Below are 72,089 nucleotides of genomic sequence, written 5' to 3'. Positions count from 1 at the left end.
TCCTGGGCCAGGGGCCCATTTAGGAAAATTATTAAAGTTCGAGATAATTACGAGCAATTTTCTAATTTAAACCATGCCCTTAAACACAATATCAAAAAAGTTGATTACGCAAAAATAATTAACAACTTAATTATCCCGGACTTTAATAATTTTCCTAAATGGGCCCCTGGCCCAGGACCAAAACGCCGCAAGCCTTTTTAGTTGCGATGAGTAGTTTTCGCAGGAGCGATTTGGCCTGCGTTCCCTGAAACACCCTGTATATATATATATATATATATATATATATATATATATATATATATATATATATATATATATATATATATATATATATATATATATATATATATATATATATATATATATATATTGTTACGACGAATATATATAAAATGATTTAATTTACATTAGGTGAAGACTGAAAATGGCGGTTACAATCATCCAAAGCTCGGTGCCTCTGCCTCTTCTTCTTCTCTTGTCTCCTCACGAAACAGTCCCTTCTTTTTCTTCTTAACAATATATATATATAGTGAAGTAAGATTGACAAATGCAGCCGTAGTTTTATATTGCGAACGAAAAGGGGAGAGAGTGTTTATTGAATTTATTGCATTAAAGTTAGCAGAAGAGAAAAGGAAAGAGAGCAGGCGAAAAATATGGCCAGGAGCCTGTTCTCTTTCCCCTTCCCTTTCCTATATATTTATACTGTAAAACCCTTGATGTTGCGAGCCCCTAATTTTCGCAAATTTCGGGAATTCAAAAATTCGCCGAATAAGGGCACGGGAAAATTTTGGCACTTAAGAATTTCAGTGCAGACGTTTGGAATTCGCGAAATTAGGTGGCCGCGATTATGACCTCTGTGACCGATTCGCGAAAAATAGGGGTCGCGAAAATAAAGGGTTTTACAGTATACAAAAAGTGAAAGCCGTTTACAACTCCCTGTAACGCCGAATTAGAGCGCAGCTCTTGAGGAGGAGGAGGGAAGGGTACTGTGGGGGGTTCAACTGACCAGGGGGGGTCACGTGACCTTGGGGGGTCAGTGACCCCTAAGGTCACGTGACCCCCCAATGCCGATGATGTCATCACTGACGTCACTGATGACGTCATTAGTGACGATGACGATGCGGATACCGATGACGTCATTAGTGACGTCACTGTTGACTTCACCAGTGATGATGACGATGACGATGCGAATGTCGGTGACGTCATCAGTGACGTACTGATGACGTCATCAGTGATGAGGACGATGACGATACGGATGCCGGTGACGACATCAGTGACGTCACTGATGACGTCATCAGTGATGATGACGATGACGATGCGGATGTCGGTAACGTCATCAGTGACGTCGCTGATGATGTCATCAGTGATGATGACGATGACGATGCGGATGCCGGTGACGTCATCAGTGATGATGACGATGACAATGTGGATGCCGGTGACGTCCTCAGTGACGTCACTAATGACGTCATCAGTGATGATGACGATAACGATGTGGATGCCGGTGACGTCATCAGTGACGATGACGTCATCGGGGGGGTCACGCGACGTCGGCGGGGGTCACGTGACCTCGGGGGGTCACGTGACCTCGGGGGGGTCACGTGCCCCCCCCCACGAGGTCACGTGACCCCGGTGGGGGGCTCGCGCGGTGCATTATGGGACATTTCCCATAATGCACCGCGCGGTTACGCCGACGCCGACGGCGACGCCGCTCAAGCCGGAAACGGGCGCCTAAGAGCTGCGCTCTAAAAGTTAAAGTAAGAAATACAACTGACATTCAGACACAAACGCCTCTTCGAACTTCACGAAAATAAAAAGATTATTCGCAAACATGCCGAGAGAGGCGAAGCGCCATTTTTCTCTTCTAATTTGTGTGACGGATTATGCCCTAAGTCACAAAGCCGATGGTCCAACTTCTGCTCACTGGTGGAAGTCGACGCTTGTGCGCTGTATACCGGGTGCGTGTCTCTAATTCAGAAAAAAAAAAATTCTGCAAAAACATTGAGTTTGAAAAATGCCATATTTACAGCCACCAACATCTAGACAGTATTCCCAGAAAGTTTCCTTAGTTTCCACTCCACAGTTATTTTTTTATAAATTATTTTCTGTCCACCGATGCTAAAGAAAAGGTAGAGGTTGCAGCACTTTGAACGCATTTTTTTTTTCATCCCACTTTTTGGCATAAATTTCACTTTAGATAAACTATCGTTTTGTTATTACGTAACTAGAATTTTATGCGTTTTTCTAGGGCGAAATGTTAAGGGGAAGACAGCTATGAGCTTGTATTTTTTTATTTTTGTCCGTTTTTATGCTCAAGAACTAAAACTTTTGGACAAAGGATGGAAACCTAAAAAAAAGAGTATTTATGTTTATGCGGCTTTTTTTGTGATGAAAGATGGTGTGATATAAAAATACAGCTCCACAACTATCTGCTCTGAACTCTCCTAAAGCAATATAACACATGAAAACGACAAATGTATAAGTAAATTCAGAACAATAGTTTTCTTCCGCAGAAACGCCCACTTTCATCTTTGCACGTTTGCAACTTTTTTTGTACTTCACCCAGGTTAACAATATTTAGAAGAAATGTTCCCAGCATCAGCAGAAACAAGCCATGTAAATGCCATTTAAATCAGACAAGTGATTCAAACATTCACATTTTTGGGTTGTGTCCCCCCTTAACACCCATGACAAGTGGTGGAGTCAATGGAGTCCGAGACAGTGTTGGGCTTTGCAATCCGCGGAGTATGAGCCATATTTAACAACGGTCGTAATACCCCAGCCTAGCCTCTGATATTGAGACGAGGGAGCAATATATAGGCTTCCAGTGATTCCTAATAACGACGATGAGGAAATCTAGGAAGAAGACAGCCTCGAACAACTGGCTATCCAGACTCCGAACCGTCGAGCCACCGAGACGCGCATAGACGTTGCCACGTCAATGATCTGATGCCAGAGTATTTATATCACGGCTGGCATGTGTGCGTGTGGAACATAAATGTTATATGAGTGAAAGTAAATCGCCTAAACTTTAGGCAAAAATAAAGAAAGAAAAAAGAAAGAGCGTTATGTATGACTAGTCCCTATACTCCGCCTCACTAAAACCGTGCAGTACGGCCAAAGCTACACGCGAGAGAGCGTATTCCGACCTGTTCAAGAGGAGGGAAAGGAAGAACGGGGGAATCCCAGCCCTTCTCTCCCGTTCTTTCTTTCCCTCCTCTTGAAGAGGTTGGCATACGCTTTCTCCCCTGTAGCAAAGTTCCTTCCTTCTCGTCTTTGTCGTTCCTGCGCTGTTTTACCTACGTTATGCTTCACTATAGCTTTGGCTGGGCTGCACTAGGGTGCCTCAATGTCCTTCTGTTTAGGGTGATGCCACCCTTTGTAGTACCCGATGCCGACAGCACGCGCTCACGGGGAAAATACAAAGAAATCGACGAAAACAAAATGTCGCCGTAGCACAGTCAGCGCCACGAGCGCGTGCAGGGACACGTTTTTTCACGCGCTTCTGAACAAAAAATAAAAATCAAAGTGTGAGACGAAATGGACAGATGTCTCCACCCTAAGCAAAGCGCACATGAAGGCACCCTAGGCTGCACGGTCTGTTTCTGTCCTTTGTCCCCCTTGTTTCCCTTGTTCCCCTTGTCCAGCTCGCTTGCCCTTCTGCATTTATTGCATTTTCATCACGATTTTAGTGAGACGGAGAATAGTCATACATTTAACGTCGTATTTGGATTAATTCTTGCCAACGTGAGCTACCCCGATTTATCTGGAATGGTTTATCGCTCGATGTCAGGGTTCTAAGCATGCACACTCAAAGAATGTTGTGTGTGTTGGAGGGAGATGCTAACGGCGGAGCTCTACATGTTTGGTGATGCAAATGTGAAACATGTGAGTTGAGTTTAAGGAAGTTGAGGTGCAGCATGCTGAAATTGAGGCCACAGCAATAGTTATTATTATATCCAGGCGAAAGTAAAATCGAGATGTAAAGACCCTGTTTGTTCTAGTTTCTAGAATCTTTTAAGATCCCTTCTATATAAAAACAGAAGCTTTACATACGCAAATTCTTAAAAACAAATCAAAGCATTTTCAGTTTGCCCTTAATTGCAAAATATATTTATCGGTAAGTCCCACCCCTGCTCGTTTCGATGTAAATAAACATCGTACTGGAGTACGTTCGTGTAATAACTACTGTATGATGTAGTACGTCAAATAACCGTAAGGTTTTTAGTCGTACTGCATTGGATAAATCGTTAATCTTCAGTGGAGATACGAAACTACCTTAACACCCCGCAGTATTAAAATTAAGGCAAATATTTTACTTAGAGCAGAAAGTGAGAAATAGATCGGTGGGAAACCGAGCTTGTTATGAAGTTTGAAACCGCCGCCCTTCAGCAGTGAACGGATGAATGCGCTTTAAAATATTTAGAAACAGGCGGCAGTTTGCACTTTGGGGTTTTCCTGGCGAGTGGTGCCATCTGTGAACGAGGGACGGAACGACAACGCCGTGACGCTTCGGGATCTTGGAGGACATGCCATGAGGCGTCAGAAATGCCCACTGCGCACAAAAAAAAAAAAAAAAAAATTAAGTTTTGTGAACAACGCTGCATGTATTATTGACTTTAGCGGACTGTAGGGGACTCGCTGGTCGGGCAAAATGACGGACGAAAGGAGGTCGTTTTTGTCCGTTCAGCCCTCGAACCACCACAACTTCTTGCACTGCAGCATAATATCGGTGTGACATATGAAAGCGAAGCAATTTCTCGACGGCAGAAACCTTCCCTAGTCAGTGCGTAGGAATGACATGGTGGAAGCATATATAAATAATTACTGGAAACGATGTCTGTTTCTATGCTGCCTGCGAGAACTAAGCAGAGATAGTAGATGGCAGAGTAGAAACAACCTTCTCACTTGAGCTTCTCGGTGTTGCCGCTACGCGGCGTCAATTTCGCTGGAGTCTTGCATCAGTTCTTTAGGGAAAACTGTATGCTTATAATGTGCCGACAAATGAACCCCGAATACTTAAAATATATGATATGTGAGTGGACTGCTATGGAGTGGCCTGGGGATATTTTTAGATTTATTGAATGAAAGTAGAGTTTCTTTAATAATCGCACCAACACCTATATTGTCGTAACATGTACACTCGAGGAAGTTCAATGCTAAATAATTTATGAGTGAAAAAAAATGTTATTACCAGTATTTGCGGCGAGAAGTTTCGGTATTGCCGCCTGGGGGAATTTTTTTACAACCCAGAGATAGGATATGTCCTCTGCTGGTGCAAGCACGTGCATTTCCAAACTTCTATGCACTGTCAAAATTAAAACACAGCCGTGGCACGTGGACTACCCATAGTGAGTAAAACAGAAGCGCCCCTAGCGAAATTTTCACCGCAAATATAATTTGCTGCCGGTCAAAGGTCCGCTGCTTTTTTAGAGCGCAGCTCTTAGGGGCCCGTTTCCGGCTTGAGCGGCGTCGCCGTCGGCGTAACCGCGAGGCCACGTGACCCCCCTGAGGTCACGTGACTTCCCTGAGGTCACGTGACCCCCTGAAATCACGTGATTCCCCTGAGGTCGCGTGACCACTTGAGGTCATGTGACCCCCTGAGGCCACGTGACCCCCCCTGAGGTCACCTGACCCAATACCACCTAGAAGACAAGGCCTGCGCATGACGTTTCGTTAGTAGATCCCCGACCCGCCCCAAGCGGCAAACACGCCGAAGCTTGACGAGAGTAGGGGCCGCGTCGCAACTACGTCGCATTCACTTGCGGCCGCAGCTGTGTGCGTGACTGTTGAGCGCGAGCTGATAGCGAGCTTCCAGTGCATTTGCGACGTGCACGCGAACGCTCCCTCGGCCAGGAGCGCGAGCTAGCACGCGCTCCTGGCTTTGAGACGCGTATTTCTAGCGCGCGCGCTCGTTCTGCGGTAGAACGCTTCGAAGCAGCTACCCGGAGTATAAACAGCGCCCTCGAAAATGGCGTCCAGTGTCAGCGTCCAGCGTCCAACGAAGGGCTTTTCAGCCCTTCGCTCATGCATTTGACGCTCCACGTGAACGTCTAACTTCATCGTATGCTATTTGCAAGAGAAACTCGGCGTGAGCATCTGTTTCATTATCTGTTACACAAACCACTGAAGCAGGCGATGGAGCAGACGATGGAACAGACGACGTAGCAGACGATGCTGCTCATCCGGGCTAGCTAGGGGGCGCTGAGGAGATCTACTAGTGATGACGTTTAGAGGAGGAAACGCGCAGGCCTTGTGTTCTAGGTGGTATTGCCTGACCCCAGGGGGGTAAGGGTGGGTGAGGAGGAGTGGCAAATCCCGTGCGCCGACACCCGGGGTCCCGAGTGAACGATCGCAAAAGAGAGCGACAGAACACGAGAGAAAGAAAGCAACGTTGCCATGGTAAACGCGAAGAGTAAAAACTTTCAGCAATATAAACAGTAATAATTTAACGTTGTAAACTAAATTCTGAGCTATTCTAACGCTTATAAAAAGCAATAAAGTCATTACGCTGCATTAACTTCCCTTCTGTCGAAATCTCGGAAATCTGGTGGTCGCGCAGTTTCGTACTCCTCAACCGCGCCCACCCGCGCCCCACCGGCGAAGCCGGGTATATGGTTTAGTTTAGCGTTAACGCGAGGCCGTACATCTGCGCGCTATGCAGAAAAAAAAAAAGCTTCGAAAGGAACGCGAATATCTTTCTACCGGTAAGTTCGTGGATTGTTGAAGTTCACGAAACTGCTCTGATGATGTAACCGTGTTTGGGACCCCGAGGGTCTGCCTGCATGATCCGCCGCTTGCGGCAGCCAGAATGTATGGGAAAATGGCGGACCTTTTCCTATAGAGTTAGTATGTATGATCTCTATGCCTGACCCCCCTGACGTCACACAACCTCCCCCCTGAGGTCACGTGACCTCAAGGAGGCATCTATCCCTCAGTACGCTTCGAGTGTGTCCTTGTCCTCGAGGACGGATAGAATGCAGAGTGTTTTCTACAGACACGAGCAGGCGCGTAAAAATGGACACAGCTTATCAGGTCAGCATCTCATTGACCGTGGATCACTTTGAGTAAAAATAAAATATCACGCGAGTTTGAAGATAACGTAATAAGGCAGGCGAGCTGGTTAAAGTTAAACATTTCTAATACCCAAAATGGAGGCTAGAAAGAGGGGACAAATACAAGACGTCTCGCTGAGACGTCTTGTGTTTGTCCCCTCTTTGTAGCCTCCGTCTTGGGTCTTAAAAATATCACGCGAGAGTCTTTGAGCAAATGAAGTTTGTAAGCTTAAGGTGTTAAGAATACGTGAGTAATAGTAATAAAACCTTCTATTAAGATTCCTGTCATTCACAATGCGAACAAAACGTTTCTGTACGGATCCAATTTGTGGCGCATCAGAGACCGTCAGCGAGTTCCATATCACACTATTGAACTTAAGTTTAGTACGTACTAGACAAGAAAATAAGCCAAAATGTATAAATGACACTCAAAGTCACGAGACAAGCGAGATAACAAACCCAGCATTCGCATTGGAAAGAAGACAATCTGTGCGACATGATAAGAAAAAGAAAGTGTGGCATCAAAAAATATCTCAAGGTCACGAACCACAGCGGCTCGTGCGATACTGGCAGACTGGAGTACGCAAGTGTAAGATCGCGTTTTCAAAACATTGAAAGAACTTTAATCTTTTTAAATTAAAATGAAACAAAAAAAAATTCAGAACACCAATTAGACATAGGTAGCGTATCGGCTTGTAAAAGACTGCAGTCGTAGGATGACCGTATATTCATAAAGGTTTTGATGTTGTCAGCAAATAATAATAAGTGTGAATTTAGTATGCATAACGTGATGTCGTTCACGAAGACGAGGGCGGATCGGTGGCCGAGTCTACCTGGGAAAGGACTAGACGAGATAACCTTTTTCGCCGCGTGAAGTCGGGTGGGCTTAGTTTGTCGCATTTGTTCATACGACAGCTGGTATCGAGGTTTTTCTTTTTGCGAGACCAGGCTGACCCGTTTCTGAGAACCGTCATTCAAGTACGGTTGTTCAGAGAGTTACCCGAGTTCATTGTTTCGACGTGTGACACATGTGAAGGCCAAGTAACGGGCTTTCTTAGAGAGGTTGTTTGTGCGTACCAATTTCTTAGTGTGCGATTTTCAAGAGAGTACTTAAACTCTGTCACACGAAAGCGTCTGAGGCGAGATCTTGTTGAATGCCTGTTTCCCGTCCCATTGTATTGCTCTTTGTTCTCCGACAGTACTGACCGTGATGTGCTTTCCCGCGTGAAAAGAATGCTAGTTCCCGGATCTGTGAAAACCTTTTATTTTAAACTACATACCAACACGCTTCCAGTAAAGACATGGTTAGCAAAAAAGGGGCATGTTTGTACCATGGAGCGAGGATTGTATTTTGTGCAAGAAACCGGAGACCGTGGAGCACGTGTTCCTGGACTGCTGGGATGCTATCCTGTTCTGGGACGTGCTCCAACGCACTCTTAAAAAAGACCTACCGCTCACGGCTCGGGGAATACGCTTTTTGTCTGTGGAAGGGACACCTTTCCCGTATGACCTTGTATTTTTACTGGGCCTGCATGCTATTTGGAGATGTAGGATGGCAGTTCGTCACGCGGATCTGGATGCCCGTCCAGTACGGTATTATTTCATTGAAAATATAAAATTGATAGCAGCTGTCTACGAGAAAGTATGTCTGGAACTGGAGTGGTTGCCTGCATTTTTGAAGCTGTCGATGATGAGAGAATTTTAACAATTCTCACCGCCTCTCTAAACCTTACAGGCGACGTTCTATCGTCGCCTTCACTAGCGTCGTCAATATAATATTGCACATGTTCAAGTGAAATTTATCGTGCATTGTGAATCTTTCTTCACTGTCGAAATCTTGCAATAAAGAAAAAAAAAAAAAGGATCGGTGGCCGAGTGGGCTGAAGCGCACACCCAGCTCGACGCGCCTGGAGCGAAAGCTCGCGCTGCAGAACCCAGGGATCCTGGGTTCGAGCCCCACCCCTGCCCGTTTCGATCTGGATGAGCATCGTACCGGCGTGCGGTCGTGTATCACTACTGCGTGGCGCACGTTAAAGACCCCAGGCTAGCGGTTGTACTGCACTGGCTAAATTGCTCATCTACAGTGTAAACCAGTGTCGCCCCTACTGGCAGACCAACCTTACGCTGTATAAATCACTCAAACGTCCAATTTGACTTTGATTTTTCACGAAGACGAAAAATGGGAGAGGCTCCACGTTCCATTCTTGAGGAACCTTATATGTTGGTATAAAAATACTAGAATATCTGTCTGAATGCCCAACAGTGCTCTGACGTTCAGTCAAATACGTCTCGAACCAACCCAAAAGTCCCGGTGTTACTCCGAAAAAGGAGAATTTACACAAAAGAAAATCATGGTTGGTTATGTCAATAGCCTTACTCATGTCAAAATACACTGTATCCACCTGACCAAAATAATACACTCTAAAAAAATAAGAAAGAAAAAGAAGAAGCTAGTTTAACGTGTAAAGTTTGCGGAGCGATAATAAGTTTAAATGACAAAGCTCTGCTTCTGAGCGTACTTTGCATGTACATATTAAGTTTCTTTTAGGGGAAGCTTAAATTGGACGCAGCGCATAAAGAGGTGCACTAGATTACCTTTAGAAAAATGTGTATTTTATATCAACAATCCGGTCGCTCCCCAGGCGTCTTGAACCATCATTGTGCGGCGTCATTCAGCCTTTCTCAGGCTTCAGCAATTTTCTCTCATTGTGAGACAGGACGAAAAAAATCATTATTTTTGTTCGGTACTAGGGTATATAGGTAGGTTTTCATTTTTAATTCTTTGCCGCGAATCACACTTGTTTAGAACGAAGAGAGAAATTAGGCTTTGTGCTGATTTTATTTTGTCAAGTAGTTCTCTTGTCGGGGATTTCAGGCCATACAAGCGTTTTATTTTTTAACACAATAAGCGTCGCATTCAAAGTTGTGCTTAATAGTTTGTTTCACTAATTGAAATATCTTCGATAAATACAAACCTTCTATTGGTTGTTTTATTTAGGCATTCCAGATGCATGTTCCAGGCTGAATCCGCAGCGAAACTAAAACATAAGAAAAGTTGGTAATGTATGCTTTATACTGCATGCCATATAATGGCTTCTAAAAACTCTCATTTGCTCTCGTTCTCTTTTTTTTTTTGTTTAATTTGTACAGCGAGAAAAAAAGTGATACAGAGGGAGAGAAAATGAATTAATCTTGTGGAGAAATTGGCAGTATAAAAAACGGCGCCGGCTACGTATTTCATCCAGACTCTACAATATTTTGATTATTCAAACCATGCTGTAGAGCACAAAAGACGTTATATACATTTATTGCTTTTAATACAATCATTAGCAAGATATTTAATATGGAAATGTATATTTTTAGCAACGTTTGTGTATTTAAATAGTAAAGCTAGGTTCAACCTCTGGTCCAAATGTTACACTGGTATAGCAGATACAAACGATGATTAACATTTGTTTTAGATTAGATTGCGCCCTATCAGACAAACATACCTGCAATCAGAAGGTCAGATGAGAATCAAACTTCACGTGCCCTAATTGTATCATCCAATATGGGTTGCCATATTGAAGTTGTTACTTAATATAAAAGGATAAACTATGCCGACTCTGGGCCACGATTGACATTCCCACATGGGTCGAAATAAAATGCTCTTAGTAATGTTGTGTCGGTTTTCTGTGACTTTGTAAGTTGATGGCCAGTTGAATACACATCACAAAAACAGTTAGCTTGAAGGACAAAGGACAGAATAAATTGAGGAGTCTTAAAAAAAATTAAACCAAGAAAAAAATTCTAAATAAGACAACAGTTACTTTCAGTTGACGTTTTAATGAAATAAAAGAAAAAGTAGTATGTGTTCCACCAGCTCGCCAGCTGAGCAGTTCGAGAATATTGGCACTTAATTAGTTGCATTTTTTAAATTTTGTTTTTGTAAATTGGAACGATATGACCAATTTCCCAATTCAAGAGTAGTGTCTGTTTTGCATATTATTTTAATATGACACAGTATCAAGCTATTATTCACGAGAAGCCACTTAGTACCAGCATCAAGACATCAGGATTTGTGGAATGTGGGACTTATCTCCCAAGAAAGTTCCAAAATACTTCTGGCTCGGAAGTGAGGCCTTTCGTTACCAATAATGTTTGTAAACAATGGCTCATTCACGGGAGAAGTTGAATCTTTGAAGACTGATTGAAACTTGTTCTTAAAGATGTATACGCCTTGCTTGAGTTTTGAGCTATCTAAGCGTCATCGTGCAGTAGGATCAGAATGGAGGTATCAGTCCTCTTGTTGCTCGTTATGAATCCCCACCTCCCAGCGATTGGTTTTTCCTTTTCTAAAGAGTGTCTTAACCTCGGGCATAAACTTATATGTATAAGCTTGATATCAATGTCTTAAGTTGGGCCGTGTTAAAAACTGAATATTTTGCAACCTCAGTAGGCAACTTCTATTCACAGGTATTAGTACCGGAACATCAATTGACTCAGAGCTTATTTATATTTGGCCATCTTTTATTAGATTGCTTGGGATGTATTTATTAACATAATGGTTTATTTTACTTGAAACGAGTAACATTTAAAATTAATATCCAATAAGATTCATTTGGGGTTGAAAATGGCTATAGGTGAGATTCAAGACCAGCTAATTGAGCACTACATAGTTGCTTTTACTAAAAAGCATGTTTCCCTGGTCCTTGTTTTAGTCTTTCTAATATTTGTAATTGAGAATTGTGATTCTCAACACACATTTGTGATCATTAATACCAAAAATCGCCACCTGCCATGTTCAATGTGGCTGCTGGAAATAACCCATTCTCACAAATCGAACAACCTCGAGGTATCCGATGCAAGTTGGAACAAGAATCTTAAATTCAACATGGATCGGATAGGCAACGTAAAATCTCCGCCTAGCATAGCATGCTAATTCGGGTCAACATTGATTGCCTCGTGTAAGATGTTAAAGCACTCGTGTCAAACTGCATCACGCTCTATCGAGCGAATTCAAAATCGTTTTATCACTATTACTTATGATCGATTATTTAGACGTAAGTGGTACTATAGTTACGAAGGGCTGTTTACTAAGCTCAGCTTATTCCTTCTCTTTGATAGACGACATTATCGGGATATCTTATTCTTGTAAAAGGTTTCGGATGAAATTGTCGACTCCCCTGTTCTGTTAAGCTTGATTTTTTTCCATGCTCAATAGCGTTCGAGCCGCAGACACCGCCTTTCTTACCTGCTCACAGTCTTTGTCATATCCCCGTTGATAAGAATGCAAACGCAATTTAACAAGATCGATTCTTTACGGCTAGACATATTTAATGACATGTCAACTTTTGAGGCTGATTTACATGGTGCGATTTTATTTGCGATTTTGCAGTTGCGACGCCGCTCGTGCAGCTAAAAAAAGCATGGTGGAGGTTGCAGCTCTCAACGCCGCAGCTGCGAAATCACTAGGAAAATCGCACAATGTGATTCCGGCGTCAAGGGTCATCTTGAGGGCATATTACCTGAATAGTTTGGTCACGTCAACTTGTACTTCTGTATGTTTTTTGCATTCAACACATTTTATTCTGTGTAGTTTTATTTTGATGGGTTTGCTTTCCAGTGTTATGTCCGAAAATGTGTTGTGTACCCCACCAAAGGTCATGAACTGTTTGTAGACACATAAAATAAAGATTATTAATATTATTATGATGACCAGAACTCAGAGTGAGGTAATTTTACAATCTCTTATCGACATAAAAAATAAAAATTCGAATACATACTGTTTAGTCTAATTTAACCATCGTTTTTTTTAGACTGCAGCTCTTAGGCGCCCGTTTTCGGCTTGAGCGTCGTCGCCGGCGTAGCCGCACGTTACCTTATGAGACGTTTTCCAAAATAATGTCACACGTGACGTCACGTGTGAGGGTTATGAGCAGTCTTGGGCAGTAACTAGTTGCTAGTAACGCGTTACCGGTAACTAGTTACTTTTTCCGGTAACTTTTACCTGTAACGCGTTACTCTTTAATACTGGTAACTTGTAACTGTAGCACTGTTACTTTTTTATTGGGTAACTGTAACTGTTTAGGCCGTTACAGTTACTTTTTTTACCATATAAATTAGGGCCCACTGCCGCGGACATAAAGAAATTGACATTCTTGAAGTATTTTTTCCCCAAACTCCTCGCTGACAAAAAAAAAAAAAAATATATATATATATATATATATGGGTGATTTCAGATAAGATCGACCAAAGGGTGGCTGGTCGACATTTTTAAATCAACTGATGTTTTTATATGACATTGTCTAGTGTCTGGTATAAACGAATCCACACTTAGTTTTGACCAGAAAAAAAATTTGGAGACAAGAAAAATCGTAAGGCAGGGAGAGGTGGACAGTTGCAATAACGCGCACTGATGGAGGGGGCAAGTTTGAAAGTGAATAATTAAAACAATAAAATTAGGAGAATTTTAAAACTTTTTACAAACAAACTATGGGTACAACTTGCTTGTAATATAAAGTAATAATATTTATTAAAAATTTATTTAGTTTTCTAAAAATTGCCAAACATGCCTGCTCGAACGACAAATGGCAAACTTTGGAAATCTGTATCTCATGAAATAATTTAATCATTATTACATAACTTGCAGACATTATTTTACTAATATATGGCTATTATTGAAAAAATAAATAAGGTATCTGAGTGACACAATAGTTACAATATATTTAGGCAAACTTGGGAAAAAAATCAAACAAAGAAAAATTCCAATGCGAATAAAAAAAAAACACCACCTTCGATTTTTTTAAAATTTGGGTACCCTGTTATACTCTATTTCGGCATTCATTTCTATTAAAAACATGTTGCATCATTGCACTGTGAAAGAAGAAACAACTCCCCAAAGTAGGGTCCTTTTTCAAAGCCTACACTTAGCAGTGTCCTATACAAGAAGTGACTCTGAGTTCCAGTTTCATGAAACTTGCACAAATCTTTTATATACATTTATTCAGATGAGGTCATTGATAAAAAGAGCGATCGGTCACGCAGTAAAAGGGAGGAGAAACTATATACAGCATTTTACATAAGCGTACAAAGTGGTATCATATTAGAGACTAATGATTTGAGAAAAGATGATGCAGTGTGAAGTTGTACCTTCCGGTATATTTTACATCTAGAGTAAAATAAATAACTTTACTTCCACACACAAAAACAAAGATATAATAGTAAGATATTTAGGTTGGCTGTGTATTTACGATTACAAACAATTTCAGGTGACGGATGCCATAGTGCCTAACTGGAGCAGCTTCGATGCTCTCGGTGTATGAATGAATCGTGGCAAGCCGATATATTTTATCCTGCTCGAGGATAACATTTTGGGATTTTTTTTATAGTGATCAGATAAAAATTATTAGTAACCACCAACAAAAACAGTAGGTTAAATACCCCGTGAAGAAAAATGTGATAAATAAGATGTCCCTGCATTCAAAATGAGCAGTCCTTGGGAAATCAAATTCGGCACTTTACGCTAAGGTTTTCCTCGCTGTACCCATTTAATAAAGTTGCTTCCAAGCAGATCCGACTGTCCGTGCTACATATACGTCACAGGTCCCTTCTGTTGATGACTTGCTGAGCCGCCACGCGTGCCAAGACTGAATGCCAGGGAAGGCGCGCACCGTCAGCCACTCTTCTTTTTTTTTGTTCACGATACCGAAAAACCTCATTTTCGTCCAGATATACAAGATGCACGCCTTTCAGTTTCTTTGATAGAACGCTCACCATTGTCCTGGCCGTCTGAATTGCGCTTACTGAACGTTCTCTCAGGTTGTTCAGCGTGGCCTGGTGCTTCACGAGTCCGCCAACTCCGTCACATGCATTTTTCCCATGTCCAGATGCAGAAAATAACCACTGGGCGTGTGGGCAATCGTCCTTTGCAAATTGGTGAAGCTGGTAGCGATTCTTGAAATGACTGGCGGCGCCGTCACTTACGTACGTCACGTACGAGTATACCACAACATTGTCTTCAACCCACTCCTTCACTTTTTCTAGAGCCAAGCAAGCGTGAGCGGCGTCGTGACACAGGTCCTCACTGATGATGGCAAAGCTGTTTGTAGATTTTCTTGTCGTCACTACACATGTAAATATCGAAACTTGTTTTTTTTTTCCAGTGATATGCTTGCACTTCGTCAGGAAGCACGATGGTCCAGTTTTCAGCAAAGTCAAAATGAAAGACAATGCTCCCGCGTTGCATGCACTGTTTTTCATCGTAGATCGCTTTACCTTGCGTTTGCCGGATATGGTTGTGAAGTAACCAACTTCCAACCGTCACTTGGATGACTTTTAGGAAAGTCTCAGGTTCCAAAGTTTTTTCACAAGGTCGCCGGACTCCCATGTTGCAAGCACAATCTTTTCATCCTCCGGTATATCAAGTTCCTGGAGTGTAAGAAACTGGCCTTTTGGGCAGTGATCACAGTCTCCTTGAAGGCACAGTTCTGTTGCTGGGTCGCACAGAAATGCCGAGTTCATTTCACCAGTGTTGAATGTTGAGCCTGTAACGTTCTCTAGAGCGGCAATACAAAGATAATAATTGGCGCAGCGCACACAAACGCACACTTCCTGGTGTGGAATACATTGGACCCATCTAGGGCGCAACGAATAAAATTTCGTTAGCCCAACGCCGGAATCGGGATGCTTGTCTTTGTATATACGGAAGGCCTCTCGTATTGAGCGTGTCATGAAGCGCTTTGGAACGAACGTTTTCTCTCCGTTGAGCATGACAGAGATGACGTCCTTCTGGTTGGGACTTTGGCGCGAACATTGTAGCTCGTCTTTCGTGAAGTACTCTAGGGCAGCAGACAGGTTCTCAGGGCTCACCTTGCACCTCGTGTAAGGATCCGGCTCATACCACACGCCATGCTTTTCCTTGAGTTTTCGGGATTTACTGATGAGGTACATTGAGGCCTGTGGAATCATCTTTTGAACCTCATTCTTCGTCAGTGTTGACGGCAGGAGTGTAAGCAGTTGACAACGTTCCCGGAGAGAGGTGGCGGTTTCAAAGGCCTGCCGAAAGTTGTCCACCCACTCAGTGCATGTGGAGCATGTTGGTTCGGACGACCCCGATGGTGCGTCTCTATCGTACGCAATACGTAGCCTTGAGCGTATATTCTTGACAGCAACCTGCTCCAGTTCTGTCTGCTTTCTCTTGACATAGGCAGGCCTGTCCCGACTTCTTACGAGGCTTGGTTGTCTCAGCGGCGACACATCTGTAGGTAGTATGCTGCGATTTAGATCTTCAATTGCTTCTTCAGCTGGCACAAATATGTCAGGGCACTGCTCTGAGCTTCGCATCGAGATCTCCTTAGTGATGTGCATGAAGCAATGGTAGCACAGGTAGTCCGTCGCACTCACTTTGGTGGAATAGTCAGGCGGAAGAATTTGCTTCAACGAGTTTAGGTCCAACACGCCAACACTTCGAAAATTCCGCTGCTTTGGTATAGTCTTTTTGTGTTTGCAAAAGTAATCTGCACAAAACACTCGTTCGGAGCTCCAGGACGTCTTCATAATGTATACATAAATAATAGAAATTAAACCCCAACTGATGGCATATAATTGCCAAGTGAAAGAACTACTGGGTGCACATGTGACAAGTCCGAGGCTGAGGAGCTCACTCACTGCAAACGTACATTTGAAAAGAGAGGTCACAACTGAGGCTGTCGGCAAAGCTTGATCCACGTCAAAGGAAGAAAGAGGGAAAGTCTCCAGACAAAAAATTGTGGTCAGCGGCCTTCGAAAAAGACTTTCCGGAATCGCACTGTCGTGCCTAAACGCGCTGATATGAAAGCACCCGAGCTTCTACCACGTGGTTCATGACACAGCCTGAGCCATGTCGGCGACCGGTTCGCGAGGGGTTGGCGGTGGGGTTACGTTGATGGTCACTCAGATTAGCCCTTGCTGTACTGAGCTACCGCCTGCAGTGCCTTATCGCCGGCTGGTGTCAACAACGAGAACACACACACCCTGTCTACACCAAAACTACAAGTGTTCACCGCACACGCGTCGCCGCCGCTTTTAAGCTTTTGTGAAATTGCTTTCTTTTGCCGCGGAGAACCGCCTTATCTTAACTACGCGCCTGAAATCCTTCCAGGCGGGCGTACACAATATCAAGCGTTTCGAGAAATGCCCGTGGAGTAGAACTATGGGAAAATTCGGAGCCCGCGACGTCGATATTGTCGCCGTTGTGTTAGTACGCCGTCGCGTGCTGCAGTCCCCCGTTGGGGGAGGGGGGGGGGGGGCGGTCTTACTACGATAACATGGCGACAGCGTTTACACTCTATGTATTTACGCGAGGCTCGAGTATTTGGGGATAATGCTGCCGGTTGGTGTGCCCCTTTGTGCCTGATATTATCGCCCGTGACGCCAGCGAGTGAGATGGCGACAGGCATGACTGCTCAGTAAACAGGCGTCGGCGGCCATGTTTTGCTGGTTGAAGCGAACCCCCTTGTCCTTGACAGCGAGCGGGGAAATGCGAAAAAAAGATTGTATCGGCCGTTTTGCCAGAACTAGCGACGAGTGTCGTCTGCGGTTTCCGGCAACTATTTTGCCATAATCGTGAGCTTAGCGAGGAAATGATTTTTGCTAGCCACAGAACACTACCACGCAGAAAGGGAATGCTTGAACATGTTTTTGTTCTGGATATATATCAGGGATATATATGAGAGAGAGAGAGAGAGATGAAGGTAGAGCGGAAGAGGGAATAGCATATAGTGTCGCAGGAGAATAAAGTAAACAAAGTTCCTAGTGGCCGATGGCTGCATGATCTTTTCTCGGATCACTAGTCCGTAATATGATACCTCTTTGTACACAGTAGTTTCTCCTTAATTTAAGTGTGTGAACGATTTCTTTAGTTATCATTGGCCTCATCTGAATAAAAATATATAAAAGATGTGTGTTGGTTTCATGAAACTGGAACTCAGAGTCAGTTCTTGTATAAAACACTGCTAAGTGTAGGCTTTCAAAAAGGACCCTACTTTGGAGAGTTGTATCTTCTTTCTCAATAAAATGATGCAACATGTTTTTAATGGAAATGAATGCCGAAATAGAGTATAACAGGTTACCTAAATTTAAAAAAAATCGAGGGTGGTGTTTTTTTTTATTCGCATCGGAATTTTTCTTTGTTTGATTTTTTTTCCATGTTTGACTAAATATATCCTAACTATTGTATCACACAGATACCTTAGTTATTTTTTAAATATTAGCTATATATTAGTAGAATAATATCTGCAAATTATATCATAATGATTAAATTATTTCATGATATACAGACCTCCAAAGTTTGCCATTTGTCGTTCGAGCAGGCATGTTTGTCAATTTTTAGAAAAATAAATAAATTTTAAATAAATATGATTACTTTATATTACAAACAAGCTATACCCATAGTTTGCGCCTAAAACGTATTAGAGTTCTCCTAATGTTATCGCTTTAGTTATTCACTCTCAAACGGGCCCCCTCCATCAGTGCGCGTTAATGCAACTGTCCACCACCTCATGCCTTACGATTTTTCCTGTCCCCAAGTATTCTTTCTAGTCAAAACTAAGTTTGGATTCGTTCATACCAGACACTAGACAATAACATATAAAAACATCAGTTGATTTGAAAATGTCGACTAGCCATCCTTTGGTCGATCTTATCTGAAATCACCCATATATATATAATAAGAAGAAGCGTGGTCACGCATTAAACAAACAAAAAATTGCCTGGTTTAGCCCACGACCGAGAATGGACGAGGTGACGAGGGACGAGTCAGCACAAAACTGAAAGATAAAGGAAGCGGCGCCTGCGGTGGTAGGGGCGGCAAACAATGCCCTTTTCACCGACTTTGGCTCACTCTTCTTTCGTGGGGACCATCTGCGGGTGTCGGTGGTCGTGTGATATGTCTCCGAGTATTCCATCTGGGCTGTGTCTGGGATGTGTCTGTGCTGTCGTTTTTACACCCAGTCGTTCGCCGTTTCCTCATCCCTATTAGTTTTTAAGGAAGCCGTCCCCATATTGTGCAGAAAGCCGCCGCTTGTTTAACTTATCCATTCTCTTCGGAGACTCTCGAGTGAACACGACTTCTAAAGCTGGCGTTTCGGACATAGACGCCGGGGCGGTCGTCGTACACTCGTAAAGCACCAGAAGGTATTAGGTGCCATTCACTTGACGTCACTCGCTAGGTTCGCTGGCATCGCCCACCACGGTCGCCATCTCCGAGGTCTCTTTCTATCGCGGGTGTCGTCTGGCCGGACCTTTTGAGCGTGGTTTAGCAGCATTTTACAACTTTAAAGGGTCTTTTTGACCGAAACTAGGGGTTATTTTTATACTTTGGTGCTTTTGAAGCGCCGTAGGAGTATTTTTGTGTGTTTTTGTTCGCTTTTGTCGCTATCGGACTCGCTCACCGCGGCCGCGTTGCTCCCTCGGCTCCATGAAGCGCTCCGTGTCGCGCGCCGTGCCCACGGCGGTAGCTCTTTTGCAAGAACTGTAATTTTTCCACTTTGGTGCTTTTGTAGCACGGTGTGATTACTCTTTGTTTTGTTTTGCTAGTTTCTTTATTGTTTTTCTTTAGCAGATTTTTGCACTACGGCCGTGTAACCGTGTTGCTCCATCGCCTCTTTGCCGTACGTCGTGCCTTCGGTGTTCGTTCCTGTGCAGAAACATACCGTGCGGCTCACAGAGTGCGCAGCTTATGAAAAATGCGGCGCATTTTTCATTAGCCCAAGCGATTTAAAAACTACATGTAAGTGATTTGGCGAGCGGCGAGGTACAAGCGACGGCGACCCGCTTTGCTGCCGCTCGGTTACTCGCGCGACGAGGCAAACCGCATGAAAGCGACGGCAGCACACGACCAAGGCGATGAGCGCTAAGTTTTCTAGAAATCCCAAAACCGAGCTACGCGACGAGCGACAGTGAAGGGTGAACCGCATGTAAACGATTTAGCGAGCGACGGCGACAGCGACGGGAGTCGGCGACGAGCGACGGAGATTTCTCACGGTCGGTCGTCACATCGCTCGGTTTTTGCATTTCTAGAAAACGTCGCTCATCGCCTTGATCGCTTGCTCCCGTCGCTTTCATGCAGTTTGCCTCGTCGCGCGAGTGACCGAGCGACAGCGAAGCGGGTCGTCGTCGCTTGTCTCGTCGTTTTCGCTCGTCTCGCCCCGTCACTCGCTAAATTGCTTACATGCGGTTCAGCCTTTGCACACGGTACTCGGCGGCAACAAGGAAACTAAAACGGCCCGCCCCCGAGATAAACCTTTTTCTCTCTTTTGTTCAGCGAAGCTTCTTCAACTATAAGAAATTAGCACACGCTAACAACGGAAGACTGCGTACCCAAGCCAGTCAAACCGGGACCTCGAAGATGGCGGATCGACGGTGGCGCTCCCTGGCAAAATCGAACCTGCAGGCTCAGTGAATACCACCTATTGTCTCCTTTACCCCTTTATTCTTCCGAAGCTGTTTGACCTGCTATGTTTAGGCCTGCTTCCAAGTATATTCCATGAGGTAATTATGTGACTATCTCTGCCCTCATTCGTTTCGGAGTGAAATATAAACCAAAACGTTCACTGACACGTGCCGATGACAATTTTGACAAACAAATTTTATTGCAAATAAATTACGCACATCAAAATGCTGAAATGGCGAATGACGCAAAATAAGAAACACCCTTCGGGTTTAAATTTTTCTAATATCTCAGTTTACCTTTCTTCTCACTATAATGTAACTAAAATATTATTTTTTGGGTTTGTGATTCCTTGTGTCCAATTTTCGTACTGTAACGAGAAAGTAACGAAGTTACTTTTTTTGCAGTAACTGTAACTGTAACACGTTACTTTTTTCAAACCGGTAACTGTAACTGTAACAGAGATCCCTTTTCCCTATAGGTAACTGTAACTGGAACACTGTTACTTTTTACTGGTAACGTGCCCATGACTGGTTATGAGGGTTACCGTCGCGAGGATTACCAGTGTTACCCTCATGAGGGTCACGAGGATTACCCTCACGAGGGTCACGAGGGTAACGTCATGACATTACCCTCCTGACGTCACGTGTGACGTCATTATAGAAAACACGTGATGTATGACGTCACACACATATGGTGTGGCCAATATTCCCGCTAATTTTAGCGGGGAATGTTTTTTTCCGCTAAATTTACCCTTGCGGCGTCACGCGTGGCGACACGTGCGACCTCGCACGTGACGTCACGTGTGACGTCACGAGGGTAACATTTGTTGGCTAAATTTAGCGGAAAATTTTCCCTCTAAATTTAGCGGGGAAGGAAGAGGGGCATACCCTCCCCTCCGTATCCTCTCCTCCTCAAGAGCTGCGCTCTAATTCGGCTCCACAGCAAATTGTAAACGTCTTTAATTTTTTACCCATACTTTGACAATTTTAGCCAATATCGTTACTTAGTATTACTGCATATGAGACCCCTACTTCTGAATTTATATCTGAAATAAAGCAAAACGTGATAAAACCACATTTTTGAATATTATCTCCCTAGTGCAGAATAATTAAAAAATTTTATTTGGGTAGTTCTTACAAAACATTGCAATGAGTAACGCGGAATTCAACGATTTGACTGTTAACATCCGAATTCACATAGATATAAAGCAGGACTGTTGTTTACCAGCCAGTCTATGTTTTATATCTGGAGCCTAGGAAAAAGTAATTAGGCCACGAGATACGTCGCCTTCTGGCAAAATTGCTCGATATAGAAGCAGCGTTGGGTAAAGTGCATCTAAACGTACTTGAAGTAAAGTACAAAGTAAATGAGAGGTGATGTACTTCAAGTAAAGTAATAAGTACACCGGGTGCAGTGTACCTGAAGTAAAGTACTATAAATAGACTGTACTTTCAAAGTAAAGTACAAGTACATTTCAACACAGTCTTACATGATGCCCTTCCATTCCCCTGTAGAGTGATTTTTAACTGGTATGCATTGCCCCAGGGGTAATTGGAGGTGCATCATTCATTTTCGGGAATGGCGATGAATATTGGATAAAGTGGCCACAGAGAAGTTATTTTCAAAAATGGCGCCAAATTGAGAGGTCCTGCTTCTGAATTTGGCACCGCTTGTACTGGCTTGTGGCAACGGAGAATCAAAAAAACTTTCAAGTCGAAGGAAAATACGAGAGGGAGAGAGAGAGAGAGAGGGAAAGAGAGAGCGAGAGATTGACTTCAAACCGCAAACCGCTTTCCCATTGCTTTGCGAACCGGAGTTCGCAAAGCAACGAAAAAGCCCCTTTCTCTCCCCCCCCCCCCTCCCCCCCCCCCCCCCCCCCCCACACACACACACCCCTTCAAGCACAAACGGAGCGATGCGTCGTCTGCTCGCGTTTCTGGTGAGACCGAGCTCCTAGTATTTCTTCAGAGTTGACAAAGCATCATTTCCGATAGCAATTTAACAGGGACAAATTTAGGGAATGCGCTTTGAAGTCAGGAGTTGTACTCTCGTCAGAAAGTATTAGAAAATATACTTTAAGTACAAGTACGTACATGCCAGAGAATGTACTTAAACTAAAGTACAAGTTTTCTAAACCTACTTGAAGTAGTACTTTAAGTACCTTGTACTTAAAGTAGTTCCCAACACTGGTTAGAAGAGACAGTTTATATGAACCTTGTGCCTTTGACCGGGCCCTAGGGGAAACCAGTTGATTTCGGTGAATTATGTTAACGATTTCAATGGAAATCGCAATTTACTGCTGCTATACAGGCAACCGCAGTCTGTGTTCTCACGAGTTTTGTGCTAGCACGAATTATGAACTGCGAATTGTATGTTTCTCGTCTTTCAAGGTGTTTCACAACACTAGGCCACGCACACTACTCGACCAGTTTTGGGCTTGTGTGAGCTTGAAAAATCACCTAAGTTTAGTACTCTTGCTTCATGAATAAATACATACAAAAACATGAAGGTATTTTCGATTTAAAAAAGAACGCTCCACAAATGAATGCACAACTACAGGGTGTCACAAAAAAAAATTACACGGTCTTTTTTACCGCAAAAATAAACTAGGCATCGTCGAAGGCTCATTCTCTGCCCAAAGGTAGAGCTAGAGGTCACAACCAGATGCCAAAGTTTCAGCCCGATCCGATAACTTAATCAAAAGTTATAAATGATTTTCTGAAAATTTCAATGGGAAAATGGTGGCCGCCGGAGTTTTCGAACACATGGGGCTATATGGCACCAGAAACCGAAAACGGGCAAAAATGGGCTCCATTTCCCATTGAAATTTTCAGAAAATCAGTTATAACTTTTGATTAAGTAATCGGATCGGGCTGAAACTTTGGCATCTGGTTGTGACCTCTAGCTCTACCTTTGGGCGGAGAATGAGCGTTCGGCGATGCCTAGTTTATTTTTGCGGTAAAAAAGACCGTGTAAATTTTCATTTGTGACACCCTGTATTTGTGGTTGTGCACAATTGGTAATGCACAACTATTTACCCCGGCAAAAAATACCTAGCCACAAGACTATGAACGCATACGAGGCATCGGATATTCCGCAGAATAGAGCTACTCCGCATGTTCGGCATCAATTCCCCAGACCAGGAGACAAAAATTGCAGCGCAGAAGGCGATTATTGGAATGATCTGTGGGAAGTGTTCGACAAGACAGTGACGCCGCGGTGCGACTCCAAGCAGAACCATTTTGAGCGCAAATCGTGTCTATAAACTCCTGACGGACAGCAAGTATTGTATCAGTCGTTCCTAATCAATCTATGCTTCAACGAGGGTTGGGGGCCGCAGCCGGCACTAACTTCCCCTTAGACTAGAGATACGAATTGAAAAGATAGATCCCCCCCCCCCCCCCCCTCCCCACTTCCCCATGCGCTGGCGAGAAAATCCACGGCCATCTTATTTCCAGTATAACCGAGCTCGATCCGCCAGCGAGAAAAGCAGTCTGATAAAACGAGGAGTAAACAAGATACTTCTCACGGTGATTTTATCAATTGCTGACCGTGCTGTATGTCGTTCCCCATAGTATAGTTCCTCGACCGTCGTCGAACGCACAAGAATCGTCGGCACAAACACAGGAAAAACATGACCCTCCTGTTACCGTCAATGCCGGTTATACTGCGAGAACACGATTGAATCCGAGCTTCGAGCCAGTCCTGCATATAACATGAGAACACAAACGGCGGGAATGCTGAGCGCAGGTAGGTTTTCGAGTTTCAAGAGACGAAATCTTCACTCCGGCGTCAGATTGAGGAACGCGGTCGTGAGGTGACTCGGACGCGGCGGTGGCATTGGAATGTAAAGGAGCAGACAAGGAGCGGACGCCGCGTCTGCACGCAAAGTATGCTCCGAAATACCGAGGGAGAGGAGGAGACGAGAGAGCGCGGGGACATCAGAATGCCGAGCTCTGGTTCGAATGATTAGGCATTTGTCTCCGCTGCATTTGTCGAACGCGTTCGAATGCCAAAGTCAATCGCAGGACATCGGGGTTCCGCTTTCAAACGCGTTCGACGAGTGCAGTGGAGACAAAGGCAGTTAGCTTTACGTCTACCCTCTAATCATTCCAACCAAAGCTCGGCGTTCTGACGTCCCCTCTCGTCTCCTCTCCTCCCTCACTTTCTCGTTCGCATGGGCCTGTTCATAGGGTGACCACCCGTCCCGCGACTCGCGGGACTGTCCCGCATTGAGGGCTCATGTCCCGCGTCTCGCAAGAAATACCAAAATCTTCAAAATGTCCCGCATTTCATACTGTCGTAAAATTCCCTCTGTAACTCATGGTGCTCTCGAACAACAGGACGCGGGGAAGCGCGGAGGACGCTGGTAGTCGGGTGAATCACAATGGTATGCCATTTTCTATCTAAGCATTGCGGGAAGTGTCTGTCGTTCTTTCAGGAGATCCGATGCGCATGCTCCGTTGTGCCTCTCCACTTGGTAGCAAAATATTAAAAAAAAAAAAAAAAACGGTCGCAAAAAGTTGAAACAAAAATACTGTAATTATATTCGAATCGCTGTGTCATTAAATTAAGATCACTGTCATGGTCGATTCATGAAAGAAGAAGAAAAAGCTGAGAGCTGCGCGAGGGGGGAGAAGATAAAAAAAGAAAGAAGTGAGAAAGATCGTCGAACGGTCGTCGGAGTGCAGCCATCGCGACGAACTGCCGGGCCTGGGCGCTTGGGTGCCATGACCCAAACCAGAACCAGTCAGCGAGTTGCGGGCTGAAGCAAGGCCACAGGAAGGCTGCCGGAGTGCCGTCGGTGAGAGGACACCAAGAAACCCGACCCCGAGATCCCTTCGCCGTGGCCAAAGCATCCATCAGCGTGGTGCCGACCAGGTCCGGGTTAGCCCAGCTATCGCCATTGGGAAATTCGGCGTCCGGAATCCAGGCTCCCGTTACCATCATTGAGAACTTGGTAACCACGATCCAGAACCCGGCAACTACATCCGCAACCCCTTGAGCATCTTCCGCCCACGGAAAAGACCGGAACTCAAGTGAATATTGCTTTGTGTACATATCCCTCGATTCGGTTTATCTTCATGTTCTTTTTTTATTAGACACCCTTTTTCATTTTCTTCTCAATACAAATTGCCTGGATTCAATTGGGTCTCGTATTCTTTTTCTTTACATAAATGATTATTTGAACGAGCCTTGCGTACCTCGTGACAAATATTGGCGTCCGCGACAGGACGAGACCTATTGAACTTGGGCAGCTTGTGTCTTACAAGTATTTCGTGAACTGGTCAGACGTCAGTAGAAAATGGATTACAGAGAGATGCTTGACGTCGGAAAACAACTGGGGTTGCAGGGAGAGGGCTTGAGGAAATGGGTTGAAGAACAGCAAGCCCGAGAACGAAAAGAAAAGGACCTGGAGAGAGAGGAAAGAGCTGTCGAAAGAGTTGCCTTGAGAGAAAGGGCGGAGATTGAGGAACGAACACTTCAGCTTCGCATAAGATTAGCCGAGAGCGGAGCGTCTGCAACCGCGGTAACCGATTCGAATGGAAACGGTGGCGAGAGAGTTAGCTCGAGTAGTCTTTGCCCTCGCAAGCTGATTCCCCCATTTGATGACCGGAGGGACGATCTCGATGCGTACCTTAAAAGATTCGAGTGCATTGCCCGCGGGGAGGAGTGGCCACTACCTAAATGGGCAACAGCACTGAGTATGTGTCTTACTGGGGAAGCACTCAAGGTGTATGGGAGACTATCGCCCCAGGATTCTATGAACTATGAAGCGACTAAGAAAGCGCTTCTCGAGAGGTTTAGATTCACAACGGAGGGTTACCGGGAAAAGTTCCGAAAATCTAAGCCCGAGGAGGGAGAGACAGCTAGACAGTACGCAGCTCGGCTGCAGGGGTATTTCGACCGGTGGGTGGAGGTCGGCGAGACTCCTGCTACCTATGAAGCCCTTCGGGATAGGGTGCTGGAAGAGCAATTTATTTCGCAATGTCACGCGAGGGTAGCCACCTTCCTGAAGGAAAGGAATTGTCAGACGCTTGCGTCGATGGTGGAGACTGCGGATCGCTTTCTTGAAGCGCAGAAATTGAGAAGCCTTTCCTTTCTTGAGGATGACACGAAGACGAGCGCATTTTCACCAAGTAGAAATCACGGAGATCAGCCACCGCCTATGAGGCCAAAGTGTTTTTTGTGTGGGCGCGTAGGTCATAAGGCTCCACAGTGTCGAAGTGGATTCAGGCATAAAATTCCGTTTTGTACAACATGCCAACGAGAGGGACATGAAACAAAAAGCTGTCCTCGAAAACGGCAAGATAAGCCGAGCGTCATGTGCTTTGTAGAACCCCCTCCAAACGCCCGGAGGAGGAAAAGAATCTTCAAAAGAGAGGGAAGATGCGGTTCCGCACGCTGGTGAAATAGCAGCGGCGAATAGAGTGAAAGCAACGAAGGCGACTCCAACTACTAGCAAAGAAACTAGAATTGACATCGACTCTACAGAACTCAAAAGGCGGCAGAAAGAAGATGACACCTTGGAGGCGTGCCGAACCAAAGTTGGGCAAGTGCAAAGCACGAAGGACGGTTCTAAAATCAGCTTTTATTTCTCTAAGGGAGTTTTATGCCGTCGCTATGAACAGAAGGGTGGAAAGAGTTTCAAACAAGTGGTGGTACCAAAGACACTGCGAACCTACGTCCTCGAGATAGCACACGACAGTGCGTTGGCCGGACATCAGGGCATAAAACGAACTACTGACCGAGTGTTAGAAGCGTTTTACTGGCCAGGGATACAGGCCGATGTTAAGAGATTTGTGAAGTCATGTGATGCGTGCCAAAGGGCTGCACCGAAAAGAAGACTAAAGAAAGCGCCACTGGGCCGAATGCCCATTATTGACACCCCTTCCGAGAGGGTGGCCATAGACCTTATAGGTCCCCTCTCATCTACCTCAGAAAATGGAAATCGCTACATCCTGACGATGGTAGATTTCGCCACTAGGTACCCTGATGCCGTAGCGCTACCATCGTGCGATTCTCGCACTGTCGCAGAAGGATTATTAGAGATTTTTTCTCGAGTACGGCTGCCGAGGCAGATCTTGTCTGATCGAGGTGCTACCTTCACATCTGGACTGATGCAGGAGCTGACACAGTTATTGTCTATCCAGAAATTGCATACTACACCTTATCATCCTATGTGCAACGGATTAGTAGAAAGATATAATGGCACCCTGCGACAAATGCTCTCCAAGATGTGCCAGGAGAAGCCACGATCTTGGGATCGATACTTAGCGCCACTCCTATTCGCATACCGCGAAGTGCCGCAGGCCAGTCTGGGGTTTTCTCCGTTTGATTTAATCTACGGACGTCATGTTCGGGGACCGTTGACCCTGCTGAAGGAGATTTGGACGAGAGACGAGTTGGGAACTAATCTTAAGACGACTTACCATTACGTGTTTGACCTGCGCAGTCGACTTGAGCGAACGCTAGAGCTTGCCCACCAAAGCTTATCCTCGGCAAGAAAGGACCAGAAGAAGTTGTATGACAGAAGGACTGCAAGGAGGGCTCTGAAGGTAGGAGATCGCGTCCTACTCCTGATCCCGACGAAAAAGAACAAGCTTCTAATGCATTGGAAAGGCCCTTTCATCGTCGTGGGTAAAAGGAACGAGGTTGACTACGAGGTAGACCTTGGGCATACCACTAGAACATTCCACATAAATATGCTAAAGCGGTACGAGGAACGTGAGACGACAAGTCAGACAAAGGAGCAAGTGTCCTCAATTATAGCTGTAGAGAATACGTCGGCTGATCAGCAGCTTCCGTGTCTTGACCTGAGAAGTAAGCAGGGAGTAAGTGAAGTCGCGCTAGCCGACGATCTTAGCCAGAAGCAAAGGAGCGACGTTATGGACATCCTAGCGAAATATTCAAAAATATTTACGGATGTGCCGGGCCAAACCGATATCTTGGAATGTAAGCTGCAGCTGACCGCGCAGGAACCGGTGCATACACCACAGTACCCGATTCCTTTCGCGATGGAGCGCGTGATCGAAGAGGAGGTAGGCGAGATGCTGAAGCTGGGCGTAATAGAAAAGTCAACATCTCCATACTGTTCACCATTGGTGCTTGTTAAGAAGCAGGACAAAACCTACCGTGTCTGTATCGACTTTCGTCGACTTAACGACATCCTGGTCTCAGATGCCGAACCGATTCCTAGGGTCGATGTTGTCTTTTCAGAAATAGGAAAAAAGACCTATTTCTCGAAATTGGATCTTTCAAAAGGGTATTGGCAAATCCCGCTATCAGAAGACTCAAAAGAGAAGACTGCCTTCTACACCTCTTCGGGCTTATACCAATTTAGGTACATGCCTTTTGGTATAAAAACTGCGTCAGCAATCTTCACACGGTTAATGAGAGAGGTGCTGCGCGGAATAGATGGTGTGCAACACTACATCGATGATGTCCTGATTGCTTCCAGCACCTGGGAAGAACACGCCTCCGTGCTTGAGCTAGTTTTGCGACGAATAGAACGTGCTGGGTTGACCATAAAGCCTAGCAAATGTGAGATCGGGATGAGGTACGTCACATTTCTTGGACATCGAGTAGGGGACGGTGAGCTTGCGCCAGTACCAGAAACCGTAGAAAAAATTGTGGGATCCAGGCGACCCACAACCAAGAAACAAGTTAGGTCATTTTTGGGGCTGGCCGGTTACTACCGTCAGTTCATTCCCAATTACGCACAGAAGGCTCTGCCTCTCGTCGAGTTGACAAAAAAGAAGGAACCCAACAACGTCCGTTGGACCAGCAAACAAGAGCTTGCCTTCCAGGAACTGAAGCGGGAGCTTTCAAAAGGACCAATTCTCAAGGCTCCTGACCTGACAAAGACATTCATCCTCCGTACAGACGCGTCAGATAGCTGCTTGGGCGCTATGTTGATGCAGAAACATTCAACACTCCTACATCCTGTTGCTTGTGCCAGCAGAAAGTTGATGCCAAGGGAAATGAACTATCCTACCATCGAAAGGGAAGCGCTAGCACTGGTCTGGGCCATTCAAAAATTCCACATCTATTTGTATGGCAAAGAATTTATCGTTCAAAGGGATCACCAGCCCCTAAAGTATCTTCGCAAAATGAAAACGTCAAATAGTAGAATTTTGCGGTGGAGTCTACTTTTGCAAGAGTACGAGTTTATAGTTCAGTACATTAAGGGGTCCGAAAATGTCGGAGGGGATTACTTAAGCCCTATTTGATGTGGAATTGGTTGGTTTACCGTGGCTCTTAGTTCTGATTGCAGAAGGATGAGAGGAATGATCTCGTTTTGAACGTTTTGTCGTGGGGGAAAAATGGATACACCGACGACCCTTCAGCTGGACGCCAGCCCGCGTTTGGTGTGCAGAATCGACTCATGTCTATGTCTTTTTCTTTCTTTTGTTTCGTTGGTGTGTGTCTGGTAAAGGGGGGAAAGAAAAAAACTTTGGTGGGGGGCTATTGTCATGGTCGATTCATGAAAGAAGAAGAAAAAGCTGAGAGCTGCGCGAGGGGGGAGAAGATAAAAAAAGAAAGAAGTGAGAAAGATCGTCGAACGGTCGTCGGAGTGCAGCCATCGCGACGAACTGCCGGGCCTGGGCGCTTGGGTGCCATGACCCAAACCAGAACCAGTCAGCGAGTTGCGGGCTGAAGCAAGGCCACAGGAAGGCTGCCGGAGTGCCGTCGGTGAGAGGACACCAAGAAACCCGACCCCGAGATCCCTTCGCCGTGGCCAAAGCATCCATCAGCGTGGTGCCGACCAGGTCCGGGTTAGCCCAGCTATCGCCATTGGGAAATTCGGCGTCCGGAATCCAGGCTCCCGTTACCATCATTGAGAACTTGGTAACCACGATCCAGAACCCGGCAACTACATCCGCAACCCCTTGAGCATCTTCCGCCCACGGAAAAGACCGGAACTCAAGTGAATATTGCTTTGTGTACATATCCCTCGATTCGGTTTATCTTCATGTTCTTTTTTTATTAGACACCCTTTTTCATTTTCTTCTCAATACAAATTGCCTGGATTCAATTGGGTCTCGTATTCTTTTTCTTTACATAAATGATTATTTGAACGAGCCTTGCGTACCTCGTGACAATCACTGTGTCAATGTGAAAGCTAGGGTTGCTGGGGATTTTTTTTTTTTTAGTGAAGACGGCCACACAAGGCTACAAGCCTACAACTCACAACGATCGAAAAAAATGTTAAAATATGTGTAGGATCATGTTGATAAATGTAAGCGTTGACAGAAAACAATAACCAAAAAAAAAATTTACTGTATTTTTATTTTTATTTGTTGCATTAAGTTCTGCTACAATCGATTTTTATGTTTTCAACTTCGAAACATGTAATAACACATTTGGCATAAAAATATATCACTGGGAGTGAAAATTATTTGAGCTCGATTGCTGCAATACAATTAGCAGGTGTATAAACAACATAGGATATTAAATGTGCTAACAGGGCCTCGGTTGGTGTGCGTGTTAATTATTAAATTACCTCTACCCCCCCTCCTCCCCTCCTCCCCTCCTCCCCCGACTATCTTGCCCCGCGTGTCCCGCATTTCGCTAGGAGGACGTGGTAACCCTACCTGTTCACGCATACAGCGCAGAGTCGAATCGGTGCTGAAAAAGACGCCGATGCACGCGTCGCCGGTACTGTGTCGAGTTGTCGGTTTAGCAGCGATGCATCGGCACTGTATCGACGCTAATCACTGTAGAATAGCACGTCGGCGATAAGTCACGTGCAACACTGTGGAATCACTCCATCAGCGCCGTTTTTCTTCGCGGTGCCGCGCTGTACGTGTGAACTGGCATTCATACACTCACGCGCGCCATTGGCGGCGCTGCCTTGCAATATTGCTAAAGTTGAAGCTTAGGCGAGTTGGCACGACATACTTTGAAAGATGAAAACAGAGCAAAAAGACGACGGACCGGATGAAGGAAGACACGGACAGAGCGCTGCCTTCCTTGCAATATGCAAATATGCTTCAAAGGCGGAGCAGCGCGCCCTCTTTAGGTGTGGCACGCTCCCCATATTGTTCATAAATTTCGGCTGTACAAACATTTTAGCGTATAATTAACACTCGCTAATGTTTAACTTGATTGCAGCCCAGGAACTTGTGCAAGTCCGTTCGTCGTGCTCTACCAACACGACCTAGCCTCAAGGCCTGCGAACATCCTGCTTTTTATTTTCATGTATTTTCATCATAAAGGCCATGTTAGGGCATTACATGAGGGGAGAGGAGGGAGGGGGCATGTGTTGAACAGTACAATAGTAACACAGAAACAATAACAAAATATACAACAATAAACATAGCAGAAGTTATACATGTACTCAACTTAAAAGGTTTAGGATGATAAAACTCCGCTGCATCAGTGACGCGAACGATGAAGGATGGCAGCTGGTTCCATTCAGCGATGGCATGACAAATTAGTGATTTGTTAACGGATTCGTTTTTCTGGAGATTCGTTTAATTGGACAGGAGTTATTCAGGTGGGACATTATTCTATCGAGGGTTGGGAGGAGGACGTCTTTTAGCTGTGGGCAGTGGTAGTAAATTTAAAGAAGAAAAACGCGAGAAAGCTTCCTCCGCCTTTGATAGGGTGCAAGTCTTAAGTTGCAACTTTTTACGGTGAATCTTACGCAGATTTTGAGCGGTTTAAAAGCGCTCCATATGAAGCGCGCATATTCCGCTCGCAGATCTGACTCGAGTTAGTCATCTTCCGCTCTTAGATCCCTGGCAGCCCCCGCCCTATGCAGCGCCCCAAATCGTGCCACAACAGCTCCGTGGACTGCCACAGATCTTGGCGGAAGTTGACAAAGCGCCCTACGTCGTTTCCTTTAACTGAGCAGTGTGCATGCGCGGCGAGGTTGGCAAGGTCACCGCAGTCACCGGACCGACCGGGCCGTCGAGTTGGTCTGTTCGGATGCATTGGTTGTTAAAGCGGGATTGAGACGGCTCGAACTATTCAACCTCACGTAGATCAGGGGTACAAAGCCGGGACTGGAGCGTGGCAAACCATAAGCGCTGAGATCTACGATCGCGAGAGAAGAACGAGAAAAAGAACGACAGAAAATCCGGAGGCAGACGCAAGGTTAGGCCTGTTCATTTTGCAGACACTGATTGTTTACGTTTTTACACTGCATGTCGCCGGCGTTTTCTCGTGAAATAAAGCAAGAACAGATTAGGATACGACCATGCAAGTGATGGTTTGTTACCTCTTTGTGTTTATTAAAGTCTTACCAGCAATCTGAACTCCACAAATGGCGATCGTTGTGCGTGCCCCGCCGCTTCGAGGCGGCTGAAAGGCCGCCTCGAAGCGGGCGCCTTTTTCGTTATTTGTGACACGGGCTCTATTGTACGGATATTTTTGCCCGGCCAGTGTCGCGTGTTATTTCTGTAGCTAAACAGTGACAATTTTTACTAGTCGTCAGAATAATTAGTCGGCTGAGGCGTTGGCCGGCTTGTCGAGTTCGAGCAGCGGGCATTTTGAATGGCCGATCGTCTCGGGCTTTGGAGCCGGGCGGGTCGGTGGGTTGCTCCAAAAATGCGAGTCCATCTTCCCGTCGTCGATTCGGGGAGGGTCCCTTGGAGCGGAATTTTGCCTCCTTCGCAGATTTTGGAAAGCGCTCCGGATCTGCGAGTGGCATTCACCATTAGGGAAGAAATACTATAGTAGTCGTAGAATAGTAAGATGAATCCGGCGTTTCGGTTTTGGGTTGATCAAGTAGACTTGATGAGGGCTCCAAATGGCGGAAACATATTCTAATTTTTTTCTTACGTATGTCTCGTGAGCCATCTTTCGGACATGAGATGGCACGTCTCTTAGATTACGTCTAAAGCCCATCGATGTGTTCGCGTGAATTTTATCAAGGGAGTTTAGTTACGTCTGGTGAATTCGAGTGTCCGGGAGGCTTCTGCAGCAACGAATTCGATATGAGGTTTCCATGAAAGGGTAGTCGTTAGTCTTAGCCAAGATATTTATACGCTGGAACCGCTTCAATCACATCTTCGTCAATAGTGTATTGAAAGGTTAGAGTAGACATTTTACGAGTTAATTGGATTAGTTTGCACTTGTATTTGTTAAGCGACATCAGCCATGTTTCTCACCGGTCGTTATTTTTGTGAGATGACTTTGAAGCTTGAGATTGTCGGTTTCCGCTGGCATGGTGTGTTAAATGACGCAGTCATCTGCGAATAAACGTATGTGTGCAGGAAATGTGTCGTAGAAGGTCGTTAATGAAGATAAGAAAAAAATCAGCGGACCAAGAACGGATTCCTGTGGCACGCCTCAGATGACACTTTTTAGGTGTGATTCAAAAAATTAGGTTGTATATATGTTTATACAACCTAGAACTTGGTCTGCCTCGACGGGCGACGAGTCTCCCAGCTGTAGATGAGAAATTTAGCCAGTGCAGTACAACCACTAACGTGCTTCAAGCAGTAGTGATACTCAACCGTACGCCGGTACAATGCTGATCCAGATCGAAACGGGCTGGGTTGGGGATTGAACTCAGGATCCTGAGTTCTGCAGCGCGAGCTTTCGCTCCACGTGCTCCGAGCTGGTGTGCGCTAGCCCACTCGGCTCCGATACCCCAGGTTTGATTCATGGTCGTTTATGACTGTGTATTGCACACGAGACGCAAGAAAAACACGACACGCAAGAAAACTATTAATCCACGAAAATACAAGAGAATATAATTGCAGGGATGATAGTCTAGATAGAAGACGTTGATGGGGAATACTGTCAAATGCCTTTGAAAAGTCAAGAAATATGGCGTCAGTCTGTACATGGCATCCAAAGTTGGTCTGTAGCTCATGAACAAATTTACAAAGCTGGGTTTTGCAGAAGAAGCCCCTACGGAAGCCGTTCTGCTCACTAGAGAAGAATTGTTTGAGGATAGGTGAGTCGTGCAATGAGAGTACAAGATGTGCTCTCGAAACAAGTTAGAAAGATGGGGCGGTAGAAGCGCGGAGGACTGTGTTCCTTGTTTGTAGACTGGGGCGGCTCTCCCAATCTTCAAGTCGGAAGGTAGGCAACTTCCGGAGAGAGTCTGGCTAAAGATGAGGTTTAGAATTTCACTTGAAAGACATTAGAATCTTAGCGTTAATATTATTTGACCCTGCTAAGGAAGTGAGTTTTAGGTTCTGAATTAACTTAATGATACCGGGTAAGTTAATAGTAATGAAAGACATTGGTTTGTAGTACTTTTCAGGAATGATGAGAATATTATTATGTGGACATTCACTTGCAAATATGAAGGAAAGCCTTCATTTAGAACGTTAGGGCACTCAGTCTCTGAAACAAATTCACCGGCATTATCCTCCAGATTAACGTTTGCGCTACCACTTTTAGGTGAAATAAGCTTCCAGAATTTGTTCGAGTTGTAAAAATTGCGGTAAGGTCTTGTGAGAAATATTTAGTTTGAGATAATTTAAAAGTCCTTGTATAGTTCCTGAGTGCAGTGTAGTAGGACTCCCAGACGCAAGATAAGTTAGTTATTTTCGCCTTCGCAAAGATACGTTTTTTTATTGTTGTTATACCAAGGATTAGATGAGTCAGTCTTAATACGTAGAGTAGGGACGTGTGCTTGAACGAGGCTATTTATTTTATTCTTATAAAGCGTCCAGTTTTTCTGTACAGATCTTATCTAGAATTCCGTTAAGCAATTGTGTTATGCAAAATTAATAGTTCGTTTTTTATTGCTTTATAATGGCTTTATCATAATCGCAGATAATTTTACAAATTGGGTTTTTGACGACTACCGGGAGTGACAAACCAACGCGAAGGATCCTACGATCGTTCAACCCATCACAAGGCTGAATCGACTTCACAAGATCCGGTGATGTTGTTAAAGCAAGGTCAAGAATGTTAGCATAGCGTGTGGGTTTGTTAACAATTTGTGCTAGATTGAACGTTAGACGTATGTCAATAAATTCTATTGATGCACGTGACCTGTTGGATAACACACTGGCCCAATCAATTAGCAGAAAATTAAGATCACCAAAAAGCAACTCGTCAGTTTTGGAAACCGGCTTTTTATCTCGACTAACACCGGAGAAAAATTTATAGCCAACGATAAAATCACAGTCGGGAGGTCTGTAACACACGGCTACGATAACCTTACCAGATGGCGTGCAAGCGCATACGCGGAAAATTCGAGGCTTCTATCTGCAAGCCATATATCAAAACACGAAATATACTTTTTTTTATTGCGATAAGCACGTAACCACCTTTCGAGAACATCTGTCACGTCGAAAAAATGTTACAGTCGTCGTTTTGGCAGAATATTTTCCTATTATCAATACCGGGACTAAGCCACGTTTCAGTTAATATTACAATATTGGATTCACTGTCTTCCACAAGAGCACAAAGAACATCACGCTTCGGTATGACGCTACGGATGTTAGTAAAAAGGTCAGAATGAAGCTGGTTTCTATCACGCGGTTCAACACGACGAGCACTGTATGGTTTTATTCTTTGCATTTTTTTTTATTGTTTGCCACGCATTTTGATTAACAAGACTGGAATTCATGGTAAAAAATAATAAAACAATAGCGTTCATTATCAACGTGCAATTTATTAAAGCGCACTTAAAGGGAAATTTCAGGCTTTTCCCGTGCTCGAACATCGAGGCTCTAACTTGCCGTACTACAGCGGAAAAATCTTCACGGAGAGCAAAAACACAAACACCCATAGGCCAAGATCCTTATTCCTAAAACGAGCAAACTTGACAGTTATTGGCCAATTTTTGCCTACCTGAAATTGATCTGAACGTTGTGACCGTTCAAGATTGGCAGGGTCCAACTGGATCCCCAACTTTTCGGAGCAGAAAGCGAATACTTTTTCTTCCGATTGACTCCAACTTTCAGAGACAATGTTAAGGCAGCAAAAATAACAAATTACATCGTCCCAGTCGATTTTGATGGCCGTCAGATTGTTTTTGAAGACTAGCCAGCTCAGCAGACATGCTGCTTCGCGGAGAAAAGGTAGACCGTTATTATAATGCAATTGACGCAAAGTGCAAGCGAGCTGGACAAAAATTACAACAATTATTGGTAGAGAGCTCCACTGGATATGGAGAAGTCCCTGATTCGATACCCGGACCAGGCGGATTTTTTCTGTCGCCCACTAGTCACCTAGCTGTGTTTGGAGATTTGAGTTTGCCCTTTGTCCTCTTTGTTCCCTTTCTCCAGGGATTATTATTGTCACAAGAGGTAGACACGGGTTTTGCTTCTCCTAGTTCTGCCTGGATCGAATTTACTCTTGCAAACAGTTGACTCACTGAAGCATTCGTGTTTTCTTTTTCGGTTGTAAGAGCAATAACCTTAGTCAGCAGGTCGCTTTGAGGGGGCTCATTTCGCTGAACAGTAGCTAGAATGCTAGCAGTAACCTCGGTATCAGCAAGAGGGCCGGGGTTCGATTCGACGTCGCTGATACTCTTTTTCCATAGAACGTTATCACAGTCGAATGGCGCCAACTCAGCAATTGGGCACGAGCGTGACGCCGAGCGACCATCGGCGCGTTGATTGGACACGAGACCCAGCCGAGCTCGTGCATAGCAGCCGTGCCCAATCGATTGCTTCGCTCGACCTCAACGTGATGTCGTCACACTTTTAGTGCACCAGCTTTGATCATTCTACGTCAGAAATGGAAAGTACATCAAAATAAAAGTATTTAAAATACTTTGAGTATTCTTTACTTCGTATTTACTTAAATCATGAATAATATATCAGTCAATTGTATTTAAATGCTGAAAATTAAGTATTTCAAGTACTGCCCAAATACAATTTTGGGCTCTGCTTCTTATGCGCTCTTCGCTATGGGATGCCATATGCAGAGCCTGAAACGTGCTGCGATTCGTTCATAATAAACACGAACGAAAGAAAGAAAAAGTAGAACAATGAAGTAACGGGGTGGGTATAATTATTGTTTTTTTGGTCTATCGGTCTCAATGTTTAAAAGTCACATTACCAACTTGTTGTTTGAAAGGGCTTTATTGCTCCAACTGAGCCGTTGAAATAAAGCTCGTACTGAATACATTGTGTCTTCTTACGTTGTACCTATCCTATCTTTTAACAAACTTGTTTTTTATTTTTAGAACTTCAACTTTCTTTTAAGGGCTTCATTACTGGTATATATAGACTCCACTTTTTATTTGGGCACTGTCTTTTTTCCCCTGGGTTACATTTAAGTTTAAGATGTCAGACTATGGGAACAATGTATTTACTTGTAAAAGTATTTGAAGATGATCAAAGGCTTTCATGTTATTTTGTATATTGTATTTAAATATATTTCTAAAAAGCGTAATTGAACTTGTAATTGAATACATTTTTGACGAAGTATTTTATATTTGTATTTCGATTCAGTTTTTAAATACTTTTGCCATTATCTCTTTTACGTAACGTTAAATAAGCTAAAAAAACTCACTCCAATGAATTGAAAATAAGTCATCTGGAAAGGATCAGGATGTCAGCTGAGATTTAACTTAGTCAAGATGACCAAGTATACGATGCTATTTTTTGTCTTTTAAATAGTATACTTACTGCGCTCTACCAAGTAGTTAGCAAATATTACTACATTTTATCCGCAATTGTATGAACAATTTCTTAGCGTTCTAGATGCAGTTTTGCTTCAAGGATAGTGGATGGTCTTACACGATTAGGGTCTTGATAATTCTATTTTAGTATCGCCTGCTTCTCTTCTCAGTGAAGATGTATTTAGCGACGTTAAATAAAAGGTTCGCCCGCTGTGAGACGTTTATTTTATTTATTTATTTATTTCTTCCGTAACACTATCAGTCCCCCAGTGCGGACTATGATAGGAATGAGTACAAAAACAAGCAATAGATAATGTAATGGACATGCAGAACACAATGACAAAACTGAAAGACTACACTGCACCTAATACTCATATCAAATAGCACAAAAATACAAAAAAAATGATATCATGAGGTCTATTGGTTACATGGGAGACACTTTACAAACTATAAAACCGTTTTGGATTTAATAACGTTTTCAGGCAGTTTATTCACTCCCTTATCGTCTGAGAGCAATACGAATTCTCGAAACATTCTTTGGTGAATCCGTACTCTTCGATTGCCCTAGTATGCTTATTACGTGTGATTCTAGATGAATGAGTTTGATGAATCTGTGTTTATCAATCTGAATTGTACCATCTAAAATCACGAAAAGCATTTTTAAATGCTTATTTTTTCTTCTGTCTTCTAATAAGGAGAGACTTGCCTTAGCATACAGCTCAGTTGGTGAATCCAGTCTTCTTTACTTCGAGCAGATGAAACGTAGTGCCACTCCTTAATTTTTTTTTTCTAATTTTAATATCAAAACTTTGTGTGAGGATCCCTAACTTCAGTTGAATACTCCAATCTAGGTCTTATTAGCCTTTTATAAGCTGGCAGTTTAGTTTCAGTAGTTGCCATTTTTGATTATCTTCTTAGTGACCAGAGTTTAGCCGTGGCTTCTAGGTTATATTATTAACATGCTTCTTCCAACTTAAATCACTGGTTATTGTTACTCATAAATACTAAAATTCATCTACCCTAGACAAGGGTTCACTTTTCAAGTAGTAGTTATACACTGAAGGAACTTTCCTATGTGTTACTGACATGATGATGATGAGGAGGAGGATGCGGCTTGTTCCCTTTGAAACGGGCGAGCGTGCCCAAGCCTGGGAGCAAGGAGATCTTAATGCCCCCTGAGATGGATCTTATTCCACCAATCTTCAAGTCTTCGTTTAGTGGCCACAACAAGCCTGTGCAGGCCGCTAGAAGGCCCCTTTATTTGCGTAGCTACAGAGCTTTGTGCATCAGAGTAGTCTGCTTGGTTCCGCCCGATTTCAGTAATTTGTTTTCAGTATTTAAAAATATTTGCCAGATCTCGCACCATTTGCTAATTTTCGGCAAGCAATCGTTTAGTTCAACATGATCGTTTATATCGGTATACAATATACGATCGTCAGCAAAAAGGCGTGCCTTTAATGTAATATCGCAAAGAACGTCATTGATAAAAACCAAAAACAACGGCTGCCAGAGTACAGAATACTGCGGGACTCCCGCGTCGACCCCCAAGGCATGGAAGCGTGTCCATCAATACTCACAAATTGCCTTCACCGAAACAAAAACATTTCTATCCTTCGCAGAACTTTGGCCTTTGTTAGTAAATGCCTAAACTTTAAAGGTAATTTATTAAGGTTTACCTTATCAAAAGCTTGTTGAAAGTCTAAAAAATTATATAAAATTTTCCTCTTTTGTCAAGGGTCGAAGAAAAATCGTGAATTAATTCTGTTAATCGGGTTGTGGTAGACAGGCCTTTTCGAAGTTCATGTTGTTTTTAATCAGGTTCAGAGTAGGTATCTAAAACCTCCTTATATGATTCGAAAAAAACATGCTCAAGTATTTTACAAGTAAATATTAATAATATGGGTCTATAATTAGTTACCTTACTAGCATTTCCAGTCTTAAGAATAGGTATTATTTTGGCCAGCTTCCAGTCATTGGGAACGAACCCATCTGAAAGCGATTTATTAAAAATGATAGTGAGATATTTTGAACACCATACGCTCTAACTCTTCAAGAAATTGATTATGAATGTCATCCGATCCGGCAGCCTTTTTTGTATCAATAAGAAGTAGCTGTGAAAGAATTCCCGCCTCTGAGACCTCCACGTCTTCGATTGGGGCCACATTCTCAAACAAACGAACTATTGTAAAATGTTATTATCAGCGGAAAAAAACACTGCCAAATTATTGGCTAAAGCAATTTGCACTTTCATTCTTGTCCTCAATCATTTATTATTCGACTATCACTTTGGTAATTACTTTTTTACTTGGTTTCAAATGTCGCCAAAACTTCTGTGGTGAATGTCTAAAAAGGTTTTGCAATTTTACATTAAAGAAATTCGTTTTCGAAGTTTTTATCTTTGCGTTGAGGTCTTTGCTCAACGGCTGTATTTCTGCCTACTGAAACCCGTCGTGCTTTTTTGCGTGTTCTTGCTCTACACCCTGATTATCGTCTCTTCTGGTTGATTGTGCCCCTTGTAATCCAAGGATTGTTCAAGTTTTTGTCTCTTATTTCGACTGGCACAAAGTGCACTCAGGCATCACTTCCTTAAAAATGAGCCATAGGTCATCCATTTCTATCAACGGGTTGCCAGCTAGGTGCTCGAAGTTGTTATAGTTCAGGCTAAGTTGATCAAGAAGTGACTCGTCACTGGCTTTTTCAAAGTTTTTATACGAAGTAATTTCAATTCTCCTAAGCATAGCCCTTAAGGACAACGTAAAATGTACTGCGCTGTGATCTGATATTCCGGGATTAATCTTGCAATCATATCCGTGGTTTATAATGTTCTCATTGATAAATATTAAATCCGAAAGAGTTTCTGATTGCCCTTGCATCCTGGTATGTCCCTTAACAATCTTAGCTAAATTATGTGAGATTACTATATCTAAAAGTTCCTCTATGCATTATACTTCGTGGTCGCCAGATCCTAACGTTACCCAGTCAATTCCATCGAGATTGAAATTACCCATAAAAACAACCTTCTTGGAACTTACTTTCAGTTTAAAGAGGAATTCACTTAGTTCTTGCAAATATCCACAAGGCATTTGCCGGGGAGCGATACAGTACTTCTTCAATTAACTCACCTTTTTTCTATTTCCATTTTTGATGTTTCACCATATATTTTCTATGCCTGGGGTTCCTTCGAGTTCTGAAGAATTTAAACAAGACTTGACTACTAGAGCAAATAACCGGGATGTACTACTGTATCATCTGTTACAAACAAGTCTAACCAGGTTTCAGTGATAGCCACTACATCGGGGTCATGCTCTATTAAAATATGTTCTAGCACGAGGTTTTTATTTGCGATACTGCTCGCATTAAGGCTAATAAATAGGACACTTTTTGTCTATGGTAAACCAGGTGCCTGTCAATAACCATGCTCGGGTGAAGGTATTTCTCTGGCTAAGTAAATTTCAACTCTCTGGTTCGTGTTTATTTCCCATGCGTACGTCACTCCATTAATCTTCAGTTTATCATACGTTAAGTATACCTTCTCTCCCCTTTTCCTATTTTCTTTCGCACTCTCCCGCCGCTTTTTCTTATCATTCTGACATTCTTCGAAAAGTTCTCGTTAATAAATATGCGTGTTCCTATTATTTTTTTTTTAGCATTTCTAAGAACATTTTGTCTTCCATTATAGTTTCCAAAGCGCAAGATTATTTGTTTCGGTTTACCCTTAGCCACCCTTCCGAGACGGTGAACTCTTTCGACAGATTTAACTTCAACATTTATTTTCGTTTTAAAGCAGCCTTCCATCACTTTTCCCACCAAATGTTGCTCTGTTTCTGCGTCAGATCCCTCTACTCCGTAGGTTACCAAGTTATTTCTCCTGCTTCTATTTTCCAAGTCATGAAACTTTGCCTCAAGCTTTACTACGGTCGCTTTTAAATGCACTAGTTTTTCTTGTGTGTCGTTTCGCTCCCTACTGAGATCGTTTATTTTAGAGGTATAGGCTCCAATAGCCTCTAATCATTTTTTTCAAAGCTCTTCTGGTCTTGTACCGATGTTCATATGTTAGCCGCCATCTTTTTCTGGCTTTCCAGTATTTCCCTTATTGCATCTGCATCTGGGCCTGGATTTTCTTCAACATCTCCTCATCTCCTCCCCTTAAAAGCACGAATCTTCTCCAACGACAATCAGAAATGGCAACAAAGAGCAGTTTTACACTGAGACGGTGGGAAGATTGATCAATCATATTTAAACCAGGCAAACCTAATAACAATTTTACTGCATTTATAATTTACTTTAAAACCGTTTTTCGGGTAATATGATGGTGTGTTATTAATATGTCATAGTTTATCTACAGATGTAAACTTAAACGCTTTAAACTCCGCCTCGTATACACGTACCGGTACTATAAAATTTAGAGGTTAAATAAGTTACAATTTTTACCCATTTGGATGTCAGTTGGAACCACAAGAAAGTAAGCATGCTACATGAAGAACGACAAGTCAGATTACGAGGCTCCGTGGTGCGCGAGTTGAAGTTTCACAGTTACCTCGCGACAATCCAGTACACGTCGAGACCCAGCAATATAGGAGTTTAATAAAATAAGTTTGGAATGGAAAGAGAGTAACAGCACAACTGTGATAATTACTTCTATTAAAAGCGTGTGAATGCTGCTCTTGACGCAAGCTACGACGTAAGCTGAAAACACATATTCAGAGTGTGTTATCCTGTATATCTGATTTTAATGCAACAGCGATGGCGAATATTTACAAATGTTATTTCGTGAAGTTCAGGTAAGAAATTTGTTATTATCACTTTGCACTCGTAGTTTGACGTTCGCCGCGGTTAATAATGTTATCCCGATGCAATCATAATTTTACTGCAATTGCTCTTTTCTTATAATTCTCAGTCGTTGGTGAGACACCTTGTATTCCATCTTGAGGTCATCATTAAAAATGAAGCAGCACAGAGGATAGGAAGAAAGGGAAGGCCAGCACACCACAGTGCTTTTCTCGTCTTTTCATTAACTCTTTTGCGCTGTTTGTCCTTAAAAATGTCTATTCATCCAGTTCTAATTAAGACGTAACTGCAACCGTCTGTCACCTTTCTAGTCTAATGTTTTGGTGTATGTGATCATTGACGCGTTGCACTGATGCATGCACGCTAGGAGTAAGTGACTTTCATGGAATCACGATCGTTGACTTTGGAATCACGTTCATTGATTACTTTTGGAAGTGCTAAAAGTACTTGTAACCGTGACTTTTTCCCACTCCCATTTCTAATGGCGGCCTCTGTTTCTGCAAGTTTCCAACCAGGAAATCTTCCAACCAAGTCTCCAAAAGAAGGAAGGTTTACCAAAACTCGTGAATTAAGAATATAGGTAGGTTTTAACTTGGTGATATTAATGCAATAATGGGTAGCACGAACGACCCATTTTCCAACATGTGGAAAAATCTGTCGTTCTGAAAATCGGAACAAATCGGAAAAGTAACGGTTGCTTGTTAAGGAAAGGGCAATTTGCTTCTCTTTTTAAGCAATCAAGTAATCTAATTAATATTTTTAAACAAATAATAAATGTATTTATAATAGCTTTCTTTCTTTTTTTAGAGTAACGTGTGCGAGACTAATTGCCATATTGAACTTGCTTTTGTACGGATATCCCTTGTCCCGGTTCGGGTTTGAGGTTTGTAATATTTTCAATATGTACGAATAGTTCAGAATGTGGTCAGGTCAACAACACCACAACAAAAAAATTTGTTCGCAGAGCGCTTTTTTCGACTTACCTTTGAAGGGTCAAATGTGCAAAAGGAAGGAAAACAAACAGTACACACACAACCAAACACGAAACAGAAACACGTTGCAGACGAATTTAAATAAACACAAATGAACGTATACTTTAATGTCGCAGTTATTCAAAACGCACTCAGAAAAACACACACACACTTTAACAAATCACGACAGTACACGTATACGTAAACCACACCACCAAACAAAACGACTTTCCCAGTAAGGCATTCCTCAACCAACATTCTAGACCTTAAGCATCCACAAGGATCACGACATTCAGGATAAAACACGAAAACGGCATGGCAGCACAACGAAAATTACTAGGCCTAATCTCATTTCTGGTTGTATGCACGCGCGCGCAAACACACGACAACACGCAGTTCCCACGGAGAGCAACGGCCACGACCACAACACATCCACCATGCAACACGTGCTCTTCAAACGCACCACCCATCCCGACGAAAACCCGACTCACGTTGCCAGACTTTGCTCCGTTCGAAAACCGAACTGCGGCGTCTCAGTGTAATAATCCGTTCGCGTGAAAAATCCAAACTGACCTGCGGCAATGCCTGCGCTGAACCGACCGAGTTCGTTCGCTCTTTTCCTTTCCTTCCCGTTCTTCCTTCTCCCTCACCACGGCATAAAAACAAACTACGAACGAGCAAAAAGTATACAATCTTCGAGCCACCACCCCGAAGCCAAAAGGGATATCCCGTGCCCGTGCTCCCCCATGAAAGGGGAAACAAAAACAGGAGCAGAGCCAAACTCCAAAATAGGGAGAAACTACCGCTTTCCTCCCACAGACACAATAAAAATAAAGCAAAAAGATTCCACCCCGAAATGTCAGCTTCTGGTGACGTCGAAAACTGACTAAAAGAAAGATAAAAAGTGTTAAAAAAAAAATCCCGAAAGACAGAAAAATGACGCCAATTGAGAACGCACCAATGGGAGGTCGCCCAGGGCGGGGGGCGGTTGGCCTTCCTCCCTCTTCCCGCCTCATAACCCAGTAGCCCACATAGAACGTCAATACTTGGCCGTTGGAGCGCGAGCTGGTGGAGTAGGGAACGCGCTCTCTCTCCTCCATCTCTTTCCATTTCTTTCCCTCTCCACTTCCCGATATCCGAACCTTTCTCCCCCCGCGTCGTGTCTGGCGTCTCCGCTTCCTTGGCCCGTTCCACGGGTGCAGATAGCCCGGTCGCGCTCGAGCTTTCTGTTCATTTATTTACGCGGTCCCCAAAACTGGAAGAAAAAAACAACAACAGGAAGCGAAGTTGAATTTTAAGATAGAAGAGTCGTAGACACCGAAACGTGGAGTATCCTCCAGAGTCTCCGCAAGTTGGGATCGTCGCAGCACTGCAAACGCTCACTGAGGCTTTTTTTTTTTTTTTTTCTGCAAGCCAATTTTAGATTTAGTATTAATGAATGTTAGAGAATTTGAGATGCCCAGGTCCCAGAAGAGAGATAGCCTCATTGAGTATGTTCCTTCCTTGTTTTTGTTTCTTTTTTGGATGATGGATGGACCGAAGATCGATTGCGGGCTTTTGTCTGGCCGCTTCGCTGGAAAGGAGGAGTAGAGGGACGGACGACCAATCGATCGTGCGGATGACGACACGCAAGACGACAATAAGCTCCGTTCGTCTGGCCGAAAACAAGCGACGCTCAAGGTAAATATGTATCTGCAGCACGCGCACACTGCCGGCGTTGCAAGGATGTCAAGGAAGTTACGCTTACGGTCTGTGCTGCACATTGTCACGTAACCTATATATCGGATTTTAGAGAAAGCCCATTAATTATACGCCTATATATTAGGACTGGGCCATTGATTGATTAACAGTGACCACAATCGATTAACGCTTTGATCGAGAATAATTTTTAACCGGTTAATCGTTAAATTATTGACGGACCAAAATAAAGTAAAAATCAATCATGATGTTTAAACCCTTAAACTGGGAAGGAAGCTTGAAGATAAGTTAGAAGGGACAGAAGAAAGTTGACAGGAACAAACGCTTTCACTACGCAGGCGTGGACCAGTAAACCTCTATGAAGGGCAAACTTTAGGTGAAATTTTAAGCTAAGGCAAACTGTAGGGGCAAGGTTTGTATTCCAGGCAAGGGTGCAGAAGGTTACACGCGTCCCGGCCACTTCAACGCCGCTCGAGTGTCCGTTTATAGCACAGCAGAGACTATTGTGAACAATCAGGGTGGGACGCTGTAGCCGGAAAATATCAACGAACCTCTCTGCCTCATGCGGCTGAAGTAATCAATTGTGAGTGTGAGTGTCTTTAAATTGTTCTCGACTACACATCGAGGTTGATTTATAGTCAATAGTGTATATTGCGCCGTTCATCATATTTACCACAAAGGCAAAAACAAACAGACAAACATAATTTTGACTTCTTAAAAATATGATGCATGGAAATGAACGAGACCCATTAATCGATTAACTAATCGATTCAAGGGTGGTGATTAATCTGGTTAAAAACTTTAATCGCACCCAGCCCTACTTTATATAGGAACATGTTCTTCACACTTAACACAAAGGACATGTCAACTATGTACTATTTCTAGTGTTTTACTATAAAGCCGTAAATTACTGTCAGGCTGTTGTAACTTGATGTGCTCACGCGTGACGTAGCATTACAAATCGAGCGTCAGTGTCACATCACTATTGCGTTTTGGTTTTTGTGCTTTGCACATATACAAGGAGTAAGAACGTACGTGTCAAATTAATAAATCTGTCCTCTATTACCGAGCCAGTCCGTCTTGTTGGTTCGGCCATAGCGGGCTGCCACTGCAAGAGCGTATAGCACAGGCATGCAGACATTCCTTCAACATATATTCGCTGTCACACCAAGAAGAAAAAAAGCGTGGCCCATAGTTTCTATGCTGCGCGAAATATTCCTACTGATATTGGAATGTGAGAGCAAAGCTAAAACGATGCTGTTTACGTTTCAACGGGTATGCTTTGATGAAATCACGTAACTTATTCTTAATGCACATATAACCATCTGAATTCATGACATTAAAGGAAGGCTTCGCGAGGAGCCGAGCTTTTTAAATTTTAGTTCTTCATAAAGAAAAAAAAAACAAGTACAATATTTTGAACCTGGGAGAGATGGGGAGAGAAAGGCGTAAAGACTGGAGATTACGTGATCGAAAAAAAAGCGTATGACACTCGATCCATGGAAAAGTTATCTAAGAAAACAATAACGGCATATTCAATATTGCTGATGTCCCCTCCCCGGCGTTGATGATAAAAGATCTTTATACAAAAAAAAAATAATAAAATACTGTTTCGTGCCTGCTGCTTACGATCAATATTATTTTTTAATAAAAACATTGATTATGTCATTCAGGTGCACGATTCGCTTTTTGTTAAATAGTATAATACGTCAAATTAATATTTTAAACAATTTGTGTAATCCAGCTGGGCCTGTTCCCGGTACTCCGTTTGGTACTTCTCCATCTTTTCAGTTGCCTGCAGCAGAGGGAAAAGCATTGGCGCAAGCGTGTGGCTATGAGATTTGCTTTCCTTTCACGAGCACTCACGAAATGAAAGCTAATGTGAAATTTATGTATCCGCGCCTAAGCCTTTTCCTTTGCTGCACACAACTCCTGAGATATAGTGTAGAACGCTGTAAAAGCTGCTGGTCATCTGTCTTGATCTGGCGCTTGATCTTCACGTGCTCTCGTGGAAATGACACGCTACAGGTGTAACTGTTGCGATGCTTAAAACCTTGAACGATGGAAGGGCGTGCGTGGCTGTGCTGAGAGGCAAAGCTCCCTGAACAGGAAGCTTTGCTCGGAGACAGTTAATCACTTCCGGGAGGACAGTGTCCCGACAGTTTAACACACATATTGACTCCTAGTTGCTTCATTTACCAGGCTGTGCTGCATCTTCAATGTATGCACTTCAACATCGGTGAGTTCTGTGCCGCTTGGCCGCCTAGGGGGAAGTGCTCTGAAGAGGCTGCCTGGAACCATCATAATTCAAGTGCAGGCATTGGAGATGCAGCACTCCACCTGCTCCCAACCAAAAAAGACTTCATGAACTCGATTGAGTATTCGCTTGCGCATGGCCTCGGGGAGGACCACTTTTGCGCCCTTTGACAACGGCTGAAGCCTGGTGGTCGAGTCAGTAGTTTTGAGAGCGTTGCACGCGAACTATAGGAAATGAGTAAAGAACATATATGGGATGGACTGTACGAAAGAGCCAAATTCAGAGTTAGAATACTGACTCTGAGGTGATTGCCAGAGAAGAAGGGACAGAAAGAAAGAGGTAGGAAGGAGATGATTGCAATGCGAAGAGGTTAGCATGAGTGCATGACTCTTGCAGACTACTCTATATTGCCGATTTTTATCACGTGTTTTTGAACTTACTTTCACGGTTTCATGTTTGGCCGCCAGGCGCTGTGAATATGAGAATCGCTCTGGGAAGGCCAGACAGTGAACCTGCCGCCACGGCTTTCGGTTCTAGCCGCTTAGTGCCGTCAATTTCGCTGCAGTCGCCAATACGCCAGGTAGCAGAAGATAGGGAGGAAAGGATTGGCAAGATGAAATGATCTGGGGAAGGGTAGATGGACGACGATGAGATGATTATAGTAACATTACCTTACACTTTACAGGGTCAGTGCCAGTCGTGTCTCGAAAAAATGGGATCAATATGTTTGTCCTTTTTGTAGAGCATTGAAATGAGTCCCAGCCGCCAAGTACTTTCTCGGTGGATAATGGCCTATTATCCTTGATTGACAGTGCCGTCTCAAGCGCCTGTCTTTTAGTCGCGTGAAGAGTACATACAATGAAGAGGTGTTCTGATTTCCAGACTGTATATCACGCTGGACAGTTCGTACTGGTAGCTTTTACAGCGGAGCTGTTAAGGGCTAGTTCCCCCAGGATTGTGTCCTTCGCAAAAAAAATGAAGACACCGAACTCTGGACACCTACCGCCATCTATGAGCGACGGCGGCAAGCCACGTATCTGGTTGCCGCCGTCGCTCATAGATGGCAACAACCTTTCCACTCTGGCTTGCCGACTTGCGGCCGGCCATTACTTTCCATTGTACAGCTCCGCTGGTCTTCCTTTTTCAGCAAAGTGGACAGGCTGAAAGTTTTCTTCTTTTTTAACTTTATATATATAAAAAGTTCTGTGGAAGTTGTTTTAAGACGTAATTTGTGGATTGTGGTTTCTGCTCAACGAGGGAGGTCGTATTTCAATTTATTTATTTATTTACAGAATACCTACATCGCCTCGTGGGCATTATCGTAGGGGGGGGATCACGAAATAACAAATAACAGTGATTTTCACAAACAAGAAAAAAATACATCATTGTCTGAGATACTGACCAGCTCCTGTTGCAGCAGGTTCCAGTCTTTGATTGTTTGAACAAAAAAGAACTACCAAAATTGTTTGTTTTATAACAGTACTCAAAAACCTTTTCAGAGTTATCGAACCGCGCTGACATGTAACTTGGTTTATACAAATACTCATTTCTATCAATGCCAGTTTCATTATAATAAATCCGATGAAAAAACTTCAACCTTAACTTATACCCTCTAGTGTTTAATGATTCCCATCCCAGCATGGCTTTTATTTCAGAGATACTTGCATAAGGGTTATAGTTATTGCTGACAAATCGTGCCGCTTGATTCTGTACCTTTTCTAATTTTTCGATAAGATAATCTTGGTATGGGTCCCAAATGATGCATGCATAGTCGATTATCGACCTAACATGCAAAATATAAAGAGTTTCTTTCACCTCTGTTGAAGCGCCCTTAAAATTCCTCCGGATAAAATAAAACATTTTGCTTGCCTTTGCTATTGTATAGTCAATATGATTGTGCCATTTAAGTGATTGGGTGAAATTAACTCCTAAGTATTTACAGTCGCTTACTCTGCGGATTATTGCATTTTTAATGGTATAGCTGGCGGGAGACCTTGATACATTTTTTGTGAAGCTGAGATAATTACATTTTCCAATATTTAAACTCATTTTCCACTTATCACACCAGTGTTCTATTTTATCTAGGTCGCTTTGCAATATTTCTATGTCCATTGTTGAATATATTTGTCTATAAACAACGCAATCGTCCGCAAACAACTTAATCGGCGATTGAATGTCAGTTACAATATTGCCGCCCGCAGAGCCGAGAAGGCAACGCTCGGTCACGGTCTTCTAGAAGATTCCCGGTCATCCTCGCAGCAGACGTAACTTTCCCTCTGCTTTGTTATTCTCGAAAGTGCCAGTTCATCCTCGCCCCGAGCGCGCGACGCTCGAACCTTCTTTGCCGAACTTTCGAGATAGTGACGCACGGTAGATAAGCAGCTGCCCGCGACCTTGTCGAGTCAGTCCCAGTTTCGCTAGCGCTCTGTGTGCCGCCGAACCGCCGCCCGCTTTTCTGCTACCTCGACGCTCTTTCGTTATTTATTTTTGGTTGGCACAAGTTCGCCCATTAAATTTTTATTTTCAGTTCACTGTTCGGCTTTTCGTCACCTTCATTCGTGACATTTCTGGTGGAGGTGCGGGGTAACGCATGTCCCTGCACCGTACTCCTCCGAGGGCCCGCAGTGCAAGTCCAACACCAAGCCCACGAAGACCCAACGAAGACACAAGCAAGACCCGATAAAGTCGCCGCAACCAAGAGCTAACCCGGAACTCGGATTTCTGCCAACCAAGATCAAGCAACCAACGAGGTCAACGATGGACCCCCAGACGTCGCAGACCTCGACCACCGCCGGACCACGGCATACCACCTGCAGATTGACGGGCTGACGGAGAGACTAAACAAGACCATCGCCGACATGATCTCGATGTATGTGGACGTGGAACACAAGACGTGGGATGAGGTGGTGCCCTACATCACGTTTGCGTACAACACGGCGGTTCAAGGAACCAGTGGGTTTTCACCTTTTCAGTTGGTGCACGGCTGAAAGGTGACGACGATGCTCGACGCCGTGATGCCTCACGGCACCGACGAACGACGGCACCGACGAACGACGGCACCGACGAACGACGGCACCGACGAACGACGGCACCGACGAACGACGGCACCGACGAACGACGGCACCGACGAACGACGGCACCGACGAACGACGGCACCGACGAACGACGGCACCGACGAACGACGGCACCGACGAACGACGGCACCGACGAACTACGGCACCGACGAACTACGGCACCGACGAACTACGGCACCGACGAACGACGGCACCGACGAACGACGGCACCGACGAACGACGGCACCGACGAACGACGGCACCGACGAACGACGGCACCGACGAATGACGGCACCGACGAACGACAGCACCGACGAACGACAGCACCGACAAATGATGGCACCGACGATGCTTAGTTGGTCACCCAACGAGCAGAAGTACGCCAGCTAGCCCGCCTTCGCATAAAAGACCAGCAACGTGTCAAAGCTGGCCGGTACAACTTTCGTTGCCGAGACGGGGAGTTCCAGCCCGGAGACAGGGTGTGGGTGTGGATGCCCATTCGTCACCGCGGCCTTAGTGAGAAACTGTTAAAACGCTGCTTTGGACCCTACAAGGTTATCCGCCGCCTTGGGGACTTGAACTACGAGGTGCTCCCCGACGGAACTCGCCCATCAGGACGCCGCCAGCCACGATCCGAGGTCGTCCACGTAGTTCGACTCAAGCCGTTCTACGCGCGTTAGGATTGTGACACTGCATGTTTGTTTTGTTTCGCCGCAATTGTTTTAGCAATTTCCGTTTTCCTTTCGTTTCGCATCGGGGCGATGCACTTTTAAAGGGGGGGATAATGCCGCCCGCAGAGCCGAGAAGGCAACGCTCGGTCACGGTCTTCTAGAAGATTCCCGGTCATCCTCGCAGCAGACGTAACTTTCCCTCTGCTTTGTTATTCTCGAAAGTGCCAGTTCATCCTCGCCCCGAGCGCGCGACGCTCGAACCTTCTTTGCCGAACTTTCGAGATAGTGACGCACGGTAGATAAGCAGCTGCCCGCGACCTTGTCGAGTCAGTCCCAGTTTCGCTAGCGCTCTGTGTGCCGCCGAACCGCCGCCCGCTTTTCTGCTACCTCGACGCTCTTTCGTTATTTATTTTTGGTTGGCACAAGTTCGCCCATTAAATTTTTATTTTCAGTTCACTGTTCGGCTTTTCGTCACCTTCATTCGTGACAATATCATTAATATAAATTAAGAACAATAATGGTCCCAAGACACTGCCTTGGGGTACTCCTGAACTCACAGTTATAGGTAATGACTTGCTACCATTTAAAACCACGCACTGCTCTCGGCCACTTAAGTAATTTTTTATCCACTTTTGAATATTGTTAGTTATATTTAAAGATGCTAATTTCTTCAGTAGTAGGTGGTGTGGTACAGTATCAAAGGCTTTACGAAAATCAAGGAAAATTGCATCTACATTAGTATTGCTGTCAAGTGATTTTGAAATGTAATGTTGAAATTCTGCCAGTTGTGTGTCACATGAACACCCTCTGCGAAAGCCATGCTGGGAAGGGGCAAGAAATTTACAGGATTCCAGGTAATCAAAAACTTCACTATATATAATATGTTCCAACAATTTGCAATTAATTGACGTCAAAGATATAGGCCTATAATTTTCTACAAGTTTTTTATCCCCTGACTTGAAAACAGGAATAACATTTGCTACCTTCCAATCGTGTGGAACTGCCCCAGTTTCAAGGGAAATTTTAAACATGAGACATAAATACTGGGCTATAATATCTCGACACTTACAAAGAACAATCGATGGTAATCCATCAGGTCCGGTTGCCTTCGAGGTATTCATTTCACGCAAGAGGCAAGTAATACCGTTAACATCAATTTCAATATCTGCCATTGTGTTACCAGAAATAACAGATACTGGTGATTCATCGCTGGTTGTTTCTTGAGAAAATACTGATTTGAAGTAAGAATTAATACATTCTGCCTTCTCAGCATCACTCTTGATTATTGTATTGTTAACATTTAAGTATGGGATAGAAATATCATCTTTTCTACTTGTTTTAACGTAATTCCAGAACACTTTGGGATTTCGCTTAAGATCATCGTTTAGCCGGGAGAAAAATAACTTCTTTGCTTTTCTTATAGATAACTTTAATGTGTAATTAATTTCCTTTAGCCTTTGCAGGTTTATTGGACAGCCATCTCTGGAAACCCTTCTATATGCACACCGCGCTCTTCTTACGAGTTTACGAATTTCAATATTAAACCATGGTTTTTGTTTTCGTTTTTGTCGAATAATCCTCGATGGTACAAAAGTGTCGATTAAGTTTGTTATTTTATTACGAAAGATGCTCCACAGATCTTCTAGACAGTGCGATTCTGCTAAGCATAAAAAGGTTGAAAAATAGCTGTCCAATTCAGATATTGAGATATTATATTGGGATGCAGAGAGTCCAGGCGAACGTGAGGTGGATTGGCAGCCAAGTGGACTAACGCACACCATTTCAGAGCACGTGGAGCGAAAGCTCGCGCTGCAGAACCCAAGGATCCTGAGTTCAATCACACCCCTGCCCGTTTTTATCTGGACGAGCATCGCACCGGCGGGCAGGCGTGTATCGCTACTGCGTTGTGCACGTCAAAACCCCAGGCTAGCGGTTGTACCGCACTGGCTAAATCTCGCTCGTCGACAGCTGAGAGACAAGCCGCCCGTTGAGGCAGACTAAGTTCAGGGTGTTTAAACATACACCCCAATTTACTTACAGGCAAACATGAAAGGAAAGAAATCAGAACAACCCCAGATGTTCGATGTCACTTGCTTGGCTGCTTGACGAATTGCCGATGAAGCATCTGTTCAGAGGTATGCGATCCCAACGTTTGTAATGTTTTTGTAAGCGCTTCTTGTGGCTTTGCCAGCGCTCACATTACCGGTGATAGCACAATGACCATAAACCCATTGAAGCAAAAGAACGTGACCAGGAACCCACTGATGTAAAAATAAAATCGGGACCGGCCTGCATGTTTTTTTGCAAGCATGTGGTTGCACTGACGAAGGGGAAATATACATTATGTTTCATTATTGATTGGCGGGCTTGTAAAGCTGCTCTTTAGTCTGTGATGGGAACCCGTTTATCAGAGGTTTGCGCATTAATGTATTTCAGGGCTTCGTAAATTTCAACCAACCTTAAAATTACTTCTTGATATGCGAACGCACGAGACAAGTGACACGCAAAACACTTCAGACACAGACCGCGACTGACGTGTTTTTGTGTGTTCCTTGTCTCCTTTTACGTTCGCATACCAAGATGATTAACCAACACGCTCTCCTAATTCTATGTTTCGAATGACAACGTATAGCGAGACAGCTTAATTCTCAACTTTTTTGTGTATTGCTTGGCACAAAAATTGCAGCAGTCGAATTTAATTCATGCGTAGAACTACCTGCAAATGTATGTGTGTAAAAACTGTACGTTGTGTAGACCATCCGTAATACGCATTGTTGAACTATTGATGTTTCGATACTCATTCTTGTATTTATGCCCTGAACCTTAATAATTATGCGCCGAACAACTGAGGGAAAGGAGGAGACGAAAGAGCACGAGTACGTCAGAACGCCGAGCTCTGGTTCGAGTGATTAATGGCTAGACATATATGCGTAGAGCAAGTCGTCTGCTTCTTGCGCCGGAGTTGCGGTGACGTCACAACAGCGCCGAGCTCTGATTGGCTTTAATTGAAAGGATAGTGGGTAGGCCTCAATGCTAGATGCCTTGAAGTCTACCCTCTATTGTTTTCAATCAGCCAGTAAGAGTTCGGCGTTCTGATATCATCGCAACTCCTGTGCAAGATGCAGACGAACTTGCACTCCGGATAGAGCAATGCTGCTTTTGTCTGCACTGCACTCGTCGAACGTGTTAAGAACGCGGAAGCCAAGCGCCGGACGCCGGCGTTCCGCATTCTAACGCGTGCGAAGAGTGCAGTAAAGTCGAAGGCTGACTTTGCTTCCATTGCACTCGTCGAACGCTTTCAAATGCGAAAGCCAAACGCCGGGCCTACGCGTTCCGCGCTCGAACGCGTTATTCGACGAGTGCAGTGGAGACAAAGGCTGCCAGCTTTAGGTCCACCCCTAATCATTCCCACCAGAGCTCGGCGTTTTGAAGTCCACGCGCGCTCTCGTCTCCCCCTCTACCTCAGTTTCTCGATGCATAGGGAGAATCGAGAGAGCGCCTCGAGAGCGCACGACGCGAGAACTCCGGCAGGAGAGCTCGCGACACGAGAGCGCAGTGAAACGAGAGCGCGTACGATTAGAGCTCGCGACACGAGATCGCATTGGCACGAAAGCGCATACTATTAGAGCGCGCGACACGAGAGCACGCAACCAGTGCAGCGCGCGTCACGAGAGCGCTTTGACCCTTCATCGGGGCCGACTCCAATATTTACAATTCTTCAACCCAGCCCAGCATGCGATCTCCTCAGCCCAGCATGCGGACGTTCGTCACTTTGGAAAGCGAGAAAATCACGCGCCATACACGCGAACACTGCAAAATAGAACCGGCCAGGAGCAATACCGCCTAGAAGACAAGGCCTGCGCGTTTGTTCCTCTAAACGTCATCACTGGTAGATCCCCTCAGCGCCCCCTAGGTAGCCCGGATGAGCAACATTGTCTGCGACATCGTCTGCTTCATGACCTGCTTCAGCGGTGACGCTCAGAACGAGCTCACACCAATAGGCTGCTAACACCGGCAATCTTGATGCTGTCACATGCACGTTGCAAATGAACTGTGGAAGCTCGCTCGTGGCTCGCGCTCAGCAGTCGCGGCCGCACGCAGCCCATACTCTTGTCATGCTTCAGCCTGTTTGCCGCTTGGGATGGGTCGGGGTATATTAACAAAATGTCACGCGCAGGCCTTGTCTTATAGCTGGTATTGCCAGAAGTCCTTTTTTTTTGGAAAGGTCTATATTGGCTACATGCGCGATCGAAAGCGTCGCTGTGGTCGGCCTGTCACGATTGGCTGAATGCTGACTATGACGTCAAGAAAGGATTTCTCATAGACGGAAATAAGAGTAATGGAAAATTCGGTAGTGTTGGTTTCAGAGTGCCATGATTTTAGGCTTCCACCACGCTAATTAAAAGCACCATCGAACTTGTTCGCCAAGTAATGACGTCACGAGAGGAAGCCATAGGAGGGCGCTACCAAAACCTCATCTTGCCGAAGGGGTATTCACACGAGAAAGAAATCCCGGGGATTTCTCCCCGGCGCGCGCGCATCAGGAGACAAAAACGCGAGGCTTCTGCACATCGCAAAGCATGACGTTTTCGTCGCGCGATGCGCGTGACGTGGAGAAATCCCGAGGATTCTCCCTCGTGTGAATACCCCTTAATTGGTGTATTCAATGGAGGCCATATTTGAGGGCGATGTTTAGAGCGGATGCTCAGAACGAGCGCACATTAATAGCCTGCTAAGACCGGCAATCTTGATGATGCGGAATGCACGTTGCTACAGAACTGTGGAAGCTCGCGTCAGCACGCGCTCAGCAGCCGCGCACACAGCTCAAACAGAGCTATGGCCACCAGTGAATACTTCCTATAATCCATCCACAACTGAGACTCCATGCAGCCAATGCCACAAACACGAAAGCACGAGGTTGCTGCCTTGAAAAGTTATTTCGCCAAGCGAGCATTCGCGTTAGAAATCCACGTCTCGAAGCTAGGAACACGGGCTAGCTCACGCTAGTAGATTTGTCTTCCGTGATCAATGTTTTACTAGGTTGCTTTGTTATATATATATATATATATATATATATATACATATATGCTTAACTGGCAATAGCATCCACTTTCAGGGCGAAATTGTACGACACGTGGGAAAGATGACCGAATCCAAACATAGCTAAGATTCATCTCGGTGCGCAATACTGTCCTGGACAATTTTGTAAGGGATAATTTTGACCATGATTTTTTTTACGTCCCCTTGACCGTGTTGTGACATGGTTAGCCGATTGGGCTATTCATAGCCAAACTCGGATATTTGTTTGAAATTGGAATCAAAATGCTGGTGATGGCCGTACATGAAGTTACTTATGGGGCATTTTCAAGTCGTTGCTTGAAGTGGGCAGCAAATATCCTGAAATAAATTTTGGCAAGATATCATTATATTGTTACTGTTGCATTGTAATCGCATGCTTTCCTGTTGTAGAGAACGACGAGGTAAACGCCGAAAAAAAAAAGATGAAGTGGGTCGTAAATACAACTACGGTGTACTAGAAGACGGGGTAGTGTTGGGACCGGAGCGGCTCGCGTGAGGCGTGCGGTGTACATCGCGATAGGTGTCAATAGGGTGCCTCAATGTCCTTCTGTTTAGGGTGATGCCACCCTTTGTAGTACCCGATGCCGACAGCACGCGCTCACGGGTAAAATACAAAGAAATCGACGAGAATAAAATGTCGCCGTAGCACAGTCAGCGCCACGAGCGCGTGCAGGGACACGTTCTTTCACGCGCTTCTGAACAAAAAATAAAAATAAAAGTGTGAAACAAAATGGCCAGATGTCTCCACCCCAAGCAAAGCGCACATCAAGGCACCCTAGGTGTCAACACCGGCGAATAGTCAGTAGGGTTATTATGGTGGTGGTTGTGAGCATGCACCGCGTGCACGGGCACGTGCGGCGACACGTGCGAACTGCAGCGACTTTCTGATGCCCTGTCGACTGCAGCGCCGCGATTGCTCTCTACACACGCAGCCTCACAAGCTAAGCTCCCATTGCCGAGCCGCGCCGGTCCAAACACTACCCCGTATTCTAATAGACTGCAATAAAATACCCAACTGACTAGACGTTGTTGCCAAGTCATCTTAGTAATTTTACCAATTTTTACACCATTTTATGTGGTGGAAGTGCTACGATCCCCTACTCCAAGGTTGCCAATCCGACATGGAACTAAGATCCGGTCACCAGCTGCATCTGCAGCTACTTTCGGATACAAACACCGCAGTCCACCCATACCACACCAACTCAGTCTGGTCTAACGCCGTCCACTGTCACCTGCCGCCAACGTGATCCTCCATTGTCCTCCGGCACAGCCACCCAAGACGTTGTTGAATGGCTACGCGGCTATTATCGGGCTAAAAGTCGCCAACGTTAATCGCTAATCGCTAACGTTGGCGACTTTTAGCGGTACGCTAAAAGTCGCCAACGTTAATCATTAAAAGACACAGCGTGACATGGTATAATAACAACGAATACGCCTTCGCCTTTTGGGATCAAATCAAGAAGTTTCTGGGGGTTTCTGGGCTTTTTGCTCAGCGCAAACAAGTGGCCGAGGGACGTCTCGTTTACCGTGCCCAAGATCCCGACAAGGACTACGTCACTTACATAGAAAACTTTCTTGCTCTTTATAAACTGGCCAATCCAACGATGTCAGAGGCGGGCAAGGTTGGGCCTATATTTAAAGGAATATCCGAAGACGGTTTCTAATACCTCATGACTCGGGACTCCCACACCGTGAAAAGCATCACACAAGCATGTTATCGCCTGAACGAAACCCAAAGAGCCAGGATTCCAGCAACCACCTCAGACACGCTGCCCCGTCGTCGGGTCTGCAGATACCCATCACCGAAAGCATTCGCACAATCATTCGTGACCTCATCAAGAAAGAGCTCGATCAAATATTTCCTGACCGTTCCAAATCACTTGAAGAAACTACTCCAGTCACATGTACGTCCTTACGGGATGCCATTCGAGAGGAACTTTCTGCCGCAACTCCTTATATATCTTTGATCGCGATGACCCCCCTACCGACGTATGCATATGAATATACAGACTATGCGACTGTACAGTAGGCCACGGTTCTCGCATCAGCAAAGTTGTGTAACTAAACGTTCTCTCGACGGTACTTCCATAGAAACCCGTAAAAGCGTGGCACTTGAATCTTCTTCATTTCGTCGAGTTCTGTACACCCCTGAAACCATTCTTCCTTAATATCATCGGGAATTCTCTCGTCCCAATCCAACTTACTTTTCCACAATTGTTGAAACAGCGACTTCGCTCTGACAGTGAAGGGAGATATCCATTCCAGGGGGTCGTAGAGCCTTGCCGTAGTTCTTACGACGTTTCGTTTGGTGTCGCTCTCTCTTGGTCTTCTATAGGGTGCCTACATGTCTGTCTGTCTCAGGGTGAAGACATCCATTGTTGCCCTGGATGTGTCAGCGCGTGACGCTGTCGAGCGCTCGGTGCGTGACTTGGGCGGTAAAATGGCGTCTATGCGTTAGCCAAAGCTACGCGCTCGAGCTGACTGACACCAGATTGCGCGCACTTCAAAATGCATAAAAAAACGACTGGGCGGAAAAATGGCTGAGATGTCACCACTCAAGCAAAAGCGCGCGTCTGTATGAAGGCACGCTAGTCTTCTAACCCGAGGCTCGTCGTAAACATCAACATATCGGAGTCTGGATCCCATGTGAGTCCCAGTGCCTTCGGTACCCCAGGAAGGTATCCGAGGTGTGTCATATGGTTTGGCTAGTCTTAATTAAAACGCGTTTTCAACTGCTTTTTGTTTGACACCCACTTGTGCAGCTTCACGGAAGCAGAGCTAAATATGCTCTCGGCTTCCGTCTAAATCTTCAAGGCTGGTGCTTCTTCATCCACTCCAGCTAGCAAGTCATCAACATCGATTCCCTAAGAGTTTTCACTGTCTCTGGATACTAATGTTCCACACTTTTCAAATCATGTTGAATAGTTGCATAAAGCAGGAACGGGCTTGACCTTGTCCTAAATGGAACTCGTTTCATGCGCCAGCATTCAATAAGTAATAAAGATCCCGAAGCCGTCGGAGCCGTTTCAAACCATAAGAAACGAAGCGCATTACTGTCTGTTTCGGCAATTTCAGTTTGTAAAAACGCTCTCTCTATATTTTATTTGTTTATTTCGGGAGTGGATAATACAGATACATGAACGAAATAACATAGAAAAACAAGATGTGTTTGAAAGTTATTTACTCAAAAACGACATGCATTAAGAGAAAGAAAGGTTGTTAATGGTGCTAATAAAGTCAACACTAGAAAGAATATGTATCTGTCCGTCAATTTCATTCCAGTCATCAATTGTATTCGGGATGAACGATTTTTTTTTAAACGAATAATGTGACACTGAAAAGGATCAACATTTAATAGATGAGGTTGTCTGGTGCACGTAAAATAGAAAATGAAATGTATTTAGTTCGCTCGATGACACAGTTTTTATTGACAATTCTGCGGAACAGTTTAGACCGATCTATCTTAAGCATCCAACACAGTGGTTTGAGCCCAAGAGATGACAAAGCTGATGGTGGAGAGAAATTGCAGTACCTATTAAAAATTGATCTTACAGACTTAGCCAGAATAGATTAAAGCAAATGGACTTTTTTTAATAGTTGTTTTCTACAACAGATTCATACTTATAATGGATCCGACAAGAGTTATGTACAGGCGGTTAGTTTGATTTTTCTGGTGGATCATTTGAGAGTCCGCTTGACATTTTCCAATATGCATTCCATCTAAGACCGGGCGTAAAGAAAACAACTACGTATTTAAATTCACTAACTTTGTTTAAAAGTACATTATCAATACCATAACTAAAAATATGGACGATTTTTTATTTGTAAATTTTATAAATACAGTCTTTTCAAATTTTAAATCAATTAGCCATTTCGTGTTCCAATTTAGAAAACGCGCGAAAGCTTCGATAAGTACTGATCACTAATGGACGTGATGTCATTGTACAGAACGCAGCTATCGGCATATAGACGAATTTTAACCGGTATGTTTTCTACAACATAATTGACATACAAAATGAGTAAAAGAGGACCTAACACCGATTCCTGCAGCACACCTGAGCTAACCGAAACCTCCAAACAGATAGCATCCGCAAATGAAACAAACTTTGAACTGCAATTCAGGTAATTGAAAATCCAATCTAGTAAAATGGTATTCTTAAGGGTGGCTTTTAACTTAAAAAGTGACTTGGGGTGCGGTATACTTTATCAAAAGCCTTCGAGTAATCAATAACAATGGCGTCAACTTGTGCCTTCTTATCCAAGGATGAAGCGATGTTATGAGTAAATTCCAGAAGTTCCGTAATGGTTGAAGAATCTCGGCGAAAGCCATGCTGTTGTGGACAGAGAAATTAATTGCTTTCAAGAGACTCGGTAATGTGTTTCTATACTCTGTGTTTGAGAAGTTTGCTGGATGAAGACGCAAGAGAAATTAGTCTATAATTGTTAAGGATCTGTTTGTTACCATGTTTGTGTATAGGAACTATTCTGACTGATTTCCAAAGTTTTTTTTTTGTTTTTGTTTTTTTTAGAGGAATGTGATTTTTGTAGTAATAGCGTGGTATCTCGATGTCCAATCTGAATAACGATGCAAAAAGGAATTCGGATGACATCCGGGCCTGAACACTTTTTGCAGTCGAGGTTCAAGAGCAAATTGTGTTCACCGGAAATGCTAACCTGGATATTTGCTAACAAAGTACACGCAACATTTGAACGTAAACTAGGTTCACTGCCGTTGTCAAAAATAAAAACAGAGTAAAAATATTTATTAAAACTATTAGAGATAACCACAAGGTCACTGACAAATTTATCCTGAATAATAGAACTACGAGGTGTGAGTGTCATTTCTGGAGGATTTGACGTAATAAATCGAGATAGAATAACATTAAAATATGTATCCTTTTCAGCAGCTATTTTTTGCTCAAAACTTTTTTTCAAATATTCAGACCTGTACGTCTAGAGGAGTAGACCTATGTTTCCATTTTGACTCGCCTTAACACAACGCGATAATTGCAGCACCTCTCTAATAATCCATGGGCGAGTATAATTCTTCTTTTTGGTCTTAACAGGAAGAAATTTCTTAACACAGTCACTAACTAAAGCACAGAATTTCTTTAGCAGCACGTTAACATCTCAGTCATGACTTAGGGCAACCAAATCATCAAAATAAAAACTAAGCAAATCAAGAATGGACACGTCATCAGCTCTATCAAAGTCAAGTTCTGTGAAAATATCAGGATTCGCATGTAAAACATGGATGTTCAGCGTTGTAAGGACAGCTCTGTGATCTGGCAGACCCCCTGTCACGGAACATTCGTAACTAGACAAAGTAATGCTATGACTAAGGAAAACAAGGTCAAAGATTTAACTATTTCTTGTACACAGATTAATTAGTTGATCAAAATGAAATGACATAGCAATGTCATCAAGGGCCTTACACACAGTTGTGTCGCGGCTACCTACCGTTAGCCTACTCCAATTTATGCTAGGAACATTTAAATTACTCGTGAGTATGAGTTTCCAAGGTTCTATTGGAATATGTAATCACGAGTGTCAAACAACCCTTGAGTGGAAGAACTGGACGCTTTGAAAATCGGACCAATCACAAGGACGAACTTATCTAAATGCACCTTGCACCACAATGACTCTTCATTGGGTAAGCAAGGCAGTACAGAGACAAGAACGTCAGACCTGAAAAATAATGCAACGCCACCACCTCTTTCAGAAGACCTATCGCAACGAGCCACATTAAAATTTCGAGGGCATACATACATGACTGGGTCTCGCCACGCTCTGCGTTCTTTAAAGGGAAGGTGGGGCAGTTCCGTATTTGACAAAAAGAAAAAGACTTAAATCGCGTTTATTCGGCTTTCAGAAAAACAGATATCACAATTATGTTTCAATGCGATACGTCGGAAAGCCAAAAAATCCGTTGATGACATCACGTACTGCGACTGTCTTTCACGTTTTCTCGCGTTTAACAATACTTGTGCAGCAAAAGGTTTGGGTGTTCGGGTTCACGGGGTGGCGGGGCCTCGTCAGGCACTTCAAGTGCCTTTAGTCATGTCCCTTGAGACCTTCTGTAAGGCTGCCTCAAATAAACTCATACAAACGAAACAAAAAAAAAATATATACCAAACGAATTTACTGCTAAATCGTTATTTTCAAGAATCTCTGTAGCTTTCCTTTAAGCTGTCAGCTTGTGCCATCAATAGAAGGTATTGGCAACAAAACCCCGCATTAAAATACAGTATCCACCAGCTCAGTGAGAAGAACTGTTCCGACGGCTGCAAGACACGTCGCAATAAAACACGAAGAAAAGAGAGAGGAAATATTTAGTGGCACATCCGCTTTTGAAAAAACGTATTTATTATTATTATTAGCAGTAGCAGTAAAGGTCCCCAACATTTATCTCAAACACCGGCCCTATGAAAAAAATCTAGACAGTTTTGAAACATTCGCCCAGCCTTTCCGTATGACGAAGCGAATCTCATGTTACTTCCTGCTACACGACATCGCATTTAAAGCGAGCATGTTTCTTTCTCAGCTTGGATTCGATTTTGCTTAAAGGACGCGAGCACGCGTTCTTTTGTTGTGTTCGTCGAGATGCATCAGTGAGGCATCGTCTCATCTATCCCCTTCCCTGCCTTCCCTTCCCTTTCCCCAAAACAGGTGCGCGCATCATGTACGTTCAAATGTTTCACTTGTTTTCCAACTATAAAAACGGCTACAGACAAATATTCTAAACTGAATTCTATCCCGCCAAGTGAAACGGCATATAAAAATGAACGTAGAGTGCAGAATGAAACGAACAACCAAAAGAATACGGTGCACGAAAAATGAAGTGGGTGTCTCCAACAAACAATATAACGAATTAAACGTATAACTGTATCAGCTACGGCTCGTGCTTTAGGGTCTTTTCTGGGCGAAAAAATGAGTAGCTGTACAGATCCGTATATGCGAGTTGGAGCTCGTTAAAAAAGCATGGTGAAACCTAGAAGGATTATTTCTACACGTGCCTTAGCCCTTTGCAAGCTATCTCATATCATGGAGACGATAATGTTACAAGCATTTCGACATGTTGCATCTTAGCATATAATCAAGAGATAAACTACGAGCAGTAGACCGAACGATGTTCATTTTCTTATTCAATTGTTTTCTGCTTGTCTTTTTCCCTACACTTATGTGTCACCAACTGGCTAAAAAGGTGATAAACAAAAAACAAAAAAGAACCAGTTTTAGGGTACATTGCGAAATGGCGAGATCCCTAAAATGCCAAGCCCAGATACGAACAACGATGGTAACGAATTTACGTAAGTTTCATCACCTTCTCAAGTCAGCAGCTGACGTTTGCAAAGCTAAGCTAGTTTCAATATTTTTAAACTTCAAACTTTTTTTTTTGTTAAGATTTTACACATGACCCCTATATAGTTCACAATGAGCTGAACCGTTACTATACGGGTCGCCCAATATCCCTAGCTCCCTGCCCCCCTTTCTAAACAAGCGAAAATCGCCGCTAACACTAAAAAAGAGGGGTCACGGGAGCAAGAACCCCACGGGGCCCCAGATGCTCCCCCTCTCTTTTCGATACACGCGGAAGTAGAACTTTTTCTTCTTCATCGTCCGCCCCTACTTCCCGTCTCGGGCAAAGAAACGGCGCGCGCGCAAACGGTGTCTACGAAATAGCTTGCGGAAAAAGAGCGGAAGGAGCTTTTGTCGCCAACCGACGCGACCAGGGGAAGAATGTCTTGCCAGAGGAGAAACGGAGAATCCGTGACACAAAGGCCGTTCGTTTATTGAATGTGTCCTTCCACACTGCTTTTTTATTCTTCTCTGATCCGCCACGTGGGCATTTTTTCAACCGGGGAATGCTCATCTTTCTTATGCAAGAGAGGTGTGGTTTTTTCATCCTTGTCTCCCCCCCCCCCCCCCCTCTTTTTTTTTTATTTTCAACTTCATTTCACGTTTTGGAAGAATAACAATAATAAAAGGAGTGTTTTCATACTTTGGTTGTTTAAATTTTAAAGCGGCGATATTTTCTTTTGTTCACCTGGAACTAGACCAATATTGTTCTGGCCCAGCTTCGCAACGGATATGATATGAAAGTGGAGCAGAAACGTGGGTTCGGGACCATAGCACTTGGGTTTGCGTTCACGCGAGCGAAACATTTGGGCTGAAAGGTAACTACAGCATATTTCGCTCACATTTTTTTATTACGAAATGTTCTTCACCAAGGAGCGACGGTACAGTTGTTAACGTGATAGCAGGCACTCCCGGTTTCTTAATCACATCGCGCATTCCAAGCCCTTCTTTCGCCTCTCCACGAATTGACACTTTCCGGGATACAATACGTAGAAGATCTACTATTAACGCGTGGTTTCTTAGGATCCATCTGGCAACGTACGTTTCATACATTTTTTGTTTGATTTGACATCATCCTCTTAGATATATAAGATACTCCTATGTGTGTATTTTTTTATCAGTTCAAGCTATGGCTAAATTGAATTATTATTTGCCAAACAAAAACGTTTCGATCGTGTTAAACGAACTTGGTTGAAGATCCTTGTGAGCATTTGCTCAGTAGCAACGCGCACACGTACCCATATGCAGACTTGCACGTAATCCGTAACAAGTAACGCAATTACTTGTAATCCCATACATTTATGAGTAATTTTGTAAGGGAATAATTACATATTTTAAAAAGTAATTGCAAATTAATTTCTTCACTTATATAAGTAAGGATTGTAATCCGTTACATTTTCGTTTACATTACCGGGAAAAAAGCGGGAATATAATACACTAACAACAAAAAAATCGTTTAAAACAACTTTTTTTTTTTAGAGAAAATTTTACAGGATTTACACTTTTAACTGGCACTTTTCAGATGCTGAAAACCTTTCATCACGTCACCTAAAACGTCGACTCGAATCTTTTTTTTTTCTTTTTTCGTGGCTCGATTGTTCTAAACCATAACTTGTCAGCTTGCTCGCCCACGGCGAAGGGGGAAAACACTTATATAAAGAACCGGACTTTTGGTGCAAGCAATATTAGGGAAAACCCCCAGAGCGAACGCTAGAGAGGAGGTCGCCTCCTCTTCAGCTTTCACTCTGATAAAGCGAAAAGAGGTGGGAGGAGATCCCACTGCATTTTTAACCACTACAACCGTGAATCGGCACAACCACGTATTGCTGGAAAATAAAGGAAATTATTACTCCTTGTTCAATGGATTCTCTCCACAACTGCCAGAATTCCTGCAAATTGTTGTAATGAGCCGACGAGGCCAAATTTGACCTTTGTTTTAACAGTGGGTGCAACCTACACTTGACGATACACTAGAGAGTTTGAGTATAGATCGTTCCAGTGACTCCGATAACAATGCCCGATGCCTTGCCGGCACCTTTGCGCATGCATCGTGTCGTTATCGGGTGTCGTTATCCGAGCTATTGGAACGATCTACCAAAGCTCCCTATTGATGTTAAGGCTCTCTCCGTATGTTGCAAACAATGTAAAATATATTCCTTCTTTCGAACAGGTCTATGAGCGAACCTCTTGCGTCGAGAAGTCGCGTCGCAGCTCGCCGTTACCGCATCACCGCGCAACTTCTTACCTGGTGATGAAGGTCAGTCGAAGGTCGCCGGCGTCTGCCGCGCCAGCGCACATATCCACCCCTGTCGAGTTCAAAACGATTGCTCTGTGCGCCGGGTTTTTGCAGGTGACAGTGCACCCAACTCGGGTGCGCACCGGCGCGACACTCTCGGCTGGTCTTGTCCACTGCGGCTTGCCCAGCTGCGTACCAGACACCGGCGAGACGCGGATGATGAACGGTGCTGCGCCCGACGAGCTCTCATTAGCAGCGGCAACACAGCGAGGAAGTGGCGAGTCGGAGCGAAGGACGCAGTCAGAGCCGGCAATAAACATCAACGGTAAAAACGATGCGCGCCCTGCGCAGACCACGTTAGGCAACTGTTTGGAACCCGGATAGTTAAGGCTGTTCAAAAGTGATCAGCGCACGCGGAAGGTTCCGTAAAGAACGCGTGTATCGTAGGGTGTATACAAGGCGAAAAAGTGAAAGAACACGAGGGTTAGGTTTCCCGGAAAGAGACAACAACAATGGAGTTAAAAAAAAAAAAAGAAGTTAATTTGTGTTGGTTGGTGGTTTGGACAGGGGGAAGTTAGTCTGCGGCCTGCCTTTAAATGCTGTCTGGTGTCTCTGCTGTAAACGGGCAATTTAAGCTCGTTTAAAGGGAGCTTGTCCGCGCATCGCGGAGGACGCCGAAAAAGCATGACGAATGACACGATTGTTCACGCGTTGTAGGTATTACCGCAGGACTCGAGGACTTGTTTTATATACTAGGGGGACCGCGAATGACGGAATACGAAGACTTTGATATTGAATGCGTGTGAGAGGAAGAGTGCTTCGAATGACCGCAGCGTTTTGAATGATCCTTATCAATAGTCTAGATATCAAATATGGTCGCGTTCGTGGCCGAGTGGGCAATGCACGCGGCTGGCTCAGACACCACCACTCTGGCTGTTCCGTTTACCAATCGTTGTTTATCTGGAAAGCGTCTGAGCCGAGTTCACGCCAAAGGTTGACGCGGTCCTCGTGCCTAATGCATGCTCAGAGTACGTGGCATAGCAATGGCGGACAAGCGATGGCGAATGCTTTTGAAGAGGGTTTATTGATAGATTGGAAAATTTCACTTAAAGTGACATTTTTTATGCAAAGGATATCATCACCCTAAGTGAAGCACACATGAAGGCACCCTAGGAAGGTCGTGATGGAGGAGTTGCTGCGTGCTCTCGTTTATAACCTTATTGAACATAACTGAACACGGAGAGCGTATAAAGGCAGTGGCCCGGCCGCTTCTTCGATTTTGCTCCGCTACGTCATTTATATATATCTATATATTTTATGGGGCATGTTTGCACATTAAGCTTCTAGCTTTTTCAGTTATCCAACGTTTTATGACTTGCCATTCGTGACAATTTCCAAAAAGTTTTAAAAATTTCAAATTTCGTTGTATTATTTTCCGTTTCATGAGCCAACTAGTTGACGCAAATTTTGCCGCAAGAAAATTTCCAACCGCACAATGGCTAATACATTTTACAACGTGGACATATTCCCATTGCAAATGGCAGCTTCTAAACTTGAGTAGAATTAGCGCGTGTTCAAGATCCCCTCTAATATGAAGTAAAGTGTTTTAGCCAAATGATCTTCGACTGAGCGGTGAATAGGCACGCTACCCCGACTCCTTGACATTTCTACTTACCGCGCAAGGCTGGGCGGAGGCATTCCAGAAATTATTCCGGAATACAAATAGTGAGATGCAAGCATTTTTAAACAAAAAATGCAGATCCGGAGATGTATTTGTTTTTGGCCTCCACCCACATCGTTATATCATCGGCGTACAGGCTGTGGTGTAGTCCAGGGATGGCACTGTGATTTTCGGCTAGCCGACATAGCGCTACGTTAAAGAGAAATGAGGACAGCACCGCTCCTTGTGGGGTTCCTCTTCCTCCAAGTTGGGTGGACGATGATTGGTGTTCCTCGACTCGGATGGTACCATATCCTATCCGTGAGGAAATCTTGAATGTAATGAAAGGTCCTTGTTCCAACGTCGAAATGGTTGAGGTCGTCGAGGATAGCCTTGTGACTGACGTTGTCAAATGCCTTTTTGAGATCTAGGCCCAGTATACTTCCGTACATGGAAAAGATTGACACAGGAGGGCCGACAACTTGATGTTTAAGCTGAAGAGCCCATCTTGCGTGGAGAGATGTGGGCGGAAGCCAAACATGGTAGGAGGGAAAAGATTCCCATCCTCCACGTAGGTTTTAAGGTGGTTCAGCATCACATGCTCCATGAGTCTGCCTATACAGGAAGTCAACGAAATGGACGGTAGTTCTCAAGTTTCAGTGGCTTGCCTGTTTTATATTTGAAAACTACAGCGGCGTTCTTCCGTTGCTGCGAAAGCTTGCCTTCTGTTCAACACTCTTTCAAGAATTTAGTAGAAACTTCAATTAAGGGATCATCCAAATTGCGGAGGGTCTTGTTGTGGACTCCATTCGCTCCTCCAGCTGACGAGGTGCGCAGCTTTTGAATGGCTGCGCGCAACTTAGCTTCCAAGATTGGGGCGTCCAGGGAAGAGTTGGGCTTGCCTCGAAATTCCGCCTGTGCATTAGTAAAGTCTTGGGGCCCGATATATCGATCATGGAGTTCCCCGAGGAGTTTTTCCGGGTCATCCTTCTGCTGATGAAAAAGCCTAGTGATTTAACGGCGATGTTCGGCCTTGTTTGCTTCAGGGTCTAACAGGTGCCTAAATAGATGCCAGGTATTGGCCATACCAAGGCTGGCCTGTATGTATTGCAGGTTTGATGCAATTGCTGGGGTGTGAGACTTGGTTGCGTGATTAGCGATTTCTTGATCTAACTTTGCGATTCGCAACTGTAGCTTCCGGTTGCGCTTACCTTGTGCCATATCCAGCGATCTAGCATACTGTTCCGTGCTTGCCGCATGTCTGGCAGCCGACTATCTATCTCTGTTGTTGGTCATGATTCTTCGGGAACAACCTTGCTTGTGTGCGTTTAAACATTCGCCTGTAGCTCTGCGGTTCAGGCGTCCAGATCAACGACATTTTCTGGGGCTGTTTGCTGCCGTATCTCCCGAAGGCGGTACCACTCCGTGACTCGGAGACCTTTTTTGTTGCGCCGTGATACGCGGAGGTCAGTTGAGATTTCGAGGATATAGTGATCGCTCCCCAGGCATTCTTGCCTATGGTGCCCATTGCAACTGTCTACATTTTTGTCGAAAATCAGATCGAGGCTGGTGTTTTGGCTCACACTGTTGCCCACGCGTGGAGGCAGGTCTGAATCTGTGAGAATTGTGATATCTTCCTGTTGCGCGGAAAGCCAAAGTTGGCGTCCTTTGGCTGTTTCCTTGGGATAACCTCCGGCCGGTAGTGCGGCGTTGAAGTCGCCGAATGATGAACGGTTAATTTTGGGCTTAGCTCGTGGCGGCGTGAAATAGCGGGCCAAATTTGTGTCTGTGTTCTTATTAAGTATAAAGAAGACTTCCGTCTTTTTTTACGGGGAATAATTTTTACAAATATGTGGTATATTCCAGATGCGGAGCTAGGAATGCTGCAAGGTCCCTATATGAGGGTTGCCGTCCAGCTGCCCTGTTCCACTCCGTAGTAGGCCTTGTAGCTTGTGATTTTAGCTTTATGTTTGGTCTCCTGTATAACGATAACATCTGGGTGTTTTTGTTTTTGATGATCTAAGGAGAGGAGGTACTGTTGATGATTCCCCCGTTTGTCTTGAACACTCCTACAGTTCCACTGCCAAATAAGATAATTATTTCGGCCCGTCATGTTGGGTCCGGAGAATTTCAGTGCATGGGGCGTGCGGTGATTAGGATCGGGAACCGGGTGGTGATTTGAGTACGTACTCTAAGCAGTATGTAGACTGTAGTCGTTGGGGCACATCTGGATGTAGATTGTAGTTATGGATGTGCTGACATATTGAGTTGTGTGCTCTTGCTCAAGCGCTGTTATACGCGTTTCGCACTTGTTTGTGTGTTCTTCCAATTGATTAAGATGGTAACTGATGGCTTGAAGTTGTTGATTGACTGGGGCGAGGGCGGTTGTGAGCATGGTTTGAAGGATTCCTGGTAGTATTTCAATGGAGTGCCGTCCTGAGAGCCTCCTTGTCTGTGTGTGTCGTTTGGGTTGGTGTGACTGTAGGAGTGTGACCGATCGAGGTAACTGCTTTCCGTTTGGGCGAGGGGCCCTGCGTATTAATCGGTACCGAATCAGTGTTTGTCGCCTGCTTGTGGGGACTTTCTTGTGAATCAATGCAGATTGCTGGGCTAGTTAATTGGTACTAGTTGGTACACACCATCATGACGTCAAGTTCTTGTAAACATGTAAGATTTGTGTTTCTTGGTGTTTGGTTGGTTGCCAGTGATGTACGCATGCGTTTGATCTCGTCTGCAAGTTTCTGCATGCCCCATCTAAGTTGTGTGTTATCTGACATGACTCGAGCTATTTCTTGATTGTGCGAATCGTGTTTTTGGGGAAGCTACTATTGCCCAGCTCACATTTCGCTCTTGTTGGCGGTTGGCGCTTATGCTGCAGCTGGGAAGCTTGCGGCCTCGGCTTTCGCTTCTGCTGGTTCCTCTGTTGCGGCTGCGGCCTCTGGATGAGGTGCTGCTGCTTTCTCTGCTTCTGATTGACAAGGTGAAGGAGGAAGAGGACGAGTATGTTTCCTTTTGTCGTCGCTCCCTTGACCAGCACCTGGGTTGAGCATTGTTGGACTGTGTTTCTTCGTAGGACTTTTGTGCTTGTTGTTGGAGCTTGCGCTGCTTGACGATGCATGAAGTTTCAAGTCTCTTCCGACATTGTTTGGAGCCGGAGAAATGTGCTTCACTGCCGATGAGACATTTGGGGGTGCGCGGGTGGTCCTCGTTTGGATTCTCTTTTCCGCAGCCGAGGCAGCGTTTCACTTGCGGTGTGGGGCAGATGTCAGGTTGATGCCCGGTTTGGTAGCATAACTTGCCAACTTGCACTCGATTATTGCATCGATTGCAACGAAACCAGACCCCCTTGTAGAAGGCGAAATGTGGTACCTTGTGGTCCTCGAAGATGATGAGCACCGTTTCGAACTTGCCGAGCCGCTTGGCTCCGGTGATCAGGGCGTTGTAGCAACTGGCTTTCAAATTTGCCAGGATTGCGAGTTCATCGCCTTTTATGGGGACTAGCTGGATGTCGCCCTTGCCGTGATCTGCCGTTGGGGTAGTGGGCTGAGATCGCATACATGTTGTGGTTCATCATGAATGCTTGTAGGGTAGCGTACCGATCGGCTCTCGCCAGGTCCAGAGTGCTGAGAACGGGTAGATTACGAGCCGCTTCTACAAGGAGAACATCGGAGGTGAATTCGGCTCTTGAGAGTCAAGCTGCTTCTTTTAAAGCGGTCCTAATTTGGGCGGTGCTAAAGGCAATGACGTCGAAACCGTCGCGAGGATGAAGCATTCTTTTGTAGTGTTCTTTGGGTAGCTGCGGGATTGGCGGGCCCGACGAGACGGAGTAGCGGCGTTAGGCTTACCGTTCGCCTGTCGGGGTTCGTCGACTGCTGAGCCTTTGTTCTTTTTGGCGCGATTTGCGGATTTCATTTGCTGTGCTGTAGCGTGCGTCAGCCGGCTTGCTAGAGTTTATCCGGTGAGATAGCCGTGACTTCGACGATGAATTTCATGGAGGCAGCGTCGGCGGCCGGGGGTCTCGCCCTGGGGACTCGGCAGCGATCACTAGACTAAGCTCAGCCTCGGCGTGGTCGAGTCGAGAAATTGGCGAAAATGGCAAGAAATCGGCTCACTCGGGGAAAATAAGCTATCCACGGGTTGCGGATCACTTGCTGGATCAGTTGCGATTACTTTCAGAGATCGATGCCCGAAAAATTTGGGCGATAGGGCTGGAGGGAGACGGAGCGCACCGTGGCCATCCACGACGGCTGCTCCCAGCGCCCTCAAAATCGCGATGTGTACTCTGCGGATGTCGCTTCTCCGC

General features: G+C 44.4%; 1 long non-coding RNA gene across 1 annotated transcript; it reads left to right on the top strand.

Moving 5' to 3' along the window:
• The first annotated feature begins 24,062 nt into the window (after positions 1-24,062).
• Positions 24,063-53,571, top strand: LOC121835005. The gene is made up of 3 exons (XR_006077424.1): positions 24,063-24,213; positions 45,316-45,453; positions 53,493-53,571. It is a non-coding gene; the product is annotated as an uncharacterized LOC121835005 (long non-coding RNA).
• The last annotated feature ends 18,518 nt before the right edge of the window (positions 53,572-72,089 follow it).

The sequence above is a fragment of the Ixodes scapularis genome, unplaced genomic scaffold (genome assembly GCF_016920785.2).
Source record: "Ixodes scapularis isolate PalLabHiFi unplaced genomic scaffold, ASM1692078v2 PGA_scaffold0__279_contigs__length_252992795, whole genome shotgun sequence".
Lineage (NCBI taxonomy): Eukaryota > Metazoa > Arthropoda > Arachnida > Ixodida > Ixodidae > Ixodes > Ixodes scapularis.
The sequence above is the reverse complement of the archived record's forward strand: the minus strand, read 5'-3'. Positions and strand labels throughout refer to the sequence as shown.